The sequence below is a fragment of the Bufo gargarizans genome, chromosome 11 (assembly GCF_014858855.1).
Source record: "Bufo gargarizans isolate SCDJY-AF-19 chromosome 11, ASM1485885v1, whole genome shotgun sequence".
NCBI lineage: Eukaryota > Metazoa > Chordata > Amphibia > Anura > Bufonidae > Bufo > Bufo gargarizans.
In genome coordinates, this window is record NC_058090.1 from 99,930,448 (window position 1) to 100,001,509 (window position 71,062).

General features: G+C 47.5%; 4 protein-coding genes across 11 annotated transcripts; 1 reads left to right on the forward strand and 3 right to left on the reverse strand.

The window, feature by feature from the left end:
• Positions 1–4,060: 4,060 nt before the first annotated feature.
• LOC122921809 (mothers against decapentaplegic homolog 4-like) lies at positions 4,061–14,156 on the reverse strand. Of its 2 annotated transcripts, XM_044272062.1 has the most exons (13): positions 14,134–14,156; positions 13,492–13,608; positions 10,119–10,367; positions 7,797–7,971; positions 7,698–7,718; positions 7,397–7,612; positions 6,264–6,419; positions 6,057–6,161; positions 5,884–5,937; positions 5,616–5,799; positions 5,367–5,535; positions 5,120–5,258; positions 4,061–4,909 (listed from the first exon to the last, which is right to left on the reverse strand). In XM_044272062.1, exons 3-13 carry the CDS (start codon positions 10,353–10,355, stop codon positions 4,698–4,700), a joined length of 1,668 nt encoding a protein of 555 aa, XP_044127997.1. In that variant the 5' UTR covers positions 10,356–10,367; positions 13,492–13,608; positions 14,134–14,156; the 3' UTR covers positions 4,061–4,697. The 2 variants fall into 2 exon arrangements, with proteins under 2 accessions (XP_044127997.1, XP_044127996.1); XM_044272061.1 differs by lacking the exon at positions 14,134–14,156 and having other exon boundaries at positions 13,492–13,718.
• A 9,273-nt stretch (positions 14,157–23,429) lies between these two features.
• Positions 23,430–31,271, reverse strand: LOC122921487 (chromatin target of PRMT1). The gene is made up of 6 exons (XM_044271478.1): positions 31,116–31,271; positions 29,012–29,093; positions 28,173–28,323; positions 25,200–25,383; positions 24,994–25,125; positions 23,430–24,907 (listed from the first exon to the last, which is right to left on the reverse strand). Exons 2-6 carry the CDS (start codon positions 29,074–29,076, stop codon positions 24,705–24,707), a joined length of 735 nt encoding a protein of 244 aa, XP_044127413.1. The 5' UTR covers positions 29,077–29,093; positions 31,116–31,271; the 3' UTR covers positions 23,430–24,704.
• Positions 31,272–31,344: 73 nt separating this feature from the next.
• On the forward strand, positions 31,345–55,506 carry S100A13 (S100 calcium binding protein A13). Of its 5 annotated transcripts, none has more exons than XM_044271483.1 (3): positions 31,345–31,435; positions 54,915–55,070; positions 55,259–55,506. In XM_044271483.1, exons 2-3 carry the CDS (start codon positions 54,921–54,923, stop codon positions 55,388–55,390), a joined length of 282 nt encoding a protein of 93 aa, XP_044127418.1. In that variant the 5' UTR covers positions 31,345–31,435; positions 54,915–54,920; the 3' UTR covers positions 55,391–55,506. The 5 variants fall into 5 exon arrangements, with proteins under 5 accessions (XP_044127418.1, XP_044127415.1, XP_044127419.1 ...); XM_044271480.1 differs by lacking the exon at positions 31,345–31,435 and adding an exon at positions 44,015–44,218; XM_044271484.1 differs by lacking the exon at positions 31,345–31,435 and adding an exon at positions 44,217–44,237.
• S100A1 (S100 calcium binding protein A1) lies at positions 42,898–49,650 on the reverse strand. 3 transcript variants are annotated; one of them, XM_044271485.1, is made up of 3 exons: positions 49,288–49,650; positions 44,506–44,679; positions 42,898–43,124 (listed from the first exon to the last, which is right to left on the reverse strand). In XM_044271485.1, the coding sequence occupies exons 1-3, from the start codon at positions 49,387–49,389 to the stop codon at positions 42,981–42,983; spliced, it is 420 nt and encodes a 139-aa protein (XP_044127420.1). In that variant the 5' UTR covers positions 49,390–49,650; the 3' UTR covers positions 42,898–42,980. The 3 variants fall into 3 exon arrangements, 2 of the variants coding, with proteins under 2 accessions (XP_044127420.1, XP_044127421.1); XM_044271486.1 differs by lacking the exon at positions 49,288–49,650 and adding an exon at positions 45,533–45,648; XR_006387027.1 differs by lacking the exons at positions 44,506–44,679; positions 49,288–49,650 and adding an exon at positions 44,112–44,173 and having other exon boundaries at positions 42,987–43,124.
• Positions 55,507–71,062: the final 15,556 nt, after the last annotated feature.

The window sequence follows — 71,062 nt, forward strand, 5'->3', positions numbered from 1 at the left end:
CCGGGGCCGGACGCCCGTGCACTGTACCACACAGGCTCCGAGAACATGGCGGACACTGAAGCCGGAACTCTACGTACAAGCGGCGTCTCTGACGTAGTCACGTGGCTGGTCCTTCCCTGGTCACATGATACAGATTACCAAAGGAAACAGCTGCCATAGCCTACACCTTGTAACCATGGAAACCATGCTCTGGCTATGAGCTGTCCATGGCCACCCTCCATTATGTGACACAGAAAGTGACCAAACACATTATTGCTTCTATTCCTGGAAACTAGTAGTCACCGAAAAGTGGGTGGGACTGGACGCAGCATTGGCATATTCTGCCCCCTATATCATTGGTATATCTGCGGAGCCATGTGGGGGCTCATTTTTGGCATGGCGTCCTGTACTTTTCATTGATATCATTTAGGGGCGTGAATAGGGTTGCCAAGTTAAGCAACACCGTAAAGGAGGTGATGTTGTGGGGGGAGAGTGGCTTAACACTGCCATACTGTGGCTCCCAAAAATATTAGTGCCCCCACTAGTGAGGAGGGGAGGGTAAAGGCTGCACTAATGCGAGCTCCGCAGTGAAAGTGCTCATTAGTAGGAGTCCGCACAGGAAAATAGAAAAATATTTACCGGCCGTGTGGTAATAATATATTTATTATTAGATCACTCATACCATAGACGGCAGCAGTTTACCTGCCACAAGGACAGCGTGTGAAGACCTTTACTATGGCAAGCACAGGTGCGAGAGATGGACGGACGGACGGAGGTAGTGGTGGGAGCATAGTCAGAGTCCTGCAGCATCGGAGGAGGCCCATCTTTAAAGACCCAAGATCTTGGTGAATGTTGGGTACCAGATGAGAAGCACACGCCATCTAATAAATGTGGTGCATCCAATTCCAGTATGACAGAGGCGGCTGTGGTTTTTTTCCCCTTCACTTTTTGAATATTTTTAGGGTGCATTGAATACTGTACAAAATGAAACAGGCTCTAGCAATTGTGTTTTTTCAGATGTTTTCCCATAGACTTCTATATAGGAGTGGAGAAACATCTGAAAAAATGTGAGGATTATATAGAGCTGTGGTCACATGAAGAAGAAGAGACGTGTGAGGATTATGTAGAGCTGTGGTCACATGAAGAAGACGAGACGTGTGAGGATTATATAGAGCTGTGGTCACATGAAGAGACGTGTGAGGATTATATAGAGCTGTAGTCACATGAAGAAGAGACGTGTGAGGATTATATAGAGCTGTGGTCACATGAAGAAGAAGAGACGTGTGAGGATTATATAGAGCTGTGGTCACATGAAGAAGAAGAAGAGACGTGTGAGGATTATATAGAGCTGTGGTCACATGAAGGAGAAGAGACGTGTGAGGATTATATAGAGCTGTGGTCACATGAAGAAGAGACGTGTGAGGATTATATAGAGCTGTGGTCACATGAAGAAGAAGAGACGTGTGAGGATTATATAGAGCTGTGGTCACATGAAGAAGAAGAAGAGACGTGTGAGGATTATGTAGAGCTGTGGTCACATGAAGAAGACGAGACGTGTGAGGATTATATAGAGCTGTGGTCACATGAAGAAGAAGAGACGTGTGAGGATTATATAGAGCTGTGGTCACATGAAGAAGAAGAGACGTGTGAGGATTATATAGAGCTGTGGTCACATGAAGAAGAAGAGACGTGTGAGGATTATATAGAGCTGTGGTCACATGAAGAAGAAGAGACGTGTGAGGATTATATAGAGCTGTGGTCACATGAAGAAGAAGAGACGTGTGAGGATTATATAGAGCTGTGGTCACATGAAGAAGAAGAGACGTGTGAGGATTATATAGAGCTGTGGTCACATGAAGAAGAAGAGACGTGTGAGGATTATATAGAGCTGTGGTCACATGAAGAAGAAGAGACGTGTGAGGATTATATAGAGCTGTGGTCACATGAAGAAGAAGAGACGTGTGAGGATTATATAGAGCTGTGGTCACATGAAGAAGAAGAGACGTGTGAGGATTATATAGAGCTGTGGTCACATGAAGAAGAAGAGACGTGTGAGGATTATATAGAGCTGTGGTCACATGAAGAAGAAGAGACGTGTGAGGATTATATAGAGCTGTGGTCACATGAAGGAGAAGAGACGTGTGAGGATTATATAGAGCTGTGGTCACATGAAGGAGAAGAGACGTGTGAGGATTATATAGAGCTGTGGTCACATGAAGAAGAAGAGACGTGTGAGGATTATATAGAGCTGTGGTCACATGAAGAAGAGACGTGTGAGGATTATATAGAGCTGTGGTCACATGAAGAAGAGACGTGTGAGGATTATATAGAGCTGTGGTCACATGAAGGAGAAGAGACGTGTGAGGATTATATAGAGCTGTGGTCACATGAAGGAGAAAAGACGTTTGAGGATTATATAGAGCTGTGGTCACATGAAGGAGAAGAGACGTGTGAGGATTATATAGAGCTGTGGTCACATGAAGAAGAAGAGACGTGTGAGGATTATATAGAGCTGTGGTCACATGAAGAAGAGACGTGTGAGGATTATATAGAGCTGTGGTCACATGAAGAAGAGACGTGTGAGGATTATATAGAGTTGTGGTCACATGAAGAAGAGACGTGTGAGGATTATATAGAGTTGTGGTCACATGAAGAAGAGACGTGTGAGGATTATATAGAGTTGTGGTCACATGAAGAGGCATTTGAGTATTATATAGAGCTGTGGTCACATGAAGAAGAAGAGACGTGTGAGGATTATATAGAGTTGTGGTCACATGAAGAGACGTGTGAGGATTATATAGAGTTGTGGTCACATGAAGAAGAGACTTGTGAGGATTATATAGAGCGGTGGTCACATGAAGAAGAGACGTGTGAGGATTATATAGAGCTGTGGTCACATGAAGAAGAAGAGACGTCTGAGGATTATATAGAGTTGTGGTCACATGAAGAAGAGACGTGTGAGGATTATATAGAGTTGTGGTCACATGAAGAAGAGACTTGTGAGGATTATATAGAGCTGTGGTCACATGAAGAAGAAGAGACGTGTGAGGATTATATAGAGTTGTGGTCACATGAAGAAGAGACGTGTGAGGATTATATAGAGTTGTGGTCACATGAAGAAGAGACTTGTGAGGATTATATAGAGCTGTGGTCACATGAAGAAGAAGAGACGTGTGAGGATTATATAGAGCTGTGGTCACATGAAGAAGAAGAGACGTGTGAGGATTATATAGAGTTGTGGTCACATGAAGAGACGTGTGAGGATTATATAGAGTTGTGGTCACATGAAGAAGAGACGTGTGAGGATTATATAGAGCGGTGGTCACATGAAGAAGAGACGTGTGAGGATTATATAGAGCTGTGGTCACATGAAGAAGAAGAGACGTCTGAGGATTATATAGAGCTGTGGTCACATGAAGAAGAGACGTGTGAGGATTATATAGAGCTGTGGTCACATGAAGAAGAGACGTGTGAGGATTACATAGAGCTGTGGTCACATGAAGGAGAAGAGAAGTGTGAGGATTATATAGAGCTGTGGTCACATGAAGAAGAGACGTGTGAGGATTATATAGAGCTGTGGTCACATGAAGGAGAAGAGACGTGTGAGGATTATATAGAGCTGTGGTCACATGAAGAAGAAGAGACGTGTGAGGATTATTAGAGCTGTGCTGTTAACCATTTTCCCTTCTTCTACACCAGTGACAGCGAACCTTTTAGAGACAGTGGCCAAACTGCAACCTCAAACCCACTTTTTTATCGCAAAGTACCAACAGCGCAATTTAATCTGAATACTACAGTCCCATATAGTATATCCTCCATGTAGTTCATCATGTAGCTATAATATCCTGCCTACATTCAATGCTCTGCATGTGCCGTACATAGTGTACCCTGCGCTGCCTGTGCCGTACATAGTGCACCCTGAGTTGATGAATGGCAGGGAAAATCTAGGGCATATTGGTACACCTTAGACTTTTTCCCAGGGTGCGGGTGCCCACAGAGAGGGCTCTGATTGCCGCCTCTGGCTCCCATGCCACAGGTTCGTCTTCACTGTTCTAGGTGCACATACAGAACACGAGGTTTATAACCTGTTTTACATAAATATTTTATTTAATATAACTTGGTTTTTACATGGAAATCCTATCAAAAAGCAGCCTACTCCTCTTGTCGTGCCCCAATTTTACTGTTTTTTTTGTTATTTTTGGCCTTGCACAGATTTTTTCTTTTTTCTTATTAAGACGTCGTCCCTGCTCTGTCCTTCTGAATCCAACATAAAAAAAAGTCATGATTGTCACTTCCACGGATCCTGCAGGTGAGGTAGCCATGAACAGTCTCACAAGTAGGAGACCATCTAAAGCTTCTCTGGCTTGCCACCAGTCTTCCGAATTGTGCCACAACAGTAGGGGATTCCATCTCCATGTGTAACTACTACAGAGTTACATTAAAACATCCCACAATGTATTATACTGTCCGTACCCCGAGGTTAATCCCAAACAATGGATTCTCTATAGACTTTACCAAGCAAGACTAACCAAGGGCAAGATTTATCCCAAGACTGTCACCTTGGGAAGCCATAGTCTGCCAGCAAAAGTCAACGAGGAAGAAAATCGTAGAAGGTGTTGGGCTCCTCCTTGGTATTTTGGTTTAACACTGCACAGGTTAACTTTGGCATTAAGGAGCCACTTGTACCGTCCATGTCTCTTCTCAGGCACCCCTCCATGCTAATTGACCGAATTAGGATCCGCCATTGGCAGTGTATGAAGAACTTCATCTAAAAGCTGCAGCGCTCGGTGGAGGTGAACTTCTATCCAGCACGGTGTCTGTTTGATGCTCTGACGAGGGTAGTCAGGGCCCCATCCCTTAACAAAACTGAGACGGAGGATGCAGAGGCGACGGAGATCGTCAACGCCAATACCGGCAGCTGCGGACAGACCTGTGCAGAGAACATAAGGAAATGCTGACATAATACTAAGCACCAGACAAAAGCGATCCCCTCTCCTACAAGTTTCCACCTTGACTGCATCGCTGCCATACATTGGACTCATAGCAAGACACTGAAGACTTTACGTACTTAACGTGGACCTTCTACTGTGGTTGAAGAGCTTTCAAATAGTGCTCCTCCTCCTCCTCTTATCATACTTACTGACAGCGGGGGCGATGCCACCCACCGATCCTGGGCCCGGGATTGTTCCAGCTACTGCCGCTGCCTGTGCTGCTGCTGCTGCCTGCGCTGTGGCAGCCTGTTGCTGCATTTGTCGATGACATTGCCGCAGGTCAAACACCTAAGAAAAGTATTTTAAAGTCACTTCCAGCAGATGGGTCACTTTCCAAGTCATGTCAACATAGCTCTCCGGTAAAACAAGACCAAGAAGGACACGTGGAGCAGATACCTTAATATAAGCTCCGGGGTAAATCTTGTGCACGGCGTCCCCTGGCGCTCTGCCGGCCTCTCTATCCAAGTAGTAGCTTTGCACAAAGACAGCGTGATCACTGAGGCACCTCATCCAGACATCTCCCTCTCCACGACACTCTAATTGGACACCTTTTCCGATGTGCAACCTGAGGAGAAAGACAGATGCCTTGCCGATGCTTGTAGTATGCGCTGCACAAGTGGCATGCAGTTGCCACCCTTGCCTCACCTCGCTCGTTCACTGGTATCTGTACGATGCACGTTCGACAACTGCCCGAGGCAAAACCTGTCTCCTCCTGAAGGGTCTACGTATCCGTCCACAGTCACCACTGGGCAGTTCGAGGGCACTTTAAAGATCTCTCCCACCTGAACATCCATTTCAAAGTATGCGACTGAACACCAAAACTCCGGGCCTGCCAGGAATGAGAATAGTTAAAACGTAGAAAAATGGAGGGGGGTGAAATCTACAAAGGTGAGAAGCTTCAGGGGTGACTTACCTGGGTGATTGGAGACAGGGTGAGAGTACTGGGGAGAGCTCTGATGGAGAGGCCCTGTAGGGTGTGAGGTAGGAGAACATGGTTAATTACAGCTACTGGAAAGAAGGACGACTTGGTTATGGTGTCATTCTGTGGCTTATAGCGGTGCCAGCCGGGTGGAGCAGCAGACGTACAGTAATGGTTTGGGTGGTGCAGCGGTGGCTGTTGGCTTCCCCTCCCATTAGGCTGGGGTGCAGGACTGGGGGAATAGGATGCTGTGCTGTTTCCTGTCCAAGCAGCTGTGGAAAGTGAGGAGAGGACAGTGGGACAAGGAGTTGTCAGAATTCACAGCGTTACTCAAAAGCATCTGTAAGAAGACCCATGCCATGTGCTATACTTACTGTGGAAAGGCTGCTTGGGGGGTGACGGGTACCCATTACTCTGCGAGTTGTGGTTTGGAGTAGAAGGAGGAGATGGGGAGACCATCTGTTGAGGCGGTAAGACTGGTAAAATGCCCTCATTATGTGTCAGTGAAGAAATGGGGCAACCAGGGGCCACTGCACAGAAATGAGAACGTCAATATAACCAAGCAGATGACACACGACAATGGCCTACGTCACATCCTAAAACCACATGTAAGCGCTGATATCACTGCTCAATGCCCTGGAGATTCACTGGGCTTTACTACACCTCAACAGTGATGGACACTGATCAGTCATAACGTTAAGACCATCTGCCTAATATTAGCTTCTCAAGCCTCTCTGACCCTTCATGGACTCCAAGGTCTCCTGTTGTATCTGGACCTGTAAGTTTCTCATTACAGCTTCCATGGATCCCACAGATGAAGACTAGCTTGAGATCTGGGAATTTGGAGACAAGTGAAAACCTTCATCTCATTGTCCTGTTACTTAGTGTGGCTGGGCATTATTCTGCTGAAAGAGACTATTAGGGGGGCGCCACTGCCATGAAGGGGATACTTGTCTCTGCAATAGTTAGGTAAGTTTTTCATGTCACATTCACATAATGCCAGGACGCAAGGATTGCAACAGAACATCACACGGCCTCCACAAGCTCATCTCTTCCCCGTGTAAATGATGCACCTGCACCCGAGTGCCCGGCCGCCTTCTTCCCACAGTGCACCCGGGGTCATCTCTTTACCGGGTAAGTGATGCACATGTACCTGGCTGGCCACATGTGATTCATCACACCAGGCTACCTTCTTCCCTTGCTCCAGTTCTGGTGCAGACGTGGTGGACAGAGCTCATACGAGTTCTCTGACTGGTCTGCGGCTACATGGCCGATAATATAACCTTGTCACCAATTCCCTAGTTGTCCTTTCTTGGACCACTTTTGGTAGGTACTAACCACTACATACCAGGAACATCCTACAAGACCAGCTGTTCTGGAGATGATCCATCTACACATCTCAATATGGACCTTGTCAAAGTCACTTGGATGCTTACGGTTCCCTATTTTCCTGCTACTCCAGAAGACCTCTCATCAGTGACAGTGGACGGACAGCAAACAGACTTACCCGAGGGTGACATGGGTATACTGGGGTACATGCCAACTGCTGTTTGAGGACTTTTAGGCAAAGTAAGAGTAGGTCGGTAAGAGTCTGAAGGAGGCATCGGAGGTAGAGGGGCATGGTTCATGGACTGCTGCAGTTCCTGGGACGCTGAAAGGCATGGAGGGAGGTCCATCTCACAGTCATTTGAAAACTCCTCCTTCACCGGCCGGCATGGAGTGCCTTAGAAACGTCAAGACGGGAGAACAGTCAGCGGAAAGTGCGGAGCAAATGAAAAAGACGTGGGAAGGACAAGACGGAAACTCACCCGAGCTCTGGATACTCAGTCCTGCAACACAAGGAGATCACAGCGTAAGTACCACACAGGAGCCTCCGCTGTGCAGCGCCCCCTGCTGCCCACACTCACCGATGCCTGGCGACACCACCCGCTCGTAGTGGTAGGGGTTCACACACACGCTGTCATACTTCAGGTCAAACGCATACTGGCAGAACTTCACGTGTTTCAGCTCGTTCTTGTGGAGGTCCGGCCAGCGCCACAGCCGGGCATAAATCACATGGGGGAAGCCCTTCCTGCCAGCCACCTACAGGAGAGAACGCAGGATCAACAAGGGGGCAGAACGGACAGGCTGCCTTCTCAGTGATGTCACCGCTGATCTCTAGAGATGGATAGGCTGCATTCTCAGTGGTGTCACCGCTGATCTCTAGTGATGGATAGGCTGCATTCTCGGTGATGTCGCCGCTGATCTCTACTGAATGGATAGGCTGCATTCTCAGTGGTGTCACCGCTGATCTCTAGTGAATGGATAGGCGGCATTCTCAGTGATGTCACCGCTGATCTCTAGTGATGGATAGGCTGCATTCTCAGTGGTGTCACCGCTGATCTCTAGTGATGGATAGGCTGCATTCTCAGTGGTGTCACCGCTGATCTCTAGTGACGGATAGGCTGCATTCTCAGTGATGTCACCGCTGATCTCTAGTGATGGATAGGCTGCATTCTCAGTAATGTCACCACTGATCTCTAGTGATGGATAGGCTGCATTCTCAGTGATGTCACCGCTGATCTCTAGTGATGGATAGGCTGCATTCTCAGTAATGTCACCGCTGATCTCTACTGAATGGATAGGCTGCATTCTCAGTGGTGTCACCGCTGATCTCTAGTGACGGATAGGCTGCATTCTCAGTGATGTCACCGCTGATCTCTAGTGATGGATAGGCTGCATTCTCAGTGATGTCACCGCTGATCTCTAGTGAATGGATAGGCTGCATTCTCAGTGATGTCACCGCTGATCTCTAGTGATGGATAGGCTGCGTTCTCAGTGATGTCACCGCTGATCTCTAGTGATATTGGGCCCTGTCACAGTTGGGGTACAGTACACACACACACACACACACACAGAACTGTTTACGGCATTATGGAAGGTGAGTATCCGGTAAGTACCCGTTACTATTCGTACAGCAAGGACTCTAGAGCGCGCAGCCTCCAGGAATGCAGGAATACCGGCTCGTGTACTGTTTGTAGGAGACGCTCCATCCCCCTCCTCTCACACTCCGCTCCCTGGAGGACTCCGCGCAGACAAAACATCCCCCCCCCCCATCCTGCCAGACAGTGACTCATCAGTACAGCAAGCAGAGGAGGCGCAAAACAGGGCAGACCGAGAGAGACAGACACCAGGAGAGAGAGCAAAAAGAGGAGAGAGCCCACAAAAAAAGGGTGAAGAGAGAGAGAGAGAGAGAGAGAGAAAAAATATCAGAGTAGCAAAAGGTGCATGAGAGACAGGCCGCGAGAATAAGCGCATGGCCGAGAGAGACAGGCCGCGAGAATAAGCGCATGGCCGAGAGAGACAGGCCGCGAGAATAAGCGCATGGCCGAGAGAGACAGGCCGCGAGAATAAGCGCATGGCCGAGAGAGACAGGCCGCGAGAATAAGCGCATGGCCGAGAGAGACAGGCCGCGAGAATAAGCGCATGGCCGAGAGAGACAGGCCGCGAGAATAAGCGCATGGCCGAGAGAGACAGGCCGCGAGAATAAGCGCATGGCCGAGAGAGACAGACCGCGAGAATAAGCGCATGGCCGAGAGAGACAGACCACAAAAATAAGCGCATGGCCGAGAGAGACAGACCGCGAGAATAAGCGCATGGCCGAGAGAGACAGACCGCGAGAATAAGCGCATGGCCGAGAGAGACAGACCGCGAGAATAAGCGCATGGCCGAGAGAGACAGACCGCGAGAATAAGCGCATGCCTGAGGCATACAGCGAGCAGACGTGCATGCCTGAGACAGACGGCGAGCAGACGCGCATGCCCGAGAGAGAGACAGCGGGCGAGCAGACGCGCATGCCCGAGAGAGAGACAGCGGGCGAGCAGACGCGCATGCCCGAGAGAGAGACAGACGGCGAGCAGACGCGCATGCCCGAGAGAGAGACAGCGGGCGAGCAGACGCGCATGCCCGAGAGAGAGACAGCGGGCGAGCAGACGCGCATGCCCGAGAGAGAGACAGCGGGCGAGCAGACGCGCATGCCCGAGAGAGACAGCGGGCGAGCAGACGCGCATGCCCGAGAGAGACAGCGGGCGAGCAGACGCGCATGCCCGAGAGAGACAGAGAGCAACAGAGACTATGTTCAGAGACACCTTCTGAACAGCGAGTACAGAACCAAGAGCTCGGAGAAGAGACCCCCCTGATCCAGATTCACAGCAGTCGGGTAGCACCTGCTCGTTACCCCTGCCACCTACCTGCAGCCTCCCATCAAGGGTCCGCTGGATGGTAACACACTTGCTGGGGTGCACCCCGTTGGTGGTAATGGCAGTTATCAGAGAGTCCAACTCATCCTTCTTCTCCTTCAGCTTCTTGACCAGGCTCTCGATGGCACGCTTGGCAAAGCCCTCATTGTCCCCTCCCTGACGGTGGCACATCAGGCTGTGCACGATGCTGAGGCAGGCATCGCTGCTGTTCGGGGGGGTAAGGGACATGGTGGGGATGACCTGCAGGAGAAGTGACAGTGAGGAGCCGGCAGATGACGAGAGGGCGACTGCAGCGGCGCCAGCTGTGCCCACACACCCACTGACTCACCAGCAGGCGGTGAAGGGTGCATGCTGTGCCCAGTCTAATGTCTGCTCTGCCACCTGTGGCTCTACTACAACTCCCAGGATGACCTGAATGCTGGGTGCTGTAGTTCTCCAGAGAGCCGGGAGCTGACAATCTACTGGTGCAGTGTAATCCAGACCATAGGGGCCTGGGCCCAGGAGCTTACAGTCAGACGGGGGGGGGGGGGGGGTAATTCCCCTCCCCCTTATTTGTAACACAGGTGCTCTCCTGCCGAGGGGGATGGGGTGCCCAGGAATGTACCGGGGGGGGGGGGGGGGGGGGGGGGGATACTGACGACAGACAAGGACCACGCTGTGCGACGGCAGCCAATGCAGGAGGACCTCGGGCCCCCAGCCCAGTATAGGACCCATGAGACTATAACACAGTCCCCCCGACCCCCAGACCAAAAGGTGATTGGGTGACTTTAAGGACAAACTACAACTCCCAGCATGCACTGCTACAACACAACATAGATGTACAGAGGCTCACCCCTTCAGAGAGTCCTTCCCCAAATATCTCCTCATCAGAGCACATTGTGGGGACCGGGGACACCCCATCGTCCAGCCCCATGTACTCCATTATTACTGGCCAGGCTGCAGGACTGCGTTACATGGGACTGCCAGTGGGGATCCTATGTAACCTCCAGCACAGGCCTCAACTGGGCCCAGCTGAATCCAATCTTCCCTCTGGGGATAGTTAACCCTTCAGACACCTGGGGTGTGGCCTCAGTAATATGGAGCCTCGCCCCCCGGGGGGCGCGCACACTGCGCTCAGCATTACAGTGGGGTGCCCGCTGCTCGCTGGGATGAGCCCCGCGCTCTATAGGACTGCAGGAGGCTCTAGAGGGCGCCATTACACTCCTGGGAGATTGGGGGTAGAAGAGCCCCGCCCCCTCAGTCTGGTCACATGACTGTGCTTGACCCTTCAGAGGCACAGACAGGAAGTCAAGTTAGCTGTGTGGCTGGCAGAGTACAGCGGCGGGGGTGGCTGGGTTACCGGGGGCACAGATGTGTGGTCAGGCGGATTATGGGGGGCACAGATGTGTAGTCAGGCAGATTATGGTGGGCACAGATATGTGGTCAGGCAGATTATGGGGGGCACAGATGTGTGGTCAGGCAGATTATGGTGGGCACAGATGTGTGGTCAGGTGGGTTATGGGGGCACAGATATGTGGTCAGGCAGATTATGGGGGGCACAGATGTGTGGTCAGGCAGATTATGGTGGGCACAGATGTGTGGTCAGGTGGGTTATGGGGGCACAGATATGTGGTCAGGCAGATTATGGGGGGCACAGATGTGTGGTTGGGTGGGTTATGAGGGGCACAGATGTGTGGATGGGTGGGTTATGAGGGGCACAGATGTGTGGTCAGGCAGATTATAAGGGGCACAGATGTGTGGTCAGGCAGATTATGAGGGGCACAGATGTGTGGTAAAGCAGATTATGGGGGGGCACAGATGTGTAGTCAGGCAGATTATGGTGAGCACAGATGTGTGGTTGGGTGGGTTATGGGGGCACAGATATGTGGTCAGGCGGATTATGGGGGGCACAGATGTGTAGTCAGGCAGATTATGGGGGGCACAGATGTGTGGTCAGGCGGATTATGGGGGCACAGATGTGTGGTCAGGCAGATTATGGGGGGCACAGATGTGTGGTCAGGCGGATTATGGGGGCACAGATGTGTGGTCAGGCAGATTATGGGGGGGCACAGATGTGTAGTCAGGCAGATTATGGTGAGCACAGATGTGTGGTTGGGTGGGTTATGGGGGCACAGATATGTGGTCAGGCGGATTATGGGGGGCACAGATGTGTAGTCAGGCAGATTATGGGGGGCACAGATGTGTGGTCAGGCGGATTATGGGGGCACAGATGTGTGGTCAGGCAGATTATGAGGGGCACAGATGTGTGGTAAAGCAGATTATGAGGGGCACAGATGTGTGGTAAAGCAGATTATGGGGGCACAGATGTGTGGTTGGGTGGGTTATGGGGGGCACAGATGTGTGGTTGGGTGGGTTATGGGGGGCACAGATGTGTGGTTGGGTGGGTTATGGGGGGCACAGATGTGTGGTTGGGTGGGTAATGGGGGGCACAGATGTGTGGTTGGGTGGGTTATGGGGGGCACAGATGCGTGGTTGGGGGTGTTATGGGGGGCACAGATGTGTGGTAAGGCAGATTATGAGGGGCACAGAAGTGTGGTTGGGTGGGTTATGGGGGCACAGATGTGTGGTTGGGTGGGTTATGAGGGGCACAGATGTGTGGTTGGGTGGGTTATGGGGGGCACAGATGTGTGGTAAAACAGATTATGAGGGGCACAGATGTGTGGTAAAGCAGATTATGAGGGGCACAGATGTGTGGTTGGACGGGTTATGGGGGGCACAGATGTGTGGTTGGGTGGGTTATGGGGGGCACAGATGTGTGGTCAGGCAGATTATGGTGGGCACAGATGTGTGGTTGGGTGGGCTACTGATGTGAGGGACGGAGGGTTATGGGGGGCACAGATGTGTGGTTGGGTTATGGGGGGCACAGATGTGTGGTTGGGTTATGGGGGGCACAGATGTGGGGGTCAGTGGGTTACTGGGGGGGGATAAGATGTGTGGTCAGAGGGTTATGGGGGGCACAGATGTGTGGTTGGGTGGGTTATGGGGGCACAGATGTGTGGTTGGGTGGGTTATGGGGGGCACAGATGTGCGGTTGGGTGGGTTATGGGGGCACAGATGTGTGGTCGGGTGGGTTATGGGGGGCACAGATGTGTGGTTGGGTGGGTAATGGGGGGCACAGATGTGCGGGTGGGTGGGTTATGGGGGCACGGATGTGCGGTTGGGTGGGTTATGGGGGGCACAGATGTGTGGTTGGGTGGGTTATGGGGGGCACAGATGTGTGGTCGGGTGGGCTACTGATGTGAGGGTCGGAGGGTTATGGGGGGCACAGATGTGGGGGTCAGTGGGTTACTGGGGGGGGATAAGATGTGTGGTCGGAGGGTTACGGGGGGCACACACAGCTGTATCACACATACTCTATACTTACGTCTGCCTCAGATGCAGCGGGTGATGTTGGGGTCCCTGAGCATCGCCCTCTCCCCGGGTCCCACCTGTCACCCTGACTGTAGCTCCTCCCTCCGTGGTCCGTTCTAAAATCCTCTGTGCTGCCCCTGTGGTCGCTGATGCCCTCTCCTCTGCCCCTGTGGTCGCTGATGCCCTCTCCTCTGCCCCTGTGGTCGCTGATGCCCTCTCCTCTGCCCCTGTGGTCGCTGATGCCCTCTCCTCTGCCCCTGTGGTCGCTGATGCCCTCTCCTCTGCCCCTGTGGTCGCTGATGCCCTCTCCTCTGCCCCTGTGGTCGCTGATGCCCTCTCCTCAGCCCCTGTTGTCGCTGATGCCCTCTCCTCCGCCCCTGTGGTCGCTGATGCCCTCTCCTCCGCCCCTGTGGTCGCTGATGCCCTCTCCTCCGCCCCTGTGGTCGCTGATGCCCTCTCCTCTGCCCCTGTGGTCGCTGATGCCCTCTCCTCTGCCCCTGTGGTCGCTGATGCCCTCTCCTCTGCCCCTGCGGTCGCTGATGCCCTCTCCTCTGCCCCTGTGGTCGCTGATGCCCTCTCCTCCGCCCCTGTGGTCGCTGATGCCCTCTCCTCCGCCCCTGTGGTCGCTGATGCCCTCTCCTCTGCCCCTGTGGTCGCTGATGCCCCCGCCTCTGTCCTTCACTTCTTCTCTCAGTTCTTCCCTCTCCAGAACTTGTTTTCGCTCCGTTATAACAATAGGCGAAGCCGGCGATGACGTCATGCGCTTCGCTGGCGGCAGCAGCCAATGGCGGCGCGGCTTGTATGGGCGAGCCCTCCCTCCGTCCAATGGCAGGGCTCGTCTCTCGCGGGCGCTGCCTGCCGGGCTGAAGCTGCTGCGCTTGTTTACTTTAGTGAGGTGGACCGGCGCGTGTTGTGTCTGAGGCTGGGGACTACAACCCCCAACGTCAGGGGCTGCTGGGAGGGGTAGTGTCTGCTGGCCACAAATATTACGTCAGATAGCTCAAAAGATAGTGTCAGTTGCGTTTTTTGGGGCTTCCTGGTCGCTGAGTGTGGCTTGGCCTTTTACAACTGTCATTTTGGTGCAGTGTATCAGTGTGACCCCAAGTCATGGTATATACATAGCCTCATGTGCGGGTCTGACAGGGACGGTAGGGCCTCGGTCACACGGCGGTGCGTTCCGGAACAGTCAGCCCTGTTCTCTGTGATGGGAGCGCGATTACCGCGTGTACGATGGGGAAAGAAGTATGGGGCCTCATCACCTCCCATTTTACACCCAAAGGGTCCGTTCACCCGGCCGTCACCCCCATAGGGATGCAATTGCGGACAAGACTAGGACATGTTCTATTTTATTCCGGAGCCACGGACCGGGTGTGCGCTCTGGAAATGCGGATGTGTCCCCATAGTGCAGGGATGCTCAACCTGCAGCCCTCCAGCTGTTGTAAAACTACAACTCCCACCATGCCCTTCTGTAGGATGTCCGGGAATTATGGGAGTTGTAGTTTTACAACAGCTGGAGGGCCGCAGGTTGAGCATGCCTGCCATAGAGAATGAATGGGCCCGCACCCGTTCCGCAGAATTGCGGACAAGAATAGGCAGTTCTATGGGGGTGGCGGCCGGGTGTCATGTGGATCCGCAAAACACTACGGACGTGTGAATGGACCCTTAGGCCCCTTGCAGACGACTGGGTCCGGATGTGTTGCGTCTGCGATCAGGGAAAACCGCGTGAGTAGGCACATAACTGCAGTCAGTTTTGACTGCGATTGCGTCCCGTTGTTCAGATTTTATTGCGCGGGTGCAATGTGTTTTGCACGCGCTTGATAAAAAACTGTGGTACCCAGACCCGAACCCGGACGTCTTCACTGAAGTTCAGGTTTGGGTTCGGGGTTAAGTAGATTTTATTATTTTCCCTTCTAACATGGTTCTAAAGGACAATAATAGCATCTGAATATAGAATGCTTACAAAAATTTGGCTTTAGGGGTTAAAAAAATAATTTTTTACTCCCCTCATCCTGCGCAGCCGGCATCGTCTTCTGCGGCCTGTTACTTCAAAAAGACATTCCTTATTTTTTTATTTATATTTCCTACCAATTTAATCCTTGTTGGTTTTCCTCAGCTTCGTCCCCGCCGACTTACTGCGTCTGCTGGTTGTTGCGGTCCGCCGCTTTTTTCAGCGGGGGGGGCGGAGCCTAACACAGCAGTCTCTTACCTGCTTGCCAGGGCGGCATCGGGCCTCCTGCGTCCCATTGTGTCTGCTCCTGCTCTGCGATCGGTGCGCGGCCCGGCAGAAGTACGTCAGATGACGACTTCCGGGTCTCGCTCCGGTCATTTCTGTAGTTTTAAGAATAACTAGGTAGCGGTGCCCTAGGTGGTACATTATGTCAGCGTATATCTATAGAAAGGCCAGATAATCCTGTGGGATTAAGAGGAATATTTGGTATAGAGGCGGGACTATCGGCGGGGCGGAGCTAAGGGGGAAGGTGGAGTTTTTTCCATCTATATAAACCCACAAACGAGTGGGGCACTTCCTCTTTCTTTGCAGAGAGCTATTGCTGCGCTTCTGTAGCTACTACAGTCGTGGCCAAAAGTTTTGAGAATTACATAAATATTAGAAATTGGAAAAGTTGCTGCTTAAGTTTTTATACTAGCAATTTGCATCTACTCCAGAATGTTATGAAGAGCGATCAGATGAATTGCATCGTCCTTCTTTGCCATGAAAATTAACTTAATCCCAAAAAAAACTTTCCACTGCATTTCATTGCTGTCATTAAAGGACCTGCTGAGATCATTTCAGTAATCGTCTTGTTACCTCAGGTGAGAATGTTGACGAGGACAAGGCTGGAGATCATTATGTCAGGCTGATTGGGGTAAAATGGCAGACTTGACCTGTTAAAAGAAGGGTGATGCTTGAAATCATTGTTCTTCCATTGTTAACCATGGTGACCTGCAAAGAAACGCGTGCAGCCATCATTGCGTCGCATAAAAATGGCTTCACAGGCAAGGACATTGTGGCTACTAAGATTGCACCTCAATCAATAATTTATAGGATCATCAAGAACTTCAAGGAAAGAGGTTCAATTCTTGTTAAGAAGGCTTCAGGGCGTCCAAGAAAGTCCAGCAAGCGCCAGGATCGTCTCCTAAAGAGGATTCAGCTGCGGGATCGGAGTGCCACCAGTGCAGAGCTTGCTCAGGAATGGCAGCAGGCAGGTGTGAGCACATCTGCACGCACAGTGAGGCGAAGACTTTTGGAAGATGGCCTGGTGTCAAGAAGGGCAGCAAAGAAGCCACTTCTCTCCAAAAAAACATCAGGAACAGATTGATCTTCTGCAGAAAATATGGTGAATGGACGGCTGAGGACTGGGGAAAAGTCATATTCTCCGATGAAGCCTCTTTCCGATTGTTTGGGGCATCAGGAAAAAGGCTTGTCTGGAGAAGAAAAGGTGAGCGCTGCCATCAGTCCTGTGTCATGCCACCAGTAAAGCATCCTGAGACCATCCATGTGTGGGGTTGCTTCTCATCCAAGGGAGTGGGCTCACTCACAATTTTGCCCCAAAACACAGCCATGAATAAAGAATGGCACCAAAACACCCTCCAACAGCAACTTCTTCCAACAACAGTTTGGTGAAGAACAATGCATTTTCCAGCACGATTGAGCACCGTGCCATAAGGCAAAAGTGATAACTAAGTGGCTCGGGGACCAAAACGTTGACATTTTGGGTCCATGGCCTGGAAACTCCCCAGATCTTAATCCCATTGAGAACTTGTGGTCAATCCTCAAGAGGCGGGTGGACAAACTCCAAGAAGTGATTATGAAAGAATGGGTTGCTATCAGTCAGGAATTGGCCCAGAAGTTGATTGAGAGCATGCGCAGTCGGATTGCAGAGGTCCTGAAAAAGAAGGGCCAACACTGCAAATACTGACTCTTTGCATAAATGTCATGTAATTGTCGATAAAAGCCTCTGAAACGTATGAAGTGGTGTAATTATATTTAACTACATCACAGAAACAACTGAAACAAAAGATCTAAAAGCAGTTTAGCAGCAAACTTTGTGAAAACTAATATTTGTGTCACTCACAACATTTGGCCACGACTGTACTACTACTAAAACTTGCTAAAAATGTTTTCCTTCTAGATGGCGTCTCCTAATGGCGATCAACGCGGGAAGGCTTTCCACAAGCAGAGACACCTAGTCTGCGCCTCTTGCGAGATGCCAATGCCAGACTCCTATGAGTATAATAGGTGTCCACTGTGTCATCCTCAGTCGCAACCCACTATAAGTGACATGTTTGGGTGGATGAAGGACTTCATGGGAAACTCCACTTCCGAGATCAAGAGTGCCCTCTCTTCAAAGAGAGCAAGAATATCTTCACCGGGTCTGGTGCCTATGGCGGAAGACGTTATCTCCTTGGACGACCGCTCCTCCTCTTCTTTGGACGATGAAGACTCGCTGTACCTGTTTCCAGCCGAAAAGACCCAAAGGCTTTTCGCGCTCCATCCGGTCAAGGGATCGTGATGTCGAGCAAGGGAAAGCTCCACCGTCCACCTCTAGGGGGTTAAGGACCTTCAAAGTGGACGAGAATCTTAAGAGATTGATGCTAACCAAGTGGAAGCACCCGGAAAAGGGTCCAGTCCTCAACAAGAGGTTTAAACTAACGTTTCCCCTCCATGAGTCGGAGGCAGACCTTTGGGTACCGCCTCCGAAGGTCGACATGGCGATTTCCAAATTGTCTAAAAGGACCCTAGTCCCGTGAGATGACGGTAGTAACCTCCAGGACCCGCTAGATCGGAGGTCTGAATGCACCTTAAGGCGCAATTACTCAGCGGCGGCAGCCTCCGCTTTGGTAGCTGTTGAGTCCTCTGAGGTTGCAGACTTTGTACGCTCCCGCATCCTGAGGATTCAGTCTGACCTAGAGGCCTGGGTGGCCAGAACAGACATTCTGGATCAATTTAAAACCCTTCTGCTGGGAGCAGACTTTTTATGGGATGCTTCAGCGCAGCATTTAAAGCTGGCTGCGAAAAGTATGGTGCTTTCTTCTGCCAGCCGCAGGCCCCTCTGGCTGCGCCCTTGGATCGCTGACAACGCCTCCAAGTTTAATTTATGCGGCCTGCCCTATGAGCCCGGGAGGCTATTTGGTTCCGAGCTCGACAGGCTCATGGAGAGCCTGGCAGACAAAAAAGGGAAAAGTCTCCCTCAGCAGTCCTTTCGGGGCCGCAGTAGATCTGGGAACACAAGACCCCAGGGCCTCTCTAGGTCCCAGAGATGTCAGGGGTCCTCCAGACGGGGTCGGGGCAAAGATCGCAGAGCGGACCTATGACTCTCCCGCTTACCTTCCCCTCCCGGCCCTCCGTGCGATGCACAACCTCTAAATTCTCCTCCTTGTTTAAGTTTTTTTCAGCAAGCCTGGCTGCAAGAGATTCCGGACCAGTGGGTCCTAAATATAATTTTGTCTGGCTACACAATAGATTTCGTGTCTCCCCCTCAGGAGAAGTTTGTGTTAACGCGATCCTTACCTCAAACCAAACAGAAGATCCTGGAGGACGCGGTCTTCCTTTACCTTCACAAAAGGTAAAGGACGAGGGCGGGGGTGTATTCCCCCATTTTTCTAGTCCCAAAGCCTTCTGGGAGACTGGTACATGATAATAGATCTGCGCTACCTAAATCGCTTCATAAAGGCAGAAGCGCTTCAGAATGGAGACCATCCGCTCCTTGATCAACATACTAAATCCCGGAGACCTCATGGTCACTATAGATCTAAAGGACGCTTATCTTCATGTCCCTATTCATCCAACTCACCGAAAGTTCCTAAGAGTTGAGGTCTCCATAAAGGCTGTGGTAAAGCATTACCAGTTTGCTGTTCTACCCTTTGGCATCTCTTCCGCCCCCCACACCTTTACCAAGGTTGTGGCTCCAGTTGTTGCCAAACTCAGGCTTCAAGGGCTAGAAATCGTGCCATATCTAGACGACTGGCTTCTAAATGTCGCTTCTCTAGACGTTCTTCAAACCCATCTTCAGTCGGCTCTTCAGACACTCCAGCGTTTAGGCTGGCTGATAAATTGGGAGAAGTCCCAAATCCTGCCTTCCACCTCCAGGGTATTCCTGGGATTTATAGTGGATTCTCAAAGAATGATGCTTTCTCTCTCTCCGGAAAAGAAAAATTGAGTCATAAGAGCCGCACAGTTCCTCATTACACCTCGACGGGTGTCCATCAGAACACTGATGAAGATGTTGGGCCATATCTCAGTGTGGTGTTATGTTAAAGAGGTAGTACCCTCAGATGCTCCTCTTTCAGCTATTTTACAGTTTCTGCAGGACGGCCTGGACAAGGGTCTAAGCCCGTCTACTCTCAGAGTCCATTCCAGTGCTCAGGAGGTTCCTCAAAGGAGCCGAAAGATTAAAACCTAGAATCCTGAGACCTATCCCTGAATGGGATTTATCCATTGTTCTAAAGGGGCTATCCTCTCCTCCCTTTGCACCCCTAGATAATGTAGACCTTAGATTCCTATCTTTAAAAGGTCACATTTCTACTGGCCATAACATCGGCTAAAAGGATTGGAGAGTTACAGGCCTTGGCGGCCGCTGAGCCTTATACCCTCTTTCTCCCCGACTGTGTCCTGTTGAGATTTTTACCAAACTTTGCTCCCAAAGTTCCATCTTTCGGTAACCGAAATCAGACCATCTCCTTGCCGGTCCTTTGTCCCACTCAGTCATCTTCTGAAGAGGAAGCCCTTCACTCATTGGGCCTTTCCAGAAATCTCAATATCTACCTGAACAGGACTGCAGACTTTAGAAAATCTGAGCACCTGCTGTTCTCCTCCGGTAAAAGCAAAGGTTTAAAGGCCTCCAAACCCTCTCGAAGTAGATGGGTAAAAGAGGCAATCCGGGAAGCTTTTCTAGCCCAGGGGTTGGCTCCTCCATCCTTTGTCACCGCCCACTCCACGAGGGCAATATCGACTTCCTTTGCGGAAAAAAGTTTAGTTCCGCTAGAACAGATTTGTGCTGCGGCTTCTTGGAGCTCTCACAGCACTTTCGTCAAACACCTAGACTCCAGGCGCTCTGAGGGGGTGGCATTTGCACACACCATTCTGTCTGCCGCTCCCTCTCATAATAAAAAATAAATAAAAAAAGGAGAGGTATTGAGTACCTATTAGGTGGGACCCTCCCAATTTGTCCATGTTACTTGCTAGGTCCCCTCTTGTGCTGCTGGTTAGGACGTAAGGGAAGCGTTAATTTTAATGCAAATTTGTTTTCCCTTAGTCCTAACAGCAGCACACAAATTTCCCACCCTTGTTTTAGTTCCTACTTGATGATAAATCACTGGGATGTGGGCAGTCAAATTATTGCTTAGTAGGTAATTTATTTTCAACAAAAATTCCACCTGTCTTACCAGTTTCACAGGGGAGAACGCCCCACTTCTGCTGCTATTAGGACTAAGGGAAAACAAATTTACTTTAAAATTAACGCTTATTTTTTAACCCCTTAGCATTCTGTATTAGCCGTGTTATAAGGGAAAATAGTACAGTAAATTGACTTATCAATTCACTTACATCATCGCCTAGCAGCCATGCGTGAAAACCGCACCGCATTCACACTTGCTTGCGACTTTCACGCATCCCCATTCATTTCTATGGGGCCTGCGTTGCGTGAAAAACGCAAAATAATAGGACACACTGCGATTTTCAATGCAACACACAAGTGATGCGTGAAAATCACCGCTCATGTGCACAGCCCTATTAAAATGAATGGGTCCGGATTCAGTGCGGGTGCGATGCGTTCACCTCACGCATTGCACCCACGCGGAATTCTTGCCCATGTGAAAGCGGCCTTAGAGTTCCTGGTGATTTTCCGTTTTCATTTTTGAACCCCTGCCTGCCCAGGGCCATAACTTTTTTATTTTTCCATTCACATAACTTTGAGGGCTTGTTTTTTGCAGGACAAGTTGTACTTTCTGATGGCACTACTCTGTGATAGTGCATATGATGAAGTGGAGAGCGGAAAACGATAATGGGGTGGAATTGGGGGGAAAAAAAAACAAGCAACTGTGCAACAGTTATTTATATATATTTTTTTTTTTTACAGCTATAGTTTCCTGGGTTTTGTTTTTACAGTGTTCCTTATGAGATAAAACTGTCCTGTTCCCTTCATTCTCCGGGTCAGTACGATTACAGAGATACCACATTTATATAGTTTTATGGGTGGTGTTTTTCCAGCGTTCCCTTCTTTCTCCGGGTCAGTACGATTACATTAATACCACACTTGTAAAATACTTATTGCGTTTTAATACTGGAAAAAAAATAAAAATTCTGAAAAAGTATTTTTGTCTTTTCACTAGTATTCTGAACCCGGTAACATTATTGTAGTTATGTGTAGGGGCTTGTTTTTGGCGATTTGTATGTTTGTGATGCCATTTTGATCACCATTTAATTTTTGGGGGAGTTAAAGCGAAAATAGAAAAAAAAGTGAATTGACAATTTTTTTTTCTCTTTTACAGCATATGGGATAAATATTGAAAGTACGGGTGTTTTTGCACCCGGCGATGCCCTTGTTTTAAAAAAAAAATTGGTTATGTATTTTGATTTTTGGGGAAAAAAAAAAAAAAAAAAAGAGGGTAATTTGAACATTTTATATTAACTTTTTTTAGTCACGCGGGGTGACTAACTGGCGAACATTAGCTTGCCCATTGTGTTCTAGGAGGGCTATACAGCTGTCACAGAACTCTCCCTTTACAATATACCAGGGCTGGCCAACCTGCGGCTCTCCAGCTATTGCAAAACTACAATTCCCGCCATGCCCTGCTGTAGGCTGAAAGCTGTAAGCAGTCTAGGCATGCTGGGAGTTGTAGTTTTGCAACAGCTGGAGAGCCACAGGTTGGCCATTTCTGCAATATACCAATACAGTGCTGCCACCTGCTGGCCTGTATTGGTATCGTCTAGTAATAGCTATCGAAGCCTGCTTGAGGCTTCAGGCTATTACCCGATCTCACCTGAGGAACGCAGTTACTGGAGCACACAGCTTCCGCTTTCAGACCGCTCAAATCCTGTGGTCACATAAGGCCGATCGCATAAATCTGTTTTGGTTCCCAGCGGCTATGACAACTGCTGTGCAAGAGAGCACCATCTTTATAAGGCCTCATGCACACACGTTACGGAACCGTTCATTTCAATGGATCAGCAAAAAAATAAAAATAAACGGAAATGCATCTGTATGTCTTCCATATCCGTTCCATTTTTGCAGAGCCATCTATTGAAAATTTTATGCCCAATTTTTTCAATGTAATTACTGTATACAGAAAAGAAATGGAAATAAAAAAAACAGAATGGATCTGTGAAAAACGGACTGCAAAACACTGAAAAAGCCATACGGTCGTGTGCAAGAGGCCTAAAAGTGACTCCTGGAGGTCACCAAAGGGTTAAAATATGGAGCCCCGCTTGCCAGGCTTTCTACAAGATCTTGGAGGGATTGGTTCATCCAGGACACCATTTATGGAGGTTTTTCACTGGAACTAAGATCCTGAGGCCAACCCCAGACCCACCAACACATTATCCTGGCATTCGTCAGATATAGAAGTGTGATTGGTCACCGCACAGAAGACGTGTCCAGTGGGGGCGTGGTCTACACCACTTCTGGCATTGTGCATGACTAGAGGCTGGATGTTATACAACTCCCTCTAGCAAGTTTCAGTAATGGTCCATCTGGGTGTAACCAAAAGGAGGCGCGTCCCTACAATCTGCTATCATCCAGTCAGTGCTGGGCTCGGCTACATATCTCCCAACTTTTGAAACGCCCCAAGAGGGACAATATCGGTGGCATTTTAACCCCTTAACAACCAGCAATATGGGTTCCCTAACAAAGCTCCCACCTCTAAGGCGCAGCCTCCTAGTGACCGTCCATAATTCTCTGCAGTGCATAAGCAATCAAAAGGTCTATTAAAAAAATAAATAAAAAAAAAGTCTCCTTGTTGGACTAGTAAATAGTTTTATTAAATAAAAATTCCAAAAAATAAAACACAATCACCCCACTGAAAACATTGTACAGGCTGGGATGTGAGAATGCAAAAATGTTTTAGGGATTTCATGGTGTAAAAGTAGTAAAACCTTTGTATTCCGTATGGCTGTAGTCACACTGAAGCAGCGGAGTGGCGCCACCTGGTGGCAGAAATATGATCAGCCAGGGGAGGAATATGGACGACAAGGCAGAACAGTTTTCTGGATGTATAGGAGGGAGCACGAGATCCTGAAAGCTCCATCCAGAGGTACTGCAACTCAGGCCGCATTCAGACACCCATAACATGGGCCCACGCCACTGGGACTAATAGCCTACACCGCGTAATAGGGAGTCTGAGGGGGATTTCAGAGCATTAGAGCCACAGGATCTGCAGATGATCGCAACATGGCCACACTTTGCAGCTCCTATTACCGCCATACTGTGGCTGTTACAGTCTAACCTGGGCAATCCCTCTAACACAAGGTAAGGGTCCAGGTAGACTGGTGACCGTGCCCACTGCATCTATAGAAAGGGGTGACCACCAAGATGACCATTACAGATATCTACTTAAAGGGGGGCTCTAACTGACCTCAGGTGCCCCCATATCTTGTAATTTCATGTTTAGGGGGGGGGTCTTTTTTTTGTTGTTGCTGCTTTTCCCTTATTTCCTCTCCTCAGGATAGGTTATCCGTATCAAATCAGTATCTGAATGTAATGCTCATACGAATGCTGTCCTTGTCAGACCCCTGCCGATCCAAGAATCCAGCTGCAGGTGTAGACAGCTAGCCATTAAATACCGCCAAGTCCATCTACAACGGAACTAGTTGGGGTCCCGCCGCTGCTCTTCGACCCCCTCCCCCACACACAGTGAGTAATTGGCAATGTCAGGTGTCCTCAGACTGTAAAGTGTTTAATGAATGCTGCACAGTAACAACAAGTAGCCGGCAAACTGCCCGCTGCTGCCGAGTCCTAGTCATGGAGACGCACGTATCAGAATTATAGGGCACCCTGCAAAATGCAGGTTTGTGCCAAATGTCACTAAAAACATAGGGCACGGGGACGCGTGGAGATCCAGCAGCAAGAACCACACGATGGCCGCCTCCATACATTTCATAAAATATCAAACCGAAAGAAACAAAAAGTTGTCCTAAGTATCAAAAAGTAAAAGGACCTCTAAACCGAGGTGATGAGCCGGTGCCAGTCCGAGCGTGGGAGAACGCAGGTCCTTATAGAAACGCTGCTGATATCAGTCATTGGATTCAGGATCGGCCTGAGCCATGTAAGCGTCCAGCTCTGCATCCAGGTGACCTTTCGTCTTGGACATGTAGGCGTCCAGCTGGTTGTCGAGCTGCTCTCTGGTCAGTGTGGGCCGGGTAGGTCCTCTTCCTCTACCGCGGCCTCTCCCTCTGCCAAAGCCTCCTCTGCCCCGAGCCATCACCCCTCCGCGACCTGTGAAGACAAAGACAGAGTCAAAAAAATCTACACGGGAAGAGAAATCTGAGATAAACGTGTGACCCCCTATAGTAGGCACTGACCTCGTCCACCCATTCCTCCTCGGCCCAGCACCCCTCCTCTCATGAGGCCCCTGCCGGGGCCTCCACGACCTCGCATGCCTCCTCTCCTCATCCCCATCCTGATAGCACCACCTCGGCCTCGCAGGTTTTGACCTAGAAGAAGGCATTACTTCAGAAGAAGACAACAAGCAAGAGGGAGTGAACAGGAAAATGGAGACATGACCTACCTCGCATGACCATGGCGCCCCGCTGCATTCCTCTGCCTCCCCGGCCAATGCGCATGACTCCCCGCTGAGACCCCCGGAGCCCCATCCCAGCTCCGCGCATCCCGCCGGCCCCTCGCTGAAGCCCTCCCATCGGTCGCCCTAACCGGGCCTGGATATTGCTCTTACCGAGCCGCTGCTTTAAGCTCTAGCAGGAGAAATCAGACAAATTACACACAAGTAATGGCAAAAAATGCAGGACAATTGTAATGTTACACCGCTACTGCCCCCCTCCAATCACAGCGGGGGGCGGCACAAAGCCAGCACTCTGGACACTCAGAATTAACAGGACTTCCAGAGGACGGACCCCAAAACCAGTCCTATATGACCCCCCAGGAGAGTCCAGCCGCAGCAGCACAAGGTCCCATCTCACCAGTTAAATGGTCTCGCACCCCTTTAATGGAGTGGTTTCATCTGGGACTTAAGAGGGCATATCACTAGGCTATTCCACCAATGTCAGATGGGTGTGGGACCACAACCATCTCCAGAATGGGCGGGCGTGCTCCGCTATTTACACAACTCCTATAGAAATTAATGGAGAGCGCATGCGCAACTGCTCTCCTCCCACTTCAGGGGTCCCACACCCACTGATGTCCAAGATGAGATAACGGTACACCCACACATACTGGAAAAAAGATGGCTGCAGATTTTGTGGTGGATTCACGGTACATTTCACGCATTTTTGCTGTGGATCTAAACCGCACTCTGCAGGTCTAATTCCAGATGTTTTTCATGGCACGGACACATGTAAGTATAGCCCCATAGGCGTATGTGCCAGGGTTCACAATGTTGTACGTACGCAGAATTATGAATGCAGCTCTGGGCGCGACTGGGAATATCACATGACTACTCCTGAGGAGTACAAGATTAAAGGGGTTGTCCAGCTGTCAGGGTAGGTCATCAATATCTGATGGGTGGGGGTCTGACACCCAACACCCCCACCAATCAGCTGTTTGACGAGGCGGCGGCGCTCCATGACGATAGGTCATCGGTATTGATGGCTGGACAACCCCTTTAATGCTTTGAGCTCCACCGCAGCTTTCTCTCTGACGTTTACCCCTGGGAGGTTATAGAATCTTTTACCCTGGGTTCACACCTGAGCGTTTTACAGCGCGTTCAAACGCACTGTAAAACGCTTAAGACATGAAAACCAATGCTTCCCTATGGGAAGGGTTCACACCTGGGCGTTTTACAGCGCGTACGAACGCGCTGTAAAACGCCCGACGCTCAAACAAGTACTTGAGCTTCTTTGGGGCGTTTTGACACGCGTTTGTGGCCATAGGACACTGCAGTCAATGACACAAACGCGCGTTTACTATTACAAAAAACGCGCGACAAAAACGCGCGTTTGAGGAACGCTCAGGTGTGAACCCAGGGTAAAGGAAACCGCCTCTTCACTGACAAATGCTGAGGGTTTGTTACAGTCACATCCAGTGTAAAATACGACAGTAATGCAGGCGGTACTGTATCATGGTATGTAAAGCCCTGAAGGGGTTTTCCATCTTTGGAGGTTTTTTAAGCAGCCCTACCCAGCGGAAGAAGCATACATAAAGGGGTTTTCCGAGACGTTTTACTGATCAGTGGGGGTCCGACATCTTGGATCCCCGCCGATCAGCTGTTTGAGAAGGCCTTCGCTCAGCTTTTCTTAGGCTACTTTCACACTTGCGGCAGGACCCTGTTCACCCTGCCGGATCCGTCCTGCCGCTATTTCGCCGCTCCTTCCCCATTGACTATAATGGGGACGGGGGCATAGCTCCAGGGCAGCACGGCCTGCCAGACTAAAAAGCCGGACACGCAGGACTTTTTAGTTCGGTGGCTTTGCCGAAGCTATGCCCCCGTCCCCATTTTAGTCAATGGGGACGGAGCGGCGAAATAGCGGCAGGACGGATCTGACAGGGTGAACAGCCTGTCGGAGCCGTCCTGCCGCAAGTGTGAAAGTAGCCTTAGTTACTTGGCCTAGGACAGGGATCAGCAATCGCTGGCACTCCAGAGTGCTTCATTCACTTCTATGGGAGTAAGAAGAACAGCCGAGCACATTTGCATGCTGGGAGTTGTAGTGCCGAAGGTTGCTGATCCCTGGCCTAGGAGCAGCTCAGCCCGACTGAAGTGAAAGGGCTGAGCTGCGATACCAAGCATGGCCACTATACAATAGACGGCGCTGTGCCTGGTGAGCTGAGAGAAGGCCTTGGTGGTATGAGTACCGGTGTCTTCTCATATAGCTGGACGACGGAGGCCCCGAGTGTCGGACCCCCACTAATCACCTTTCCTGGGGATAGGTCATCAGTTAACAAAAAAAACAAAAACTCAGAAAGCCCCTTTAAACGGTCAATGAGTTTTACATTTTTCAGAAAGATTAAAAGTTTTGATTGGTGGGCGTCTGAGCACAGAGACCCCCACAAATCACTAGAAGCAGGAGAGAGACGTACTCGCACATCGCACACTCCTCGCTGCGGGAGACGGCCTCTATCAGAGGTACTAGAGTGCTGCTTTATCCTCATCCTAGTGGGGGCCTCAGTGCTCAGACCCCCACTAATCCCAACTTCTTACCTCTCCGACATACCACAGGATTGGGCTCCTCGTTCACTGCCCTGCGTGTCAACATGCAGTGGTGGTAAAGTGCCCCTTGCGCCATGCCAATGGGTCACATGATATGGAGGGGGTGCAGGAGCAGTCAACGTGGATGTTGGTATGCAGGGACCAGACGTAGCATTGGCGAACAATGGGGCTGGATCAGGCAAGTATGCTTCCCTCCGCAGAACTGGCCTCAGTATCCAAGCAAGAATGTCCTCATTCACCGACAGCAAGCAGTGGAATTAAACTGTCACGGCACCCCTCCACATAGTCACCTGGATGGCACATGGTTAGTCCAATATGGCGGCTAGCAGCTGCCGAGATCCCGCTAATCACAGCCACGCCCGCCTGGAAGCGGAGTCTCACCTGCTTGAGCTTCAGAGCGGCTTGCACAGACGGCCTGTTCTCCATCTGCTGCGCCAGTCTTCTGTTCCTGGCACTGGCCAGGCTCTGCTGCTGCATCGTGGCGCGGACATTCACTGGCATCGGGTGTTTGTTCTTCAGCATGTTAGTAAAGCTTCAAGGTCGAACAAAATGGGGGGAGGGTTTAAATAAGTTTCAACAGACACCACCGCGTACCTCAAGGCCCCCCAGAGGAGCTGTCAGGATTTTTTATTTTTTATTGCCATATCGTTGGCATGTGTGTGCCCATGATCTATCCTCCGCAACTTCCACATATGCACAGCAATCACAGAGAAACCCACAGTGCGAAGCAGAAAGAGCGGGGGGCAGAGGGAATGAAGACTTACAAGGCAGGGGGTGAACACATATACACCGGACTGGAGGAGACGGAGCGCCAGACAGAAGGAAGACGGCACAGGAGACAGAAGGAAGACAGCAGAGCAGACGCCTCTTACAAGACCCCCAAAGGGTCTTCGGGCAAAGGGTGTGACCCGCATCAGGCCTCTTACAGCTCCGGCCACACAGACGTGCGCCAGCCTTGGACACAGCAGCGGGCGTCACGCAGCACAGGTAACATGCTACCAGGCTGCTGCCAGAACCCATGTATAAACAGGTGGAAGAAGGGGGAGGGCGCCCCCATCACTGTGCATTACCACACCCCACTGACAAACTCCTCTACACAGTGCAACATGGCTGCCAGGAAGGACAGCGCCAGCCCGCACTCATCTATGGAGGCGCCGGGCACACAGGGGGGCACGCTCTACATTTTGGTATGTTACGCAGATGATGGGCAGCTTCCTCACCGCTCGTTCAGCGACAGCTTGGTGGTGCTCTTAAGTACAACTTTAGATGCTGAGGGAGAGGCCATCGTTACTCCTGGACCACCTGGAAGACAAGGGGGAGGTCAGGACCGAGGACAGTCATCCCCACAGGGCCTCACACTGCTCCTGCCCCCCACTGACACCCCTGTACTGCGACACCCACAGTGCTCCTGCCCCCCACTGACACCCCCAGAATGCTCCTGCCCCCCACTGTACTGATACCCCTACAGTGCTCCTGCTCCCCCCCACCCCTGTACTGCGACACCCCCAGTGCTCCTGCCCCCCACTGACACCCCCAGAGTGCTCCTGCCCCCCACTGTACTGATACCCCTACAGTGCTCCTGCCCCCCTCTGACACCCCCAGAGTGCTCCTGCCCCCCACTGACACCCCCAGAGTGCTCCTGCCCCCCACTGACACCCCCAGAGTGCTCCTGCCCCCCACTGTACTGACACCCCTACAGTGCTCCTGCCCCCCCACCCCTATACTGCGACACCCACAGTGCTCCTGAACCCCCCACCCCTATACTGATACCCCCAGAGTGCTCCTGCCCCCCCACTGACACCCCCAGAGTGCTCCTGCCCCCCTCACCCCTGTACTGATACCCCCACAGTGCTCCTGCCCCCCTCACCCCTGTACTGATACCCCCACAGTGCTCCTGCCCCCCTCACCCCTGTACTGATACCCCCACAGTGCTCCTGCCCCCCTCACCCCTGTACTGATACCCCCAGTGCTCCTGCCCCCCTCACCCCTGTACTGATACCCCCACAGTGCTCCTGCCCCCCTCACCCCTGTACTGATACCCCCACAGTGTTCCTGCCCCCTCACCCCTGTACTGATACCCCCACAGTGCTCCTGCCCCCCTCACCCCTGTACTGATACCCCCACAGTGCTCCTGCCCCCCTCACCCCTGTACTGATACCCCCAGTGCTCCTGCCCCCCTCACCCCTGTACTGATACCCCCACAGTGCTCCTGCCCCCCTCACCCCTGTACTGATACCCCCACAGTGCTCCTGCCCCCTCACCCCTGTACTGATACCCCCACAGTGCTCCTGCCCCCCTCACCCCTGTACTGATACCCCCACAGTGCTCCTGCCCCCCTCACCCCTGTACTGATACCCCCACAGTGCTCCTGCCCCCCTCACCCCTGTACTGATACCCCCACAGTGCTCCTGCCCCCCTCACCCCTGTACTGATACCCCCACAGTGCTCCTGCCCCCCTCACCCCTGTACTGATACCCCCACAGTGTTCCTGCCCCCCTCACCCCTGTACTGATACCCCCACAGTGCTCCTGCCCCCCTCACCCCTGTACTGATACCCCCACAGTGTTCCTGCCCCCCTCACCCCTGTACTGATACCCCCACAGTGTTCCTGCCCCCCTCACCCCTGTACTGATACCCCCACAGTGCTCCTGCCCCCCTCACCCCTGTACTGATACCCCCACAGTGCTCCTGCCACCCTCACCCCTGTACCGATACCCCCACAGTGCTCCTGAACCCCCCCACAGTGCTCCTGACCCCCACCCCTGTACTGATACCCCATAGTGCTCCTGATACCCCCACTCCCCTGTATTGACACCCACAGTGCTCCTGCCCACCCCTGTATTGACACCCCCAGTGCTCCTGACCCCCCCCCATACTCATACCCCCACTGTGCTCCTGACCCCCCCCCCATACTCATACCCCCACTGTGCTCCTGACCCCCCCCCCCCCCACCGATACCCCCACTCCCCTGTATTGACACCCCCACAGTGCTCCTGACCCCCCCACCCCTGTACTGACACCCCCCCCCCCACAGTGCTCCTGACCCACCCCCCACCCCTGTACTGACACCCCCACCCCTGTACTGACACCCCCACCCCTGTACTGACACCCCCACCCCTGTACTGACACCCCCACCCCTGTACTGACACCCCCACAGTGCTCTTGCACCGAGACCCCCTCCCCCAAGGACACATCACCGTCTCCCATGTTAGGCCTCTACACCCAGAGATCCCAGCTCACACGTCCCCAAGAGAAAGCACATGGGCCCCTAGATGTCCTGGCACTACACCGGCAGGGGCCCCTCCTAGCTCCCAGGACACTTACTTGCCGTCCCTGTAACCGACGCTGCGGCCTGTTCTGTGTGCCGGATGAGAAGAGTGAGGTGGATGGGGGGCTGCTGGGTCACCGGCACTCACACTGCGCCCTGAAAGACCCCACAATAACTACAGCAACAAAATGGAGGTACTTCAAGCCCTCAGCCTCAAAATGGAGGCGTCTTCAAAGCACGTCTCCCTTTGTCGTCAGCGCGCACGTCAGACCCCGCCCCGTTTCACGAGCCCGTAATAACCGCCCCGTGAGCACGTCCTGTAGTTTCCATGGAGACGGAGGCCGGCAATCCGCGTGTACGAGGAGAATGCTGACTGGTGAGTGACGGCAGAAATTCCGCCAGTGAACGTATCTCACTATATACGTCAGCGCCTCATGTAATGCCTCACACTACACCATATGTCACGATAAAAAAAATCACCTCGTATATGTGATATGTCACGACAATACATCGTGTTATCTCAGGTTATACATTGCCTCACGTTATGCTTTAATCACCTAATTTTATATATTACCTCACAATATACATCTCACCTTATATATTACCTCAGGATATACATCTCACCTTATATATTACCTCAGGATATACATCTCACGTTATATGTTACCTCAGGATATACATCTCACGTTATATGTTACCTCAGGATATACATCTCACCTTATATATTACCTCAGGATATACATCTCACGTTATATATTACCTCAGGATATACATCTCACCTTATATATTACCTCAGGATATACATCGCACCTTATATATTACCTCACAATATATATCTCACCTTATATATTACCTCACAATATACATCTCACCTTATATATTACCTCACAATATACATCTCACCTTATATATTACCTCAGGATATACATCTCACCTTATATATTACCTCACGATATACATCTCACCTTATATATTACCTCACAATATATATCTCACCTTATATATTACCTCACGATATACATCTCACGTTATATATTACCTCAGGATATACATCTCACGTTATATATTACCTCACGATATACATCTCACCTTATATATTACCTCAGGATATACATCGCACCTTATATATTACCTCAGGATATACATCGCACCTTATATATTACCTCACGATATACATCTCACCTTATATATTACCTCACGATATACATCGCACCTTATATATTACCTCAGGATATACATCGCACCTTATATATTACCTCAGGATATACATCTCACCTTATATATTACATCACGATATACATCTCACCTTATATATTACCTCACAATATACATCTCACCTTATATATTACATCACGATATACATCTCACGTTATATGTTACCTCAGGATATACATCTCACCTTATAGATTACCTCAGGATATACATCTCACGTTATATATTACCTCAGGATATACATCTCACCTTATATATTACCTCAGGATATACATCTCACCTTATATATTACCTCAGGATATACATCGCACCTTATATATTACCTCACGATATACATCTCACGTTATATGTTACCTCAGGATATACATCTCACCTTATATATTACCTCAGGATATACATCTCACCTTATATATTACCTCAGGATATACATCGCACCTTATATATTACCTCACGATATACATCGCACCTTATATATTACATCACGATATACATCTCAGCTTATATATTACATCACGATATACATCTCACCTTATATATTACCTCACGATATACATCTCACGTTATATATTACCTCAGGATATACATCTCACCTTATATATTACCTCAGGATATACATCTCACCTTATATATTACCTCAGGATATACATCGCACCTTATATATTACCTCAGGATATACATCGCACCTTATATATTACCTCAGGATATACATCTCACCTTATATATTACCTCAGGATATACATCGCACCTTATATATTACCTCACGATATACATCTCACCTTATATATTACCTATATCCTGTATATCCTGTGGTAATATATAAGGTGAGATGTATATCCTGAGGTAATATATAAGGTGAGATGTATATCCTGAGGTAATATATAACGTGAGATGTATTACATCACGATATATATCTCACCTTATATATTACCTCAGGATATACATCTCACCTTATATATTACCTCACGATATACATCTCACCTTATATGTTACCTCACGATATACATCTCACCTTATATATTACCTCAGGATATACATCTCACCTTATATATTACCTCAGGATATACATCTCACCTTATATATTACATCACGATATACATCTCACCTTATATATTACCTCACAATATACATCTCACCTTATATATTACCTCAGGATATACATCTCACCTCATATATTACCTCAGGATATACATCTCACCTTATATATTACATCACGATATATATCTCACCTTATATATTACCTCAGGATATACATCTCACCTTATATATTACCTCACGATATACGTTTCCTGATGATATAATCTCCCCACTTTATGTATTACCTCGCAATGTACATTTTCTCATATTATGTATTACCTCACTGTGCGCTTTATACATATGAATAGATACTTGCTCTGCCACAATAAAAGCTGACTTTGAGAGAGAGACATGTAGCAGTGTAAAGCATGGTGGCACATGTTGTAGAAGGGTTTACTGCCCTAAGGCTAGGTCTACACGACGACATTTGTCACGCGACAAAAAGTCGCGCAACAGTTGTCGCGCGACATTTTGTTGCACTAATGTCGCGCGACAATTTTTATAATGGCAGTCTATGGTGTCGCACTGCAACATGCGACATGTTGCGACGCGACAGTCGCAGAAAAATCCATCTTGAATGGATTTTCTGCGACTGTCGCGTCGCAGTCGCAGCATGTCGCATGTTGCAGTGCGACACCATAGACTGCCATTATAAAAATTGTCGCGCGACAAATGTCGTCGTGTAGACCTAGCCTTACACTGCTGCAATACAAGCTGACAGACAGAAGGGTGTGGTAGTGTAAAGCATGGTGCCATGAGTAGGGTTGTCACGATACCAGAATTTTGATTCGATTTCGATACCATTAAAAAGTATTGTGATAACTTCAGAAATTGATTTATACTGTAAAAAACCTTTTACCGAACTCTGGTTCGGTTCTAAGGTACCACTTGGAACCGAACCCGAGTTCGAGAAATGTTTTTTTACAGAATAAATCAATTTCTGAAGTTATTATGCGAAGTCTCTCGAGACTTTGCAAAGTAATAACTTCGGCTCATCGGAGCCAATACATTCTAGTACTGTACGGAGCAGTATTGAAACAAAGTTTTATGCGAATCGACTTCGGATGTTTCATCAGAAATTGATTCTCTCACCCCAAGTCCTTCTCTTCAGAAGTGTCCCTTCTCTTCCTCACTATGTCCATGCAGTGAAGCCACCTGACTCTTGTCCAGGGTGCTAACTAGCGTCACCATAGCGACACTGGAATGACCCCACCCCCTTAGTTTCAGATAGCCATTTAGGGGTCCCTCCATGACTAATGAAGCGACAGGGGAGGGACCTGCAGTAAAAGCATCGCCTTACTGGCAGGTACTCTGTGGAGCCCCTCCTCCAGGGGGCGGTGCTGTTTATTTAAATTCGGGGCTTCCTGGGCCTGACTCCAGTGTGCTATACTGACATGCTGCTGTCTGTGTGGCTATGGGTAACCGCCTTTTACTATGTATGACCACAGCTTTACTCTGCCTCTCCTCCTGATCAATCAACAGATGCACTGTGTAATTGATTGGGTCGCCCTTAAGGCGGCAGCCCGATGATCTATTGGGGTGTAAAACTTCAGCATGTCAGTTTCTACCGTGGGTTTCAACTCTGATTCCACCCTTTCCAATTCAAAGAATTAAATCTGCGTGTAATCTGCAGAATGTCAGCAACAAAGAACCGCCCCATATCTGCAGCTAATCAGACTGACCTCCGCCTAAGGTGGTCATACGCACTAAGCCTCATTCACACGTCAGTGATTGCAGACCGTATGCGGAACCATTCATTTCAATTGGTCCGCAAAAAAAAGTCTGTATTTCTGTTCCGCAAAAAAATAGAATATGTCCTATTATTGTCCGTATTACATACAAGGATAGTACTGTTCTATTAATGGCCGGCTGTTCCGTTCCGCAAAATACGGAATGCACATGGACTTCAGCTGTATTTTTTGCGGACTGCAAAATACATACGGTCGTGTGCATGAGCCCTGAGCCAAACCAGGATTGGAGCCTCCACAGACACAAGTGAAAGATCTGCACCTGTTCTGTGTTGAGAGCCGCACTTGGTTTTGGTCAGAATCACTGATGGAAATCACCGACGTGTGAATGAGGCATTAGGCCTCATGCACACGACCGTAGTTATGGTCTGCATCCGAGCCGCAGTTTTTGCAGCTTGGATGCTGACCCATTCACTTCAATGAACATGAACCGAACATTGAATATGGACAAAAATGTGTGAAAGAAATGTCCACCAGACGATTGTTCTACTGCTTTTCATCAGCCAACCTCTATCTGACGTGTATGGCCACCTTAGATACATACAGCTCACCTTAGCTTCCCTCATTACCTGCCAGCAGACGTTTCCTCCATCCTTACTGACGTGTCTTCTATAACACACTACTATTTGTAACTGAGACAAATAAAAGCTATAGAAAAATACAACTACATTTCTGCCAAATGTGAAAACACCCCTGACAATAATTTTACATATAAACGCAAAGAAAAAATGCAAAAAAAATTGTCAAAACAGGCACCGAATCTGAAAGAGCACCTGATAATAGTATTACATGTGAACAGAAAGAAAAAAATGACTGAACTGACACCAAACATGCAGGATTGTCTGATAATGGCATGACGTGAACATAAAAAATACCACAAAACCGCCAAATGTGAAGGAAAGCAGGGCCTAATAATAGTATTACACGTGAATGTAAAAGAAATGACAACAAATCTGCTGCCAAATGTGGAAAAATCTCTCAGAATAGTCTTACATGTGAACACATTCACAGAATGCAACAAAACTGCTGCCAAATGTGAATGAGCTCCTGATAATGGTATTACATGGGAACACAAAGGAAAATGCTGAAAAAAAGACAACACGTGCTCCAAATGTGAAGAAGCTCCTGATAATGGTATTTCTGGTGCTGGAAAGGACAAAACTGGCGCCAGTTGTGAACGAGTCACTGATAATAGTTTTTTATGTGAACACAAAGAAAAAAATGCTGAAAAAAAGACAAAACTGACATGAAAGGTGAACAAGCAATGCAAATGAAAAAAAGAAAAATCCCCAAAAACTGCATCCAAATGTGCACGAACGTCTGACAATATTGCACGTGAGCACAACACAAACAACGACCGCACTGAACTTCCTAACATGAAGATAAGGCCTAATAATAGTGTTATATGTGAACGCAAAGGAAAAATTGAGAAAAAAATTGTCAAAACTGGTGCTAAATGTGAATAAGCGCTGATAATAATATTGCATGTGAAGAAAAAGGAAAATTGCAAAAAAAAATATGACAAAACTGGTGCCAAATGTAAATGAGCCCTGTTAATACTACATGTGAGTAAAAAGGAAAAATGGAGAATACCCCTAACCCTAAGGGCTGTTTCACACGAGCGGATGCCGTGCGTGACATCCGCTGCGTGAATGAGAGCCAAGACCCGATGCGGACAGCAGAGGCACGGAGCAGTAACATGACTGATAACGCTCGGTGCCTCTCTGTGATCTCTTTACTACAAAATCACGGTGACAACTTTATCTCACTGATCTTGTAGTAAAGAGATCACAGAGAGGCACGGAGCATTATCAGTCATGTTACTGCTCCGTGCCTCTGCTGTCCGCATCGGGTCTTGGCTGTCATTCACGCAGCCGATGTCACGTACGGCATCCGCTCGTGTGAAACAGCCCTATAAGGCTGGTTTCACACAGGCGTTGCGGATTGGGGCCGGATGCGTTCAGGGTGCGTTCAGTGAAACTCGCACTATTTTGCAAGCAAGTTCAGTCCGTTTTGTCTGCGATTGCGTTCAGTTGTTCAGTTTTTTCCGCGCGGGTGCAATGCATTTTGATGCATTTTTCACGCGTGTGATAAAAAACGGAATGTTTAAAAGCAACATCTCTTAGCAACCATCAGTGAAAAACGCATCGCACCCGCACTTGCTTGCGGATGCAATGCGTTTTTCACGCAGCCCCATTCACTTCTATGGGGCCAGGGCTGCGTGAAAAACGCAGAATATAGAGCATGCTGCGATTTTCACGCAACGCAGAACTGATGCGTGAAAAACAACGCTCATGTACACAGACCCATTGAAATGAATGGGTCAGGATTCAGTTCGGGTGCAATGCGTTCACGTCACGCATTGCACCTGAGCGGAAAACTCGCTCGTGTGAAAGGGACCTAACCCTGATAATACTACATGTGAGCACAAAGAAAAAAAGACAGAACTGCTGCCACATGTGAAGGAGCACCCGATAATAGTATTACATGTGAACACAAAGGAAAAACGCAGAAAAACTGGCTCCAAACGTGAACGAGCACCTGATAATCATGTTACACCTGAACACAAATGAAAAAGACAGAACTGCTGCCAAATGTGAATGAGCACTTGATAAAAGTATTATATGTGAATGCAAAGGAAAAATGCAGAAAAAAATTCAAAACTAATGCCAGAAGACTGGTGCAGAGACAGGGGTGTGTAACAAAGGTGCCACCCGTGTCTGGATGGTGGACAACGAAAAGGTGGGAGCTGTTTGTCAGCAGATCAAACAAGCCTCTGTACTGGTGGTCTGAAGCGTGTTCGCCGTGTGTCCATGCCCTTGTGTAACCACTGCTCCCAAACGCCTCCGAACTGCTAGGTCAGAATGGCCTACATGACGGCAATTCATCAAAACGAACATCCTTCTTCTCTCAGTCCAATGATGTGCCTCCTCTCAACGTCTGTCAACTGGGCAGCATGTCTTCAAGTGTGTCGTAGAGGAATGTCTAGCAGTCAGTGATCTCTCTCCAAGAGGTACACTACCCAAAAGTAGCCTCTGTGAGTTTTTTTTATTTTTTATATATACAGGTCCTTCTAAAAAAATTAGCATATTGTGATAAAGTTCATTCTTTTCTGTAATGTACTGATAAACATTAGACTTTCATATATTTTAGATTCATTACACACAACTGAAGTAGTTCAAGCCTTTTATTGTTTTAATATTGATGATTTTGGCCACAGCTCATGAAAACCCAAATTTCCTATCTAAAAAAATTTGCATATTTCATCCGACCAATAAAAGAAAAGTGTTTTTAATACAAAAAAAGTCAACCTTCAAATAATTATGTTCAGTTCTGCACTCAATACTTGGTCGGGAATCCTTTTGCAGAAATGACTGCTTCAATGCGACGTGGCATGGAGGCAATCAGCCTGTGGCACTGCTGAGGTCTTATGGAGGCCCAGGAGGCTTCAATGCGGCGTGGCATGGAGGCAATCAGCCTGTGGCACTGCTGAGGTGTTATGGAGGCCCAGGATGCTTCAGTGCGGCGTGGCATGGAGGCAATCAGCCTGTGGCACTGCTGAGGTGTTATGGAGGCCCAGGAGGCTTCAATGCGGCGTGGCATGGAGGCAATCAGCCTGTGGCACTGCTGAGGTGTTATGGAGGCCCAGGAGGCTTCAATGTGGCGTGGCATGGAGGCAATCAGCCTGTGGCACTGCTGAGGTGTTATGGAGGCCCAGGAGGCTTCAATGCGGCGTGGCATGGAGGCAATCAGCCTGTGGCACTGCGGAGGTGTTATGGAGGCCCAGGATGCTTCAATGCGGTGTGGCATGGAGGCAATCAGCCTGTGGCACTGCTGAGGTGTTATGGAGGCCCAGGATGCTTCGATAGCGGCCTTAAGCTCATCCAGAGTGTTGGGTCTTGCGTCTCTCAACTTTCTCTTCCCAATATCCCACAGATTCTCTATGGGGTTCAGGTCAGGAGAGTTGGCAGGCCAATTGAGCCCAGTAATCCCATGGTCAGTAAACCATTTACCAGTGGTGTTGGCGCTGTGAGCAGGTGCCAGGTCGTGCTGAAAAATGACATCTTCATCTCCATAAAGCTTTTCAGCAGATGGAAGCATGAAGTGCTCCAAAATCTCCTGATAGCTAGCTGCATTGACCCTGCCCTTGATAAAACACAGTGGACCAACACCAGCAGCTGACATGGCCCCTCAGACCATCACTGACTGTGGGGACTTGACACTGGACTTCAGGCATTTTGGCATTTCCCTCTCCCCAGTCTTCCTCCAGACTCTGGCACCTTGATTTCCGAATGACCTGCAACAGTCCAGTGCTGCTTCTCTGTAGCCCAGGTCAGGCGCTTCTGCCGCTGTTTCTGGGGAATGCGGCACCTGTAGCCCATTTCCTGCACACGCCTGTACACGGTGGCTCTGGATGTTTCTACTCCAGACTCAGTCCACTGCTTCCGCAGGTCCCCCAAGGTCTGGAATCGGTCCTTCTCCACAATCTTCCTCAGGGTCCGGTCACCTCTTCTCGTTGTGCAGCGTTTTCTGCCACACTTTTTCCTTCCCACAGACTTCCCACTGAGGGGCCTTGATACAGCACTCTGGGAACAGCCTATTCCTTCAGACATTTCTGTGTCTTACCCTCTTGCTTGAGGGCGTCAATGATGGCCTTCTGGACAGCAGTCAGGTCGGCAGTCTGACCCATGATTGCGGTTTTGAGTAATGAACCAGGCTGGGAGTTTTTTTTTTTTTTTATCAGATAATTTTTATTATTTTTTATCATCAATTGACTTTCAGATCAAATATCCAAGTATCAAAAAGACATCAGTTACAAAGGATAAACGCATAAAAATCACTCATGCATAGTGTACACAATGCATATCTTATAACTGTAAGACATCACAAGCGACAGTTTCCAAGATTAACTAGGAATTGTACAATAAACCTAGTCCCATACCCTTCCATCAACAAACATCCCTATAAACTCCCCCCCCCCCCTTCCCTCCCAAACTCTCCAAGAGCAGGACATCATTTCAATAGGAGCATTACTACCTCATAATTTTATTTTCCCCCCTTCATATCGGCACCGTTCCAATGATTTTAATACTTATTAAAAGCAATGAATTCAAATTAACCATACTTCCATACAGTTATGGTACTCGGCCCACGATCTCATATCACCAGCTGTCACCAGAAAACATACACCATATATTCCACCAGCCAAAAACTGTCTCTCCCCGCGATCACATTCAAGAAGGCACTACTGAATTACACACAGTTATTCTCACAGATCAGCTTTACCGGGTACCCAGTATACTCCTCGTTAATGCTAACCAAGGACTACAGCATCCCGAACTATCTATCCAACTGCCCCAAATTGCCTCAAATTGCCTCAAATTTGGTCAGGCATTTCCTTTTCCGATACACGCCCCTCTCAAGGCGAACTACCATATTCAATCTAGCAACATACTCCGAGACCTCTGGGGGTATCTCCTGTATCCATTTTGCTGCAATAGTCTTCCTCGCCTGATACAACATCCTCTCTATTCCAGTAACTACTGTAGATTGCAAATTATCCTCTGGTAGTATTCCTAAAACACAAATTTTCGGATCCATCTTAAATTTAGTATTATACACCTTATTAACAAGATGTAGTATTGCTTTCCAGTAGGAGGTCAATGAAGGGCATGACCACAACATATGTAGGAGATCAGCTTCAGCGCTACCACATTTCGGGCAATCGGGACTGTCCCTGCACCCTACTTTATGCAGGAATACCGGAGTCCTATATACTCGGTGTACTAGGTACAGCTGACAGAGACGTGCAGCCTCGCTAAGAGATAAAGTGGGAGTAAGCGCTACTACCTCTGACCATTGTTCATCTGTAAGCTCACCCAAATCTCTTTCCCATTGCTGCCTGCTTTTTAGCGGATGTCCTTTGAGAAAATCTTCCAGTAAGGCCTGATACATCACGGAGATTGCCCCTTTCACCGACCCAGCAGCCACCACTGTGTTCAGTGCATGATTAGATGCAAACACTATTGGAGCCACTTTAGCTTGAGCATCCAATGCATGTCTGAGCTGTAAGTATCTATAGAACTGCGAGGAAGGAAGCCCAAACTCTGAGCATAGCTGTTGATATTGTTTTAATACCCCACCCGAGAAGATATGGCTCAAATTCCATATTCCCTTATCATTCCATCTAGAAAATCCAGCCAGACCTTCCAACTCTTGTAGTGCTGGGTTCCTCCAAATAGGCGAGATATTAACATATCCCTCTAATCCTAAGATATGCCTGGTTTTACTCCAAACCTTCCTCATGAGCACTAATATTGGGATACGCCCTACATCTTCCTTCACCTTACCTTCAATGGCCGTCAACGGGGGAGACCTATTTGACACCCACCCCATCAATTGCCCACTCTTCACGCCTGGGCTACCCAACACTCCCCAACCTTTGAAATGCTGCAATTGGGCCGATAAGAAATAAAGCAGAGGATTGGGCAGAGCAAGTCCCCCTGCATCTTTGTTCCTCTGTAGTGTTTCATATTTTATCCTCCCCCTATTACTTTTCCACAGAAAAAAACGAAATAATCGTAAGATTTTGTGAAAATAGTGCACGGGAATCCAGATAGGAGAATTGTGCAGGACATAGAGCAATTGTGGCATAAGGATCATTTTTAACAAATTTCCCCTTCCTATCACTGACAAAGGCAATTTATGCCATATTGTGATCTTACTTTTAAATTTCTCCAACAAGGGTAAGAGGTTATTAGTAATATATTCTGCAGGATTCATTGACACTGTTACTCCAAGATACTTAAAAGATTGCACCACCTTAAGGCTGGGAGTTTTTAAAAGCCTCAGGAATCTTTTGCAAGTGTTTAGAGTTAATTAGTTGATTCAGATGATTAGGTTAATAGCTCGTTTAGAGAACCTTTTCATGATATGCTAATTTTTGGAGATAGGAATTCGGGGTTTTCATGAGCTGTATGCCAAAATCATCAATATTTAAACAATAAAAGGCTTGAACTTCTTCAGTTGTGTGTAATGAATCTAAAATATATGAAAGTCTAATGTTTATCACCACAAATAATGAATTTTATCACAATATGCTAATGTTTGAGAAGGACCTGTATATAGGAAAGCACTTTTACAGAAGTTCAGATCTTTTGGCAAGATCACTCCATGTAATTGACGACACATCTGCAGGCCAAGTTCTGCACCAATCTGACATTTCTATCTGGGGGCGGCGGTAGTTTTTTATGTCAAGGAATGTACTTTTCCATCCTATTTCAAGTAATGGGGGAACCTCAAGGCTTTCCGTTTATTGGATTCAAATGTAATAGCTGAGTCATAAAAGCTAATGTACATCAGTATGTACCATGCTCCAAGGGAGAACCTTGGATGCCAAGGAAATACTGGTTGACTACAGCAGGCCACACATCTGTTTTGTGAACATGTCATTCTTAGTTGGTCTGTGAAGATTGTCATCTGGGATGACGAACCCGTAAAGTAAATTAGCAGTTTGTACAAAATGACCAGTTGACCTCTTTAGTGATCTGTGGCCTCATCTGGGTGCCATTAGTGGGGGGCAGATCTGTAATTTGGCATGGACAACTTTTCACCTACAGTAACTGATGACAAGTACACAGCAGATTAACTTTCTATATATATTTCATTGTTTAGCTTCTGTCACACTCATTTGGTCATGAACAGGTACCGATGGTCTACTGAAAATGGTCAACATGATGCTTATCTTATAACTCTTCTGGAGCCCAAGACAAAATATTTCCCAGAACAAAGACACGGACACGTATGGAACTTAATCCTCAAGTTTAATCACTGACAAGAGTTTGTAGGTGAGACTGACAACACTATATCTGGTGGACTCCAGGGAGCTCAGCTGCTCTCACAGAAGAAGGTATTACATGCTACAGTCAAAGATGCCACCAAGATGACGAACTCTTGGAAGTCGACTTCTCCATCTCCGTTCTCATCTAATTCTTTCATGATCTTGTCCACTGCGCCAGCATCTTTCTGGGTCTATAAAGAATCAAGATTGGATACGAGGAAGATGATCAATTGTCATAATTTGTCTGCTGAAGTGGTCAGCTTAATTGGTATAACAAGGTACATGGGCTCTGAAATTTTACCTCCAGATCAAAAAATAATTTTCTGTCATCAAATGCATACAAAGATACTCTAGTGTTGTGTCAGAGACATCTTCCCGACTGTAGTCTTTAAGGGGGCATACCAGTGGAATAAACACCTTTGCACTACGCTGCAAATGCTTGAAGAAAAAACCCAAAGCTGCCACAGCCAGTGATTGGATGAGTGACATTCTCAGCCATTTCCTGGCGTGTCAGGACAGGAGCAAGAAGTGGAGCTCAGCATCAGCCGGGCATCTTTGTAACGATAGCAGCTGGGGATTGTTGATGCAACTATAAGCTTTGTTAATTTTTTTAAAGCATTTGCATACGATCATAGAGGTTTTTATTGTTCTGGAATGCCCTTTTAAGTTAGCCATACCTATAATACGAAGGCTCTTAGAACAATGAGGCTAAGTCTGGAGGGCAGCTGTAAGTGTACGTCTTCTCCTGACTTCAGCTACAGACTTTGGCCAGCAAAAATATAATATATAGATCAGTGAAGGCTCGACAGGTGGTCACGTTACTGAAAGTATAAGTGGGCTGTCCCTGCTTTATGACTATATAGGATTTATGACATCTGATATTACCTCACTATCAAGATAAGATTAGTAGTGTCATGGCGCGGTCTAGCAGGCGGGCACATCCGGAGCGCAACACGCATTATCAGCGCGTCCAGCGTCGCCCGCGCTCCTGATAATACTATGCGCGTCTATTTGCACATTCATGAGAATGGTTTTAGGGCTGAGCACCGAGCTGATCACTCGGCGCTCGGCTGTGTAGTCTGTGTGAAGTCATGTGATGCTTGCCACTTCACATGACCCCTCTGGCTCCCTATTTAAACAGGTTCCACCTGCGACTTTGTCTTTCTTGGCGTACTTACCTCCTGCTGAATTCCTGACGATCCTCTTCCTGCTCCTTGTGTACTTTGCTGCTCTCCTGGTATTCTTACCCTGGCTTCCTCCTGACAATCCTCTGCTGACTCATTTGGTACTTCACGACTCTCCTGGTATTTATGACCCCGGCTTCTCCTGACTATTCTCTGCTTGCTCCGTTTGTACTTCGTAGCATTCCTGGTATAGACTCGGTCCGTTCACATTCTGTTGTTTGTCTGGTCTCTCCTCCCTGCACTTATTCCAAGCTAGGGATTGCCATCCAGTTGTCCCCTGTCATTAGGACTCACGAGGCAAGTAGGCAGGGTGAGGGTGGAGCGCAGTGGTCACTTCCCTCCCCCCTGTGTGTGTGTGTGTACGCGACCGTTACAAGTAGTTTCTTACCTCCAGATAATCCCCGAGTTCATTCTGTAGAAGATCCTTCAACTCTCTTCGACTCAACTTGTGCTTGTCACCTTCCCGAGCTGAGTATGTGTGGAATACAGAGATAAGTGTCTCCATGGCTTCTTCCAGTTGTGAAGACATTTCCAAAGATTTCTGGTTGATGAACTGCAAACTCTGCGAAGAAGAGAGGACATAATTGCAGAATAGTTAAAAAAGTTGAGTAGGGGCAGTAGAAGATTGTGTAAAGATGGGAAGTAGAGCGGATTTCTAGATACATAAGGGATAAGAATGTGTTGACACAAAAGGATGGAGAAGAGCTGTGTTGATGAAGGGAAACAGAGTGATGGCTAAGAGATGGTAGTATGATGACATAAGCTGAAGTGCTAGGAAAGGCTGGACACAGGTTGATGAAAATATGTAGATGTCATTTATGGTGGCACAAAAGGATAGGCAATATATGAAGATGTCTTAGCAAATATCTCCCTATAGAAGGATCGGTAAGAGAGGGAACTATTCTTGGAAATGTTTGGGAGTAATGGATGGGAGTAAAAGTTATTTCCTAGAACAAATATACGGACACAGGCGGAACTTAATCCTCAATTTATTAAGACACAAGAAAAGTACACGAGACTGACACCACAACTGGTGGACTTCTTGGGATGAAGAGTACAAATTGTTAGATTAGTACAAGTTATATCTCTTTGTGGGAGGAGGACTATGACTTATGTCTCTACTCAGGATGAGGAGTAGGCAGGGGCAGACTGGGAACTTAAAATGGCCCTGGATAAAAACTAAAAGTTTTGGAGTCTGGTCCCAAATTGACAGAAGGCAGGTTCAACACAGATAGCTGGGGCCAGCAATACCATATTGCAGCACATTATGCCACCCTAGCAGAGCCAATTACCAGAGTGCATTACACAATAAATCCCCCAAAACTTCCCCTTTGTGGTGGCCAATGCCAGCTGCCTCAGGATGGCAATACTTTGGAATTCAGGAACCAGGAGGGAAGCCTTAGATCATTACTTACCTGGATGGCAGCCATGAGAAGGGCTCAGGCGGACCCTGGGCATCAGCCCACTGGGAAGTATCCCTGTGGGGTTTATTGCCAGTCCACTGATTGGAGAATGAGTTATATCTCTTTGTGAGGTATATGATTGCGAGTTATATCTCTTCGAGGGATGAGGAGTGCAAGTTATATCTGTTTGAGGTATAAGGAGTAGGAGCTAAGTCTGTGCTCAGGATGAGGAGTAGGAGTTATGTCTGTGCTCAGGATGAGGAGTAGGAGTTATGTCTGTGCTCAGGATGAGGCGTAGGAGTTATGCTCAGGATGAGGAGTAGGAATTATGTCTGTGCTCGGTATGAGGAGTAGGAGTTATGTCTCTGCTCAGGATGAGGAGTAGGAATTATGTCTGTGCTCAGGATGAGGAGTAGGAGTTATGTCTGTGCTCAGGATGAGGAGTAGGAGTTATGTTTGTGCTCAGGATGAGGAGTAGGAGTTATGTTTGTGCTTAGGATGAGGAGTAGGAGTTATGTCTCTGCTCAGGATGAGGAGTAGGCTTTATGTCTGTGCTCAGGATGAGGAGTAGGGGTTATGTCTGTGCTCAGGATGAGGAGTAGGATTTATGTCTGTGCTCAGGATGAGGAGTAGGATTTATGTCTGTGCTCAGGATGAGGAGTAGGAGTTATGTTTGTGCTCAGGATGAGGAGTAGGAGTTATGTCTGTGCTCAGGATGAGGAGTAGGAGTTATGTCTGTGCTCAGGATGAGGAGTAGGAGTTATGTCTGTGCTCAGGATGAGGAGTAGGAGTTATGTCTGTGCTCAGGATGAGGAGTAGGAGTTATGTCTGTGCTCAGGATGAGGAGTAGGAGTTATGTTTGTGCTCAGGATGAGGAGTAGGAGTTATGTCTGTGCTCAGGATGAGGAGTAGGAGTTATGTTTGTGCTCAGGATGAGGAGTAGGAAGTTATGTCTGTGCTCAGGATGAGGAGTAGGAGTTATGTCTGTGCTCAGGATGAGGAGTAGGAGTTATGTTGTGCTCAGGATGAGGAGTAGGAGTTATGTTGTGCTTAGGATGAGGAGTAGGAGTTATGTCTGTGCTCAGGATGAGGAGTAGGAGTTATGTTTGTGCTCAGGATGAGGAGTAGGAGTTATGTTGTGCTTAGGATGAGGAGTAGGAGTTTATGTCTGTGCTCAGGATGAGGAGTAGGAGTTATGTCTGTGCTCAGGATGAGGAGTAGGAGTTATGTCTGTGCTCAGGATGAGGAGTAGGAGTTATGTCTGTGCTCAGGATGAGGAGTAGGAGTTATGTCTGTGCTCGGGATGAGGAGTAGGAGTTATGTTGTGCTAGGATGAGGAGTAGGAGTGTTTGTGCTTAGGATGAGGAGTAGGAGTTATTTGTGCTTAGGATGAGGAGTAGGAGTTATGTTTGTGCTTAGGATGAGGAGTAGGAGTTATGTTTGTGCTTAGGATGAGGAGTAGGAGTTATGTCTGTGCTCAGGATGAGGAGTAGGAGTTATGTCTGTGCTCAGGATGAGGAGTAGGAGTTATGTCTGTGCTCAGGATGAGGAGTAGGAGTTATGTCTGTGCTCAGGATGAGGAGTAGGAATTATGTCTGTGCTCAGGATGAGGAGTAGGAGTTATATATGTGCTCAGGATGAGGAGTAGGAGTTATGTATGTGCTCAGGATGAGGAGTAGGAGTTACGTCTCTGCTCAGGATGAGGAGTAGGAGTTACGTCTCTGCTCAGGATGAGGAGTAGGAGTTATGTATGTGCTCAGGATGAGGAGTAGGAGTTATGTATGTGCTCAGGATGAGGAGTAGGAGTTATGTCTGTGCTCAGGATGAGGAGTAGGAGTTATGTTTGTGCTCAGGATGAGGAGTAGGAGTTATATATGTGCTCAGGATGAGGAGTAGGAGTTATGTATGTGCTCAGGATGAGGAGTAGGAGTTATGTCTGTGCTTGGGATGAGGAGTAGGAGTTATGTTTGTGCTTAGGATGAGGAGTAGGAGTTATGTTTGTGCTTAGGATGAGGAGTAGGAGTTATGTTTGTGCTTAGGATGAGGAGTAGGAGTTATGTTTGTGCTTAGGATGAGGAGTAGGAGTTATGTCTGTGCTCAGGATGAGGAGTAGGAGTTATGTCTGTGCTCAGGATGAGGAGTAGGAGTTATGTCTGTGCTCAGGATGAGGAGTAGGAGTTATGTCTGTGCTCAGGATGAGGAGTAGGAATTAACAGTCTCTGCTCAGGATGAGGAGTAGGAGTTATGTCTGTGCTCAGGATGAGGAGTAGGAGTTATATATGTGCTCAGGATGAGGAGTAGGAGTTATGTATGTGCTCAGGATGAGGAGTAGGAGTTACGTCTCTGCTCAGGATGAGGAGTAGGAGTTATGTTTGTGCTTAGGATGAGGAGTAGGAGTTATGTTTGTGCTTAGGATGAGGAGTAGGAGTTATGTCTGTGCTCAGGATGAGGAGTAGGAGTTATGTCTGTGCTTGGGATGAGGAGTAGGAGTTATGTTTGTGCTTAGGATGAGGAGTAGGAGTTATGTTTGTGCTTAGGATGAGGAGTAGGAGTTATGTTTGTGCTTAGGATGAGGAGTAGGAGTTATGTTTGTGCTTAGGATGAGGAGTAGGAGTTATGTCTGTGCTCAGGATGAGGAGTAGGAGTTATGTCTGTGCTCAGGATGAGGAGTAGGAGTTATGTCTGTGCTCAGGATGAGGAGTAGGAGTTATGTCTGTGCTCAGGATGAGGAGTAGGAATTAACAGTCTCTGCTCAGGATGAGGAGTAGGAGTTATGTCTGTGCTCAGGATGAGGAGTAGGAGTTATATATGTGCTCAGGATGAGGAGTAGGAGTTATGTATGTGCTCAGGATGAGGAGTAGGAGTTACGTCTCTGCTCAGGATGAGGAGTAGGAGTTATGTTTGTGCTTAGGATGAGGAGTAGGAGTTATGTTTGTGCTTAGGATGAGGAGTAGGAGTTATGTCTGTGCTCAGGATGAGGAGTAGGAGTTATGTCTGTGCTCAGGATGAGGAGTAGGAGTTATGTCTGTGCTTGGGATGAGGAGTAGGAGTTATGTTTGTGCTTAGGATGAGGAGTAGGAGTTATGTTTGTGCTTAGGATGAGGAGTAGGAGTTATGTTTGTGCTTAGGATGAGGAGTAGGAGTTATGTCTGTGCTCAGGATGAGGAGTAGGAGTTATGTCTGTGCTCAGGATGAGGAGTAGGAGTTATGTCTGTGCTCAGGATGAGGAGTAGGAGTTATGTCTATGCTCAGGATGAGGAGTAGGAATTAACAGTCTCTGCTCAGGATGAGGAGTAGGAGTTATGTCTGTGCTCAGGATGAGGAGTAGGAGTTATATATGTGCTCAGGATGAGGAGTAGGAGTTATGTATGTGCTCAGGATGAGGAGTAGGAGTTACGTCTCTGCTCAGGATGAGGAGTAGGAGTTATGTCTCTGCTCAGGATGAGGAGTAGGAGTTATGTATGTGCTCAGGATGAGGAGTAGGAGTTATGTCTGTGCTCAGGATGAGGAGTAGGAGTTATGTCTGTGCTTGGGATGAGGAGTAGGAGTTATGTATGTGCTCAGGATGAGGAGTAGGAGTTATGTCTGTGCTCAGGATGAGGAGTAGGAGTTATGTATGTGCTCAGGATGAGGAGTAGGAGTTATGATTATGGGAATAATGCGTAGGATTGGGATGTTAGAAAGATTGGAAAATCTTAGATAAGGGATTACAAAACACAATGTAGGTGCAGATACAAGGGCAGTGGGGTATAACGGAGGTATCTCACCAGACTGTGACTTCTCAGCGGCAGCTCCTCCTCAGCGGCTGGTGTAGACTGGTCTGTTGTCCAAGCGTCAGTCTCCTTTTCATGTCTCTCCACTGGATTCATTACATGTCAAACAATGGCACGTTTCCTCTCAGGTATCACCAGTCACCCATCCATAAATCACCGATGACCTCAGATGCATCACCCTGGAGACCACTGAAACCAGACCTAACACGTGCACGAAAACGGGGACGCTGGTCACATGACTCCCTGAAACCAAACTCTACAAATTGTAATTAGCAGTTTTAATATTCATTGGTGGTGGTGTTCATTTGTCATTCAGCAATCTTATACTGCTTACTGTACAGTGGAGCCAGAGATGGCAGCATTACATCATTAGGATTAGGGGTATTCCACAGGATAGGGGATAACTATCAGATCGGTCGGGGTACTACCGCTGGGACCCCCACTGATCACAAGAAAAGGGCCCTGTACCCCCCACAGCTCCACTAAATTGTCCGGAGCAGCCAGTCGCACATGTGCGCGGCCGCTTCATTTATTTCTATGGAAGTTTCGGAGATAATGGAGCGCTGTACATGGCTATCTCTGGAACTCCCATAGAAATAGATGGAGCGGCTGCACACATGTGCATCCAGCTGCTCTAGTCATTTTAGGGGAGCTGCGGGGGGTACCAGACCCCCGTTCTCATAATCGGGGGGGATCCCAGTGGTAGCAACCCCACCGATCTGTGATAGGGATAACTTTTACCAACCAGCATACCCCTTTAAGATGTTCACATTGGTCTCAGGTCCCACATAATAAACATCAATCCTCTCCAGTAAACCGAGAGACGCTCGGAGTGACGAAAATGGAAAAACAGAGCTGAATGGAGTGATTATAAAGCCGCGCTAAACCTGACCCAGAGTATGTGACTCCACACCCACCAACCCACATAAGACACGCACTGTACTGCTGAGCTGTGTATCTAATCCTGAGACGTGTGATACTGCCTGCTGAGCTGTGTATCTAATCCTGAGACGTGTGATACTGCCTGCTGAGCTGTGTATCTAATCCTGAGACGTGTGATACTGCCTGCTGAGCTGTGTATCTAATCCTATCCTGTGTGATACTGCCTGCTGAGCTGTGTATCTAATGCTATCCTGTGTGATACTGTCTGCTGAGCTGTGTATCTAATCCTATCCTGTGTGATACTGTCTGCCGAGCTGTGTATCTAATCCTCTCCTGTGTGATACTGACTGCTGAGCTGTGTATCTAATCCTATCCTGTGTGATACTGTCTGCTGAGCTGTGTATCTAATCCTATCCTGTGTAATACTGCCTGCTGAGCTGTGTATCTAATGCTATCCTGTGTGATACTGTCTGCTGAGCTGTGTATCTAATCCTATCCTGTGTGATACTGTCTGCCGAGCTGTGTATCTAATCCTCTCCTGTGTGATACTGACTGCTGAGCTGTGTATCTAATCCTATCCTGTGTGATACTGCCTGCTGAGCTGTGTATCTAATCCTGAGACGTGTGATACTGCCTGCTGAGCTGTGTATCTAATCCTATCCTGTGTGATACTGTCTGCTGAGCTGTGTATCTAATCCTATCCTGTGTGATACTGCCTGCTGAGCTGTGTATCTAATCCTATCCTGTGTGATACTGCCTGCTGAGCTGTGTATCTAATCCTATCCTGTGTGATACTGACTGCTGAGCTGTGTATCTAATCCTATCCTGTGTGATACTGCCTGCTGAGCTGTGTATCTAATCCTATCCTGTGTGATACTGTACTGCTGAGCTGTGTATCTAATCCTGAGACGTGTGATACTGCCTGCTGAGCTGTGTATCTAATCCTGAGACGTGTGATACTGTCTGCTGAGCTGTGTATCTAATCCTATCCTGTGTGATACTGTCTGCTGAGCTGTGTATCTAATCCTGAGACGTGTGATACTGCCTGCTGAGCTGTGTATCTAATCCTGAGACGTGTGATACTGCCTGCTGAGCTGTGTATCTAATCCTATCCTGTGTGATATTGCCTGCTGAGCTGTGTATCTAATCCTGAGACATGTGATACAGTCTGCTGAGCTGTGTATCTAATCCTGAGACATGCAATACAGTCTGCTCAGCTGTGTATCTAATTCTGAGACGTGTGATACAGTCTGCTGAGCTGTGTATCTAATCCTATCCTGTGTGATACTGTCTGCTGAGCTGTGTATCTAATCCTATCCTGTGTGATACTGTCTGCTGAGCTGTGTATCTAATCCTATCATGTGTGATACTGTCTGCTGAGCTGTGTATCTAATCCTATCCTGTGTGATACTGTCTGCTGAGCTGTGTATCTAATCCTATCCTGTGTGATACTGTCTGCTGAGCTGTGTATCTAATCCTATCCTGTGTGATACTGACTGCTGAGCTCTGTATCTAATCCTATCCTGTGTGATACTGTCTGCTGAGCTGTGTATCTAATCCTATCCTGTGTGATACTGTCTGCTGAGCTGTGTATCTAATCCTAGCCTGTGTGATACTGCCTGCTGAGCTGTGTATCTAATCCTACCACATGTGATACTATCAGTCGGTGTATCTAATCATCTTGTCTGATACTATCAGTTGGTATATCTCCCCTTCTCATGTGTGATAGTATCAGTTGGTGTATCTAATCCTACAACACAATACCATCAGTGGGTGTATCTAATCCCCCCTCTCTCTCATTGGCTCGGCTCCCTCCGCGCCCTCGGTAGGTGACACCGATCTCTGCTCCTGCTGTCATAGATCTGATTACAGATCGCCGCCGTCTACCTTTTCAGCTGTTGTCATTTACGTAAGCGCAGGTGGGGGTGGCGTGACTGCTCTAGCACTAGATTGCTAGCTCCTAGGACACCGATCTCACGTTCTGTCATTATACAGTCAGAGTGCAAGCAGCAGACCAGCTCCTTGGTCCAGTGTCCTTCAGACTGCGCTCTCGTCGGCCGCATTGTGCTGTGCCCCGCTGACAGGACCATTGCTTGTGGCCAGTAAATAATGACTGTTTCATCTCCTGTCCACTGTCAGCCACATGTGGCCCAGTGCTGCCCTCTGCTGCTGCTGAGGGGTATTACAGCTGACGGCTAGAAAGTCCCATCTATGACTCAGACCTCCCTTATGAGAAGCTGCTGTCAGGGTCCCACCTCCTCCTGCCACAGACTTCCCAAACATCCTGTTATCCCGAGGGTAGGAATGTCTTAAAGGTGTATGTCCGATGTAAGTAGTAGGAGAGAACTGTGCTTACTAACTCCTTATGCGCTAACCCTCTGCTTCCCTCATTGTACGACCCTGCCCTGTCCCTGCACGCTGCATTGTGGTTCAGGAACATGGCTGCAGGGTGGGAGCTGACTGAGGGCTACATCTCTGAAGGGGTGGTCACGTGTCCCTGCTGGGCACTGGGGGACACAGTAAGGCTGTCTCCCAAATCTCTGAGACACGTGAGGAGCAGGCAGGTTTTTTTTAGCCCCACATGCTGAGATATCAGAGCATTTTTGAAACTACTGAATTTCTCCAAAGAGAACCAAGAGAATCTCTGCCAGCGGTTACATGTATCCAGCCTAATGGTCCTTTTACACAGACCTTCTCATCGGGCCAGGGGTTAATGTGTATGTAATGTTTGTAGAAATGCTCGCTCCTGTGATTACTCCTTGTAAATGCAGCTTCGCCTCCGCTGACGACCAGGCAGTTATCAGTAGTGTTCGGTGTGTTCCCGATAATTGCCTGTGACATACATCCATGTAAAAGGGCCTTTCCCAGCTCACGTGGCGGCAGCGATTTGGAAGTGATTTTCAGGCTACTCTGTGCCTTTCTTATAGAAAGCGATTTCACTGCAATTATTGTAGCGTGACTAAAGTGTAGGTCAGCCAAAATGCTTAAAGGGGCTGGCCATTATACATGACTAGATGCACATGGTGGTTAGACTGGTTTGTCATGACTCCCCCATGTGCTGCACATTCTTTACAAAATCCTCACATCTGCATTATGTGTCTGGTTCTCGAGCCTCCACCAACCAGGAATCTGCTGTGTGGGTCTTCTACAGGGTAACCTCTGGTGGGTCTAATGGGGAACACTGGTCTGGTCAGTGGGGTCCCAGCAGTTAGACCCCCGACCATCAGATACTTGCTGATAGGGGATGAGTTCTGGTAGTAGGACAGCACATCTAGTGTAAACAGGCAAACAATAAGCATCTTATAGCTTCATGAAAGATTTGATCAGAGAATGTTTACAAGGTTTATCTGTTGATCAGCAGGATGTTCACAAGGGGCAACCATCCGAAACAAACAGTTCCTCACCCAATGGCGTAAAAAAGGCGTCTTTTAAACAGTTGTGGTGATGTGTCGCGGAACTCTCTTGTGATGTCGCCATTTAGTCACCACCAGTTGCACCGTATGTCACCAGATTAATGAGGGTCATGCAGTTTGGGTGTGGCGTATATGATGTGTGCGATCCAATATCTCTAGACTTCAGAAGGGTTAAAAATGTGACTCAGTGTTGGCTGGTTGAGGTGGGTGGTGAGGGTCACTCCTCTCGGCAGTACACTGGGGGGCTGTTCTGGTGCCAAGACTGAAGGGCGTGTTGGGGTTGGTACATAGTTGCATCTGTGTGAGTGAGCAGAGTCAGAGCAGTGCGAGCCCGTGTGTGAGCTGGTAACGTCCTCCGTCTCATTCAGCCTGCATCCTCTGCTCGCCATGGCTGGGTCCCCAGCTCACCATCTCTGCGTGCTCTACTCACCATCTCTGCGTGCTCTGCTCGCCATGGCTGGGTCCCCAGCTCACCATCTCTGCATGCTCTACTCACCATGGCTGGGTCCCCAGCTCCCCATCTCTGTGTGCTCTACTCACCATGGCTGGGTCCCCAGCTCACCATCTCTGTGTGCTCTGCTCGCCATGGCTGGGTCCCCAGCTCACCATCTTTGGGTGCTCTGCTCGCCATGGCTGGGTCCCCAGCTCACCATCTCTGCATGCTCTACTCACTATGGCTGGGTCCCCAGCTCACCATCTTTGGGTACTCTGCTCACCATGGCTGGGTCCCCAGCTCACCATCTTTGGGTGCTCTGCTCACCATGGCAGGGTCCCCAGCTCACCATCTCTGCGTGCTCTGCTCACCATGGCAGGGTCCCCAGCTCACCATCTATGGGTGCTCTGCTCACCATGGCTGGATCCCCAGCTCACCATCTCTGCATGCTCTGCTCACCATGGCTGGGTACCCAGCTCACCATCTCTGCATGCTCTACTCACTATGGCTGGGTCCCCAGCTCACCATCTATGGGTACTCTGCTCACCATGGCTGGGTCCCCAGCTCACCATCTTTGGGTGCTCTGCTCACCATGGCAGGGTCCCCAGCTCACCATCTCTGCGTGCTCTGCTCACCATGGCTGGGTCCCCAGCTCACCATCTTTGGGTGCTCTGCTCACCATGGCTGGGTCCCCAGCTCACCATCTCTGCATGCTCTGCTCACCATGGCTGGGTCCCCAGCTCACCATCTCTGGGTGCCCTGCTCTGCATTGCTTGGTCCTCTGCTTCCTCTTCCTTTGTCCCTTCCCCGCTTATCTCTGTGTCTTCTGCCCGCCACTGCTTTAAGCTTCTTCGTCATTGGTGCAGAAACGTTAATGCCACTGTTCTCCTCAGCACAAGATGGCGTCCTCCCAGACTGAAGTGGAACGTGCCATTGTGACCATAGTGAAATGCTTCTTTGACCACGCCGGAGAGGAGGGCAAGAAAGAGACTCTGAGTATCAGTGAATTTGTGAGCCTTTCTAGCAAGGAGCTCCCACACCTGATGAAGGTAAGTCTCCACGTTCAGAAATCAGGGAGGGTTAGGGGGAGGGATTTGTTTTTTATATAATTATATAATAATTTTTAAAAATATTTTTGGTAGAAATGTTATTGACCTCAGTCTCTTCCCCACTGCGTCACATTGTGGGTGAGGGGTGTCTTGAGCTAGATTTCACACAAAATTTTCCTTTCCCTTAGGACGTCTCCTTAGAGGAGAAGATGAAGGAGCTGGATCTTAATCTGGACAATGAGCTGAAGTTTAACGAGTATTGGCGGCTGATTGGCGAGCTGAGCAAGCAGATTAAGAGAGAGATCAAACCAAAGAAATAGAGACGTCACCGGGAGGATGCCGCAGTCGTCCAGGGTGCAGTGCTCACATGTACATCCAGTGCACAGTGCTGTCCTTTGTTTCCTATGACATTAAAGACTAACCTTATTATCCTATAGTCTGGTGGTGGCTTTTTTTTATAATAGACTGTAGGACTCTCAGAGGTGCGATGGTGAGGGATATTATGTGGCCACATTGTCTCTTATGGTTCTCCGTACACAGTGTACTGTCGACTGAAGCTGTCAAAAATAACGTATTCATCTATCTAGTGTGTACGTGTGAGTTGGGGGGGGGTTGACAGCTAATGAAAGTGTATGGCCACATCTAGTACTGCCAACTAGCCTCTTTATCGGGGCAAAGGGGTAAGAGGTTATCATTCCTCTGATGTGGCTGCCATAGATGCAGTATTGTTACAGATTATAATCTCAAGCAGGGCACACAACACCGCACATGAGCAGTGCAGGGAGGGCACACAACACCGCACATGAGCAGTGCAGGGAGGGCACACAACACCGCACATGAGCAGTGCAGGGAGGGCACACAACACCGCACATGAGCAGTGCAGGGAGGGCACACAACACCTCACATGAGCAGTGCAGGGAGGGCACACAACACCGTATATATGAGCAGTGCAGGGAGGGCACACAACACTGCACATGAGCAGTGCAGGGAGGGCACACAACACTATATATGAGCAGTGCAGGGAGGGCACACAACACCGTATATATGGGCAGTGCAGGGAGGGCACACAACACCGTATATATGGGCAGTGCAGGGAGGGCACACAACACCGTATATATGGGCAGTGCAGGGAGGGCACACAACACCGTATATATGAACAGTGCAGGGAGGGCACACAACACCGTATATATGTGAACAGTGGAGGGAGGGCACACAACACTGCACATGAGCAGTGCAGGGAGGGCACACAACACCGTATATATGTGAATAGTGCAGGGAGGGCACACAACACCTCACATGAGCAGTGCAGGGAGGGCACACAACACCGTATATATGAGCAGTGCAGGGAGGGCACACAACACCGTATATATGTGAACAGTGCAGGGAGGGCACACAACACCGCACATGAGCAGTGCAGGGAGGGCACACAACACCGTATATATGTGAACAGTGCAGGGAGGGCACACAACACCGTATATATGAGCAGTGCAGGGAGGGCACACAACACCTCACATGAGCAGTGCAGGGAGGGCACACAGCACCGTATATGAACAGTGCAGGGAGGGCACACAACACCGTATATGAACAGTGCAGGGAGGGCACACAACACCTCACATGAGCAGTGTAGGGAGGGCACACAACACCTCACATGAGCAGTGCAGAGAGGGCACACCGCACGCCGTGGAAACATGAGGACCGGTCAATCAGCTTGACAAAGGGCACCGAATGGGCCCGAAACGTTGCAAACAGCAATAAATGTCATGAAATAACTTGAGAATATACCACTGGTAAAATAAAGATTGAATTGCAAACTACATTGGTGTGCTGTCTCTGAAAAACTCATTTAAAGCCATAATCTCACTCCGCGGGTGGAAGGAGGCACCAGGAGACGAGCACCCACAAAAGCCACTCAAGACGTGTGCTGAGGTGTCAGTACAACTAAGAAGAGAGGGCACACAACACCGTATATATGAGCAGTGCAGGGAGGGCACACAACACCTCGCATGAGCAGTGCAGGGAGGGCACACAACACCGTATATATGAGCAGTGCAGGGAGGGCACACAACACCTCGCATGAGCAGTGCAGGGAGGGCACACAACACCTCACATGAGCAGTGCAGGGAGGGCACACAACACCGCACATGAGCAGTGCAGGGAGGGCACACAACACCGTATATATGAACAGTACAGGGAGGGCACACAACACCTCACATGAGCAGTGCAGGGAGGGCACACAACACCTCACATGAGCAGTGCAGAGAGGGCACACAGCACCGCACATGAGCAGTGCAGGGAGGGCACACAACACCGTATATATGAGCAGTGCAGGGAGGGCACACAACACCTCACATGAGCAGTGCAGGGAGGGCACACAACACCGTATATATGAGCAGTGCAGGGAGGGCACACAACACCGTATATGAACAGTGCAGGGAGGGCACACAACACCGTATATGAACAGTGCAGGGAGGGCACACAACACCTCACATGAGCAGTGTAGGGAGGGCACACAACACCTCACATGAGCAGTGCAGAGAGGGCACACAACACCGTATATATGAGCAGTGCAGGGAGGGCACACAACACCGTATATATGAGCAGTGCAGGGAGGGCACACAACACCTCGCATGAGCAGTGCAGGGAGGGCACACAACACCGTATATATGAGCAGTGCAGGGAGGGCACACAACACCTCTCATGAGCAGTGCAGGGAGGGCACACAACACCTCACATGAGCAGTGCAGGGAGGGCACACAACACCGCACATGAGCAGTGCAGGGAGGGCACACAACACCGTATATATGAGCAGTGCAGGGAGGGCACACAACACCTCGCATGAGCAGTGCAGGGAGGGCACACAACACCTCACATGAGCAGTGCAGAGAGGGCACACAGCACCGCACATGAGCAGTGCAGGGAGGGCACACAACACCGTATATATGAGCAGTGCAGGGAGGGCACACAACACCTCGCATGAGCAGTGCAGGGAGGGCACACAACACCGTATATATGAGCAGTGCAGGGAGGGCACACAACACCGTATATGAACAGTGCAGGGAGGGCACACAGCACCGTATATATGAACAGTGCAGGGAGGGCACACAACACCGTATATGAACAGTGCAGGGAGGGCACACAACACCGTATATATGAGCAGTGCAGGGAGGGCACACAACACCTCACATGAGCAGTGCAGAGAGGGCACACAACACCGTATATATGAGCAGTGCAGGGAGGGCACACAACACCACACATGAGCAGTGCAGGGAGGGCACACAACACCTCGCATGAGCAGTGCAGGGAGGGCACACAACAGAGCAGATAAGCTCAGTTTACTGTGCATTTCCATATTTTATTTTGTGGTATACTGACATATACCGGCCAGATGGAGGACAAAAGACCCTCTTTTGACTTCTCTTTATATAATGGACACTCATGGGCACATTTAGCATTGGAACCAAATCCAAACAAAGGTTTTGTATCTACTCGTCAGATGTGCCCATATTCTTGTTTACACTGAGCTCAATGCTCGAGAAAAATGTCATCAGCCACCCACATGGGAAGCATTTCCTATAAAAGGCGTCTAATCGTGTGATAGTCATTAAGTTGTGTGCTCAGCGAAATGTCCCTGTGGACTTCTTTACATAACCCTGGGTTCACACCTGAGCGTTCTGAAAGGAGCGCTCTGTATGTGCGATTGTACCGGCGTTTACAATGGCGCATACAGAGACAAGCGAACGCCCATTGTCGCGCGTTCCCGAAAGTCTGTGTACGGGAACGCGCGACAAAACGCCCCAAAGAAGCTCAAGAACTTGTTTTTGTAAAACGCGAAAATGTGAACCAGTCCCATAGGGAAGCATTGGTTTGCATCGGTTATGCGTTTTACAGCGCGTTCGAACGCGCTGTAAAACACGCAAGTGTGAACTTAGGGTAAGGGAAGCAGTGTAGTGTACGGAGGACAGATTTTCTAAATGTACATCTACTATCAGACGAAAAAATGTCTAACTACCTGCACCCAAACACACTATGCAATATTGAAACCTAGGTTCCAATAGAGGTTCGTAAAGAGCTGAAACGCACTACATTGTGATGTCTACCTACGTTAAACCTTGAAGAAGTTGCTAGATACGAGTGAGCACCGGTCTATTTCTTATACTGTATAGCCATTTTGAGATAGATTTTCAAAGTAAGTACACCGGCCTCATCAGGTCTAAGAGATTCATGTAATCATCTATGCAGTTTGTATAGTGAAAAACGCATCGCACCCAAACTTGCTTGCGGATGCAATGCGATTTTCACGCAACGCAGAACTGATGCGTGAAAAACAACGCTCATGTAGACAGACCCATTGAAATGAATGGGTCAGGATTCAGTGCGGGTGCAATGCGTTCACGTCTTGCGATGCTCGTGTGAAAGCTGCCTTAAAGTATGAAAGTATTATCTCAAAATCAAAGCCAAATTGCTTTTTTTATCCTCAATGCTTTGCTTCCCAAATTTTTTTTTTTTTACAAAAAGTGATGAAAAGGTCATGCATACCCTAAAATGGTATCAATAAAAACTACATATCACCCTGCCAAATAAAGCAGTCACAAAGCTCCGTAGACAGAAATATAGCAATGGGTCAGAATATGGGTATGCAAAGAAATGTATTTACATTTTTTTAAAGTATGAAAACATAAGAAAAACGCCATGTCTAGATTTGGTATCACTGTAGAATGAAGGTAGTGTATCATTTTTTTTTACCATTTCTACTTTTATATGGAAAGTGGAGTGATTTATAATTTTTTTAAGTATTTTGAAAACACTTTTTTTTACTTTTTGATCATGTGATCATTAGATCGCTTATGTACCATAGAGTCTAATAGTTTACCACTGCAGTCTATGGTACATCACTATGTTCCTATCGAGCCCTGTCTTAGGCAGAGCTTAATACGAACTTTACATTGGGGTCCTACACAAGACTTCTGACTGCCGTAGCAACAAAATGGCTCCCTCAGTCTTGTTGTGGGTGAACCATTTGGACATCGAAGGCCGAACCCTCTCTCTAATGATAGCTCAGATGCCACATAATTGATTGGAGTTGTGATGACAAACACTGCTTGCGGATGTCTTCTGTGTAAAACAGCAGATAACCGATAACTATGGAGCTCGCTCCGCTGCGGAGCAGGCACTATCTTTCAAGGAAACACCTCTGTGAATTGTGACACGAGTGCAGTAACAAAGTGGTGCATCTAAGGATGCAGAACGGTGTACAAAGAAGCTTTAGTGGAGTCACCTTCATGTCAGAGATCATGTCTGAAATCAACTGTAACACAAATTACAAAGAGCTGGACACATGCAAACTAAAGAGGGAATTTTATTTAGAATTGGTGCAATATATAGCCCTCTGTGCAAATTAGGGACAGTGATAACCAGTTATTCAAAGGAGATGCTGTTATTTTGGGTGTTTTGGATGTGCCTGATGTAGTTCGGCCATGCCTCCATTCACAGTGGCCACTAGACTGGGCTCAATTCTTGAGACCTGCACCTATCGGACATGTATGGCATATCCTGTCAATATGCTATTTATGTCCAGATGGGAATGCCCCTTTATAAGTAAGAACAGACGGCCTGGCTGTTGAATGTGACCAAATCTTGTCCTTATGTAGTGGCCAATGGCTCCAACCACCCAACACAATCAAACTCTGTAATGCTGCTCCTATGTACAAGAATATAACTACTATAATACTGCCTCCTATGTACAAGTATGTACTATAATACTGCCTCCTATGTACAAGAATATAACTGCTATAATACTGCCTCCTATGTACAAGAATAGAACTACTATAATACTGCCTCCTATGTACAGGAATATAACTACTATAATACTGCTCCTATGTACAAGAATATAACTACTATAATACTGCCTCCTATGTACAAGTATGTACTATAATACTGCCTTCTATGTACAAGAATATACTATAATACTGCCTCCTATGTACAAGAATATAACTGCTATAATACTGCCTCCTATGTACAAGAATATATCTACTATAATACTGCCTTCTATGTACAAGAATATAACTACTATAATACCGCTCCTATGTACAAGAATATAACTACTATAATACTGCTCCTATGTACAAGAATATAACTACTATAATACTGCCTCCTATGTACAAGAATATAACTGCTATAATACTGCTCCTAGGTACAAGAATATAACTGCTATAATACTGCTCCTATGTACAAGAATATAACTACTATAATACTGCTCCTATGTACAAGAATATAACTACTATAATACTGCCCCTATGTACAAGAATATAACTACTATAATACTGCTCCTATGTACAAGAATATAACTACTATAATACTGCTCCTATGTACAAGAATATAACTACTATAATACTGCTCCTATGTACAAGAATATAACTACTATAATATTGCCTCCTATGTACAAGAATATAACTACTATAATACTGCCTCCTATGTACAAGAATATAACTACTATATTACTGCCTCCTATGTACATGGATATAACTACTATAATACTGCTCCCATGTACAAGAATATAACTACTATAATACTGCTCCTATGTACAAGAATATAACTACTATAATACTGCCTCCTATGTACATGGATATAACTACTATAATACTGCTCCCTATGTACAAGAATATAACTACTATAATACTGCCTCCTATGTACAAGAATATAACTACTATAATACTGCCTCCTATGTACAAGAATATAACTACTATAATACTGCCTCCTATGTACAAGAATATAACTACTATAATACTGCTTCTATGTACAAGAATATAACTACTATAATACTGCTCCTATGTACAAGAATATAACTACTATAATACTGCTCCTATATACAAGAATATAACTACTATAATACTGCCTCCTATGTACAAGAATATAACTACTATAATACTGTTCCTATGTACAAGAATATAACTACTATAATACTGTTCCTATGTACAAGAATATAACTACTATAATACTGCTCCTATGTATAAGAATATAACTACTATAATACTGCCTCCTATGTACAAGAATATAACTACTATATTACTGCCTCCTATGTACATGGATATAACTACTATAATACTGCTCCCTATGTACAAGAATATAACTACTATAATACTGCCTCCTATGTACAAGAATATAACTACTATAATACTGCCTCCTATGTACAAGAATATAACTACTATAATACTGCCTCCTATGTACAAGAATATAACTACTATAATACTGCTCCTATGTACAAGAATATAACTACTATAATACTGCTCCTATATACAAGAATATAACTACTATAATACTGCCTCCTATGTACAAGAATATAACTACTATAATACTGGCTCCTATGTACAGGAATATAACTACTATAATACTGCTCCTATGTACAAGAATATAACTACTATAATACTGCCTCCTATGTACAAGAATATAACTACTATAATACTGTTCCTATGTACAAGAATATAACTACTATAATACTGTTCCTATGTACAAGAATATAACTACTATAATACTGCTCCTATGTACAAGAATATAACTACTATAATACTGTTCCTATGTACAAGAATATAACTACTATAATACTGTTCCTATGTACAAGAATATAACTACTATAATACTGCTCCTATGTACAAGGATATAACTACTATAATACTGCTCCTATGTACAAGGATATAACTACTATAATACTGTCTCCTATGTACAAGGATATAACTACTACTATGGGGGCGGAGCTTGACCTTGCAGCTGCATGGCAGCTTGTTCCTGAGCTCCTCTCCCTGGCAGCTATTATAGCCCCTTTTATTAGCTATTTGCTCTGTGCCAATGGGGAAACCAGGCAAGGACCGTCACCCTGAGACACCAGAGCCGACAGGGGCCCGTTCCAGGCAACCTGAGATGGATAAATTCCTTAAGAAACAGTCCAGGACTCCTGCTGCTGAAACATACAAGAAGGCGCGGCAGCTCTCTGAAGCAGATGAAGGCTCTGAGGCAGGAAGCACTTCTGATGTCTCTGATTGCAGACCACTGAGAAAGAGCTCCTCACTCTCCAAAGCAGACCTCAGGGACATTCTGGAATCTGCTCTTGCACCTCTTAAAAAGGACTTGGAGGAGATAATAGTAGACCTGCGACAGATTGGGAATCGTGTGGAGTCCCTGGAGCTAGCACAGGAAGCCATCCTGGTGCATGAGGGTAAGACCAGCGCAGCCCTGCAAACCCACAGAGACTTGCTAAACGATGCGCTGATGCGCATAGAGGATCAGGAGAACCGGAGCCGGCGGCGAAATATTCGCATCCGCGGCCTACCCGAAAATATTGCGATTGACGCGCTTCATTCAGTCGCATGCGAAATTTTCTCCTCCCTGCTGGGAGCTGAGAGAGCAGCTCCGATTGTGATTGAGCGCATCCACAGGGCCTTAAGGCCCAAGCCAAAACCTGGTGAGCCACCGCGGGATGTAGTATGCGGCATCCTAAGCTATGTGGACACTGCTGCACTGCTCAAGGCGGGAAGGGAGGCCGACCGCATCATGTACGGTGAGACCCCAGTCCTTTTCTTCCAGGACCTGGCCCCCTCCACCTTAGCCAAGAGGCGCATCCTGAAGCCGCTCCTAGAGGCCCTTAAAGCCACAGCTACGCCATTCCGATGGCTCTATCCCTTCGGTCTGGCCATTTTGAAAAATGGGAGGCAGTATACGGTGCGGACCCCGGAAGACCTGAAAGCAATATGGGGCCCTCTTGGGATTGAACCCATCACAGTTCCCTCGTGGATGCCGGCTGATCAAGGGGACCCCCTGCCTACCCCTCTTCGGGTATAGATTCGTGGCAGCAAATTTCACCTTCGAGAGCTGGGAAACAAGGAAAAGGCCGGTCGCAAGCACCTGTTACCTGACTTTGCTCCGGGAAGCGCTGAAGGCGCTTTTGTTCACTCTCCACTGAGTTCAATGTTCTGTGACTTTGCTGGGTCCCAAGACGTAGGAACTCTGTCTGGCTCTGCCTGAGCTGAAGTTTCATCGTTTGTCCATTTGGACTTATTTTAGGTCTTGGCCCACTGCCCCGTTCCCATGGGTTTTAGGCCGGACCCTATGCTTTACTACCTTGCCTGCATGAGACGCAGGTTACGAGCTGTGTATTAGAGCACTGATTGCACTGTTAGTTATGCGGGGGTTATATGTCTGCACTGTTGTCAGTTATGTTACTGATTATGTCCTCTCCCTCACCCCCTCCCTTACCACCCCCGGTGGCCCCACAGGAGCCCCGCTCTGACAGATCCCGGCTGTTTGCCGCTATGAAAAAGGATCTCCATTGTGTCAGATGCCGGGTGGGGTCACGTGCTCCCTGTCCATGGGGAGACATTCTTTGTTATTTGGGTTGTGTTACTGTCTCATTTGTTATGTTTTTTCTTTTGACTTTCCCTTCCTCCTCTTTCCTCCCTTTCTTCCTCTTACTCCGTCCGTGGCTTTCCAGACTGGATGTCCTCTTGCTCTGGGCCGACAGGCCTCCTCTGTCTTCACTATGGCCTCTGTTGTAGTTGCCTCACTGAATGCCAAGGGTCTGAACGAGCCATGTAAGCGGTCTCAGGTGCTCTCTTTGTTACTGAAAGATGAGGCCTCCGTTGTATTCCTCCAAGAAACTCATTTTAAATCAGGGAAGATCCTGAAATTGTCCCAAAACGCATTCCCACAATGGTTTCATAGCTCTTTTGCCTCGGCTAGCAGGGGCGTCAGCGTGGCCGTCCACAAGCGCCTACCCTTCAAACACTCCGCTGTCCTTGCGGACACTGATGGTCGCTTCTTATTCGTTAAGGGGCACATCGCTGACGCGCCTGTTACCCTGGCTAATTTATATGCCCCTAATAGGGGTCAGATCCCCTGGCTCGTTCGGACTCTTGAGCAATTACAGGCTTTTAGTGAGGGCATGCTTATACTAGGAGGTGACTTTAATGTGTCTATGGAGCCAGGCCTTGACTCGTCCTCTCAGAGGTCTGAGTTGTCCCACAAACTTCTGCGACGTCTGAAGACTGCGCTGAAGAAGTTGCGGGTTATTGATGTGTGGCGCACTATGCATCCCTCTGGTAGGGATTATACGTTTTAAAAAATCCTTCCATAGGTTGGACTACTTGTTTTTATCCTCCCCCCATATTTCTCAGGTGGTAGACACGAGGATTGGGAACATTACGCTTTCTGATCACGCCCCAGTATTTCTCCGAGTGTCTATGACAGCTCTTCCTAAACGTGAGAGAATATGGCGTCTTAATGACACGTTGATTTCCGACCCTACCAATGCAGCTAGAATCTCCCGGATTATGTCTGAATTCTTCTCTCTTAATGCAGTGGGCGACCCTCCTCCCTCCCCCTCCATCTTGTGGGAGTCTCATAAGGCGGTGGTTAGAGGAGAATTAATTTCCCTGGGCTCGCATGTTAAAAAGTTGCGCTCCAAGGCTGTAGATGACCTGCTGTCCCGCATAGCGAGTCTTGAACTGACCCATAAGCAAACTCAGGCTCAGGCTGTGGCTGCTGAATTAGCGGAGGCCAGGACGGGACTGAAAAACTTGCTCAACGCTTAAAGCTTATGCCCATGGGAACAAAGGGAATAAACTGATGTCTGCCATGGCTAAGCAACGCCACATGGATTCATTTATCCCTGCTATTCTAGATGCGAAAGGCAATAAGCACAAGTCGACTCATGATATAGCGAAAGCATTTAGTGCTTTTTATGCGGATCTGTATAACCTCCCCACTCCAGACCGTCCTGGTTCAGCCTCTATTGAGCAAGCCACAGATGAGTTCCTGTCCACTCTGAAGCTGCCCTCTATTAGTCCCCTGCAAGCTTCCCAACTAGTCGCCCCTGTATCAAGAGAGGAAATTGGCAAGGTCCTTTCCTCCATTCCTTCAGGCAAAAGTCCAGGCCCGGATGGACTCCCTATATCGTATTACAAGACCTTTAAAGACGTTTTGACCCCTCACTTTCAGGCACTTTGTAATTTCCTCCTGACTGGAGGTTCTCTACCCCCCCAAACGTTAGAGGCCCACATAACTATAATCCATAAAGAAAACAAAGACCCCCTCCACTGTGGCAGTTATCGCCCGATTTCACTGCTAAATGCGGACGTCAAGTGGTGGGCCAAGATACTGGCGCAGCGAATACAGCTGATCCTGCCGGATCTTATTGATAGCGAGCAAGTGGGGTTTGTACGTGGCAGACAGGGCTGTGAAAACATGATACGTTTGCTCCATCTTATGGATTGGGCTAGAAGCTCCTCCACGCCTCTGGCTTTGCTGAGCACGGACGCGGAGAAGGCCTTCGACAGGGTCGGTTGGCATTATATGTCACGGGCCCTGTCGAGGTTTGGTTTCCCAGATTCGTTTATATCTGCGATCTTCACTCTGTATTCAGCCCCGTCTGCCAGACTCAAAATAAATGGTACGCTTTCTCCCTCCTTTTCCATATCCAATGGGACAAGGCAGGGGTGTCCTCTCTCCCCATCTCTGTTTGTCATAGTGATGGAGACTTTGCTGTGTAAGATCCGGCAGGATCCTGCGGTTAGGGGCTTGACCATTGATTCTCAGACCCACTTGACAGCCGCATTTGCAGATGACCTACTTATTATGACTTCCAATCCCGAAACATCCTTCCCTAGGCTTTTGTCTCTTTTTGAGGAGTTTGGTTATGTGTCAAACTTTAAAATTAACTATGGCAAGTCCATGGCCCTAAACGTTACTTGTCCAGAATCGGTTAAAGAGGCCCTTCAGGATACTACCCCCTTTCACTGGGCTACAAAAGACATAGTATTTTTGGGTGTGCATGTCCCGGCTCAGGCGAAGGACTTATTTGCTCTGAATTATGCCCCCTTATTGTCCTCAGTTAGGAAGCAGCTGCACTCTATTAGACTGCCGTTTATTTCTTGGTGTGGCAAGAGGAACTACCTCAAGACGTTTATAGCTCCTAAATTTTTGTACCTTCTGCAGGTGTTGCCTATCTGGCTGCCGCACTCATTTTTTGTAGACATCCGCAGAGTTTTCTCCCTCTTTTTGTGGGGAAGTAAACCCTCCAGAATTGCTTATTCGGTGCTGACCAGAGAGAGGAGGTTTGGCGGCTTTGGTCTGCCCGACATACGTTCCTACTATGTGGCCTTTCAACTATTTAGAGGTCTATCCCTCCTCAATAGCACTTATAGTGCTCCATATGTGTGTCTTGAGCGCTCCCTGCTCTCCACTAGAATGAAGCGGATTCTCTGGGGGCTGTCCCCTTGTTCTCCGGGTAGTTCCTCTTTGCCACTCCTATGGAAGGGTATGTTTGTTGAGTGGGCCAAGCAGTTTAAGGATAGAACACTTGAGTTTCCCATACCGGGTACTCCGCTTTCCTCTTTACAGTTTTATGTCCATCCGGAAGCTGAGAAGCCCTCAGGTATCTGGCCTCTTTTGGCCGAGATCCCTTTAAGTGAGATCCGGTCCCCGGATGGGTCCCTGGATTGGTCCACGGTCTTGAATGACCCTAAAGTGAAAAAAGCTTCCTTCCTACAGAGTTTTGCCCTGCAGAAGGAGATTAAGATGATTAAGCTACCACCCCCCACCACCTCTGGAACCCCCTCTTGGCTGTCTAGGAGACTATCAGACGCCCGTAGGGTCCCTAAACCGCTGTCTACCATATATAAGGAGTTACTCTCAGCCTCCCCTCCTGAGCTACATTTCCTTTCTTCATGGGAAAGGGAATTGTCCATCCACCTTACAGACCCGGAAAGGGCTTTTGTCCTTACACACTCTCACGGCTTTAGCCGCTGTATTAAGGTGCAAGAAAACTCGTATAAGCTGCTTACGAGATGGTACAAGTCCCCGGAGTTCTTGCATAGGCTTAACGCAGATTTCCCAAGTGAGTGCTGGAGGTGTAGAAAAGACGTAGGCTCTCTGTCACACATTTGGTGGCACTGTGAAAAGATTAAAGCGTTCTGGACCAGTATAGAAGCTCTGATAAATGAGGTGTGTGCTAAGCAGGTTAAGCTGGATCCTAAACTGATCCTGCTTTGGTGCCCTAATGACTCGCTTTCCCCCTGTAGATCTGATCTTCCTACTATGCTCATCACGGCGGCGAGACTGCTCATCCCGCTGCTTTGGAAGGATACTGAACCTCCCACTGTTTCGATGTGGAGGGATAAGGTGGATCAGATCTACAGGTTTGAAGAGCTGGCCCACTGGGAATCTGGCACGCGTTCCCGCTTTCTGAAAATCTGGTCGCCCTGGAAGACATATAGGAAGTTCCCCTGACGGAGTTGGGGAAAACTCCCCTACCCCCCCCCCCTTCCTTTCCCTTCTTTCCCTCTCTTTTCCTCTTATTTGTGTTATATTTGATTTTTATTGTCTGTCACATTTGATGTATCATTTTGTACAACATGTGTTGCACTGACATGCAATTGTGGTCACGTCCATGGCTGATTTGTGACTATGCCTTACCAGTGATGCTACGATGGTTTGTGATCAATTGATATGCCTTACTCTTTGAATAAAAATATATTTGGTTAAAATTAACTACTATATACTGCTCCTATGTACTAGAATAGACTACTATAGATACTGCTCCTATGTACACGAATATAACTACTATAATACTGCCTCCTATGTACAGTATATAACTACTATAACACTGCTCCTATGTACAAGATATTAACTACTATAATACTGCCTCCATGTACAGGAATATAACTACTATAATACTGCTCCTATGTACAGAGAATATACTACTATATACTACCTCCTATGTACAAGAATATAACTCTATAACACTGCTCCTATGTACAAGAATATAACTACTATATACTGCCTCCTATGTACAAGAATATACTACTATAATACTGCTCCTATGTACAAGAATATACTACTATAATACTACCTCCTATGTACAATAATATACTACTATAATACTGCTCCTATGTACAGGAATATAACTACTATAATACTGCCATCCTATGTAAAAGAATATAACTACTATAATACTGCTCCTGTGTACAAGAATATAACTACTATAATACTGCTCCTATGTACAAGAATATAACTACTATAATACTACCTCCTATGTACAGAATTAACGACTATAATACTGCTCCTATGTACAGGAATATAACGACTATAATACTGCCTCCTATGTACAAGTAAGACATATAACTACTATAATACTGCCTCCTATGTACAAGAATATAATCTACTATAATACTGCCTCCTATGTACAAGAATATAACTACTATAATACTGCTCCTATGTACAGAATATAACTACTATAATACTGCTCCTATGTACAAGAATATAACTACTATAATACTGCCCCTATGTACAAGAATATACCTACTATAATACTGCTCCTATGTACAGAATATAACATACTATAATACTGCTCCTATGTACAAGAATATAACTACTATAATACTGCTCCTATGTACAAGAATATAACTACTATAATACTGCCTCCTATGTACAAGAATATAACTACTATAATACTGCTCCTATGTACAGATATATAACTACTATAATACTGCCTCCTATGTACAAGAATATAACTACTATAATACTGCTCCTATGTACAAGGAATATAACTACTATAATACTGCTCCTATGTACAAGAATATAACTACTATAATACTGCTCCTATGTACAAGAATATAACTACTATAATACTGCTCCTATGTACAAGAATATAACTACTATAATACTGCCTCCTATGTACAAGAATATAACTACTATAATACTGCTCCTATGTACAAGATATAACTACTATAATACTGCTCCTATGTACAAGAATATAACTACTATAATACTGCTCCTATGTACAAGAATATAACTACTATAATACTGCTCCTATGTACAAGAATATAACTACTATAATACTGCTCCTATGTACAAGTAATATAACTACTATAATACTGCTCCTATGTACAAGAATATAACTACTATAATACTGCTCCTATGTACAAAGAATATAACTACTATAATACTGCTCCTATGTACAAGAATATAATACTATAATACTGCTCCTATGTACAAGAATATAACTACTATAATACTGCCTCCTATGTACAAGTAATATAACTACTATAATACTGCTCCTATGTACAAGAATATAACTACTATAATACTGCTCCTATGTACAAGAATATAACTACTATAATACTGCTCCTATGTACAAGAATATACTACTATAATACTGCCTCCTATGTACAAGAATATAACTACTATAATACTGCTCCTATGTACAAGAATATAACTACTATAATACTGCCTCCTATGTACAAGAATATAACTACTATAATACTGCTCCTATGTACAAGAATATAACTACTATAATACTGCTCCTATGTACAAGAATATAACTACTATAATACTGCTCCTATGTACAAGAATATAACTACTATAATACTGCTCCTATGTACAAGAATATAACTACTATAATACTGCTCCTATGTACAAGAATATAACTACTATAATACTGCTCCTATGTACAAGAATATAACTACTATAATACTGCTCCTATGTACAAGAATATAACTACTATAATACTGCTCCTATGTACAAGAATATAACTACTATAATACTGCTCCTATGTACAAGAATATAACTACTATAATACTGCTCCTATGTACAAGAATATAACTACTATAATACTGCTCCTATGTACAAGAATATAACTACTATAATACTGCTCCTATGTACAAGAATATAACTACTATAATACTGCTCCTATGTACAAGAATATAACTACTATAATACTGCTCCTATGTACAAGATATAACTACTATACAGGATATAACTATATAATACTGCTCCTATGTACAAGATATAACTATATAATACTGCTCCTATGTACAAGAATATAACTACTATAATACTGCTCCTATGTACAAGAATATAACTACTATAATACTGCTCCTATGTACACGAATATAACTACTATAATACTGCTCCTATGTACAAGAATATAACTACTATAATACTGCTCC

Excerpts from the sequence above, each read along its gene's own strand:
- LOC122921487 (XM_044271478.1), bottom strand. The coding sequence starts at position 29,076 with ATGGCCTCTCCCTCAGCATCTAAAGTTGTACTTAAGAGCACCACCAAG. Across the intron at positions 25,126-25,199 it reads GGGCGCCATGGTCATGCGAG|GTCAAAACCTGCGAGGCCGA; the intron begins GTAGGTCATGTC and ends GCCTTCTTCTAG. Across the intron at positions 24,908-24,993 it reads AGGAGGAATGGGTGGACGAG|GTCGCGGAGGGGTGATGGCT; the intron begins GTCAGTGCCTAC and ends TTGTCTTCACAG.
- S100A13 (XM_044271480.1), top strand. The coding sequence starts at position 44,030 with ATGCTTGCCACTTCACATGACCCCTCTGGCTCCCTATTTAAACAGGTT. Across the intron at positions 44,219-54,914 it reads ATCCTCTGCTGACTCATTTG|CACAAGATGGCGTCCTCCCA; the intron begins GTACTTCACGAC and ends TGTTCTCCTCAG. Across the intron at positions 55,071-55,258 it reads AGCTCCCACACCTGATGAAG|GACGTCTCCTTAGAGGAGAA; the intron begins GTAAGTCTCCAC and ends CCTTTCCCTTAG.
- LOC122921809 (XM_044272062.1), bottom strand. The coding sequence starts at position 10,355 with ATGTCCCTTACCCCCCCGAACAGCAGCGATGCCTGCCTCAGCATCGTG. Across the intron at positions 5,800-5,883 it reads CCCTGTCTCCAATCACCCAG|GCCCGGAGTTTTGGTGTTCA; the intron begins GTAAGTCACCCC and ends CATTCCTGGCAG. Across the intron at positions 5,536-5,615 it reads GATACCAGTGAACGAGCGAG|GTTGCACATCGGAAAAGGTG; the intron begins GTGAGGCAAGGG and ends CTTTCTCCTCAG.
- S100A1 (XM_044271485.1), bottom strand. The coding sequence starts at position 49,389 with ATGAATCCAGTGGAGAGACATGAAAAGGAGACTGACGCTTGGACAACA. Across the intron at positions 44,680-49,287 it reads CGCTGAGAAGTCACAGTCTG|AGTTTGCAGTTCATCAACCA; the intron begins GTGAGATACCTC and ends TCTTCTTCGCAG. Across the intron at positions 43,125-44,505 it reads AACTCGGGGATTATCTGGAG|ACCCAGAAAGATGCTGGCGC; the intron begins GTAAGAAACTAC and ends GATTCTTTATAG.